The sequence below is a fragment of the Coregonus clupeaformis genome, chromosome 37 (genome assembly GCF_020615455.1).
Source record: "Coregonus clupeaformis isolate EN_2021a chromosome 37, ASM2061545v1, whole genome shotgun sequence".
In the NCBI taxonomy this organism is placed as follows: Eukaryota; Metazoa; Chordata; class Actinopteri; order Salmoniformes; family Salmonidae; genus Coregonus; species Coregonus clupeaformis.
Window position 1 is genome coordinate 22,631,828 of NC_059228.1, and position 69,005 is coordinate 22,700,832.

Here is a 69,005-nt window from a genome sequence, read left to right on the forward strand (position 1 = left end):
CAGCTTCACTGCTGCTTCTTCACTCACCAAGCACTCACTCACCACTGTAGGAGGACAGTCTACATTAGCTGGTCTGGAAAAACTCTTGTTCCTATGCATTAGAAAGACAATAATGCCTTGAAAAGCAGTACATAATGTATCTCTCCCCTCCCCATACAATGATGCCATTGCACATTCTGAACTTCAGGGACTGTAGGAGCACTGTTGTGTTCTTCATCACAATCTGAATTGATTCAGTAATCTATTGACCTGAAGATGATCCAGAGCTTCAATTTCATTTGTTTTCATGTCACCTTTATTTAACCAGGTAAGCCAGTTGAGAACAAGTTCTCATTTACAACTGCGTCCTGGCCAAGATAAAGCAAAGCAGTGCGATAAAAAGTGCGGAGGAATGGAACACTGTTAAGGTTCAGCTCATTCTTTTGGAACTACCATGGAATGACCATGGAATGACCAGCATAATGATGAGCAGTAATTGTGACTCACTCTTGATAAGAGACATGTCTTGTTTGACGACCTAATGACAACCTAATGTTTGACAACAACTAGGAGGTGGATCACTCTTGTATTACAGTATATTTTTATCACATACATTTTACACTGATCATATGATGAAGTGCGCATTAAGAGACTGTTAAAGCAGGAGAAGGCTGTCAAAGCCCATCACACATCGGGCATGTCGTCTAAGTCTTTGACAAAATGAAAGAATGTCAAAAGAGACCTTATCAGTTTCCTTCCACCTGTCAAAATCCAGGGGAGGATTACTGTTGATAGCACAAGGAGGGGGCAATCAACCGCGCTTCACTGCTGCTGCTTCACTCACCACGCACTCACCACGCACTCACTCGCCACTTTGGAGGACAGTCTAGATGACCAGTTCTACCCAATCACACTATCCGACCCTAACCACCTCACACCTCCCTAATAAGAAAGCAAAACGTGGCTATTCATCCTCTGTACTAATCACTTTTCATCAAAAGAGAGAGTTGGTTGCAAAAAAAATCTCATCTAACACCTGCGGTTATAATTGCAATCAAGGTAAACAATGCTCTTGCCAAAGAAGCATTTTCAAGCACTTCTATTTTTGAAATAGCGGTGACTGATCTTACAAAACAGAGCACTTAACCACTTCATGTTGAGAGTCAAGCTGATCCATTGCTCGAAAAATACTACCACATGCAACAGGGACAGTTTTTCCAAAACAGTATAATACCATTCCAGGGTATGCCTCTGTGTTTGTCTCTGTTTGGATCTATGGCATCAGCTTACCCATGTGATTTGTTTCCAACTACGACCTAGCAAACAGTCCCTAGAGACAAAAATAGTGATTCCAGGGGTCAGCGATTTAACTCTGTATCCACTCTCCCTTTAATGGAAGCCAGAGGTTTTTTCTGTCAAACAATTATCTTGAGATTCTATTTTAATGTTAACAATATCTATTGCCACTAGTGGCAAACAGTTTACCAGAAGTAGTTTCTGGTGAACACATGAGTTTGAAGACCAGTAACCGTTGACGACCAGTCAAGGGGAGAAGACAAATCAGTTGGAAATGGAAACTAAGCGATCTACCTACCAAAGTTGTCCAGTGAGTGTCTAACTTATTAATACACTTTCAAATTGTGTTAGCCTGGTTAGCAATGTCATGTTTTATGGGATAGAATCACACACATTCTGTTGGTATATCAATTTCAACCTGCCAGCACCACTGACTGGCTAGCTAGCTAACTAGGGCTAGCGCTTAGCTAGCTATGATATTTTTGCACAATGAGTGTGATAGCTACTAGCTAGCTAGCTAACTAATGATTTGCCAGATATTTAAAAAACATACATTTGTAGGTGAAGTTGCTGTCTTTTAATACCAATATCCATGTCAATATGCTATTGTCACTGTTCAGTAGCATGTTAGCTAGCACATCAGCTAGTGTAGCTAGCAACAATATGAGCTGACTTGACATTAAAGCAACAATTTCATTTTTGCAGATGGATATCCTTCCCCTAGCCATGGTGTTGGAAGAAGCTGTAATGGGAAGAGAATGCATCAACACGGTGGAAATATGTTTGTGGTGCATTCACATGACACTTTTTTTGAGTGATAAATGATTGTATCATCTTCAAGCTTGATAAGGTAAGCAAATGCATGTATTATTCTCATAAATGTAGCCAATACTTTCATTCTTTCTAAAAATGTTATCTTTCATTGCTTTCAACTAGTAGCTAACTCATCTTGATCATGTGTTCCCATATGAAAAAATATTATAGTATACTGTAGTATTATTATATTTACAGTGCATTTGGAAAGTATTCAGACCCCTTCCCTTTTTCCACATTTTGTTACGTTACAGCCTTATTCTAAAATGGATGAAATAAAAAAGTCCTCATCAATCTACACCCAATATAAATGTATTGAACATTTAAAACAGAAATACCTTATTTACCTAAGTGTTCAGACCCTTTGCTATGAGACTTGAAATTGAGCTCAGGTGCATTCTGTTTCCATTGATTCTCCTTGAGATGTTTCTACAACTTGATTGGAGTCCACCTGTGGTAAATGAAATTGATTGTACATGATTTGGAAAGGCACACACCTGTCTATATCAGGTCCCACAGTTGACAATGCATGTCAGAGCAAAAACCAAGCCATGAGGTTGAAGGAATTGTCCGTAGAGCTCAGAGACAGGATTGTGTTGAGGCACAGATCTGGGGAAGAGTAGCAAAAACTGTCTGCAGCATTGAAGGTCCACAAGAAAACAGTGGCCTCCATCATTCTTAAATGGAAGAAGTTTGGAACCACCAAGACTCTTCCTAGAGTTGGTCGCCCAGCCAAATTGAGCAATCAAGGGACAAGGGCCTTGGTCAGGGAGGTACCTAAAGGACTCTCTGACCATGAAAAACACGATTCTCTGGTCTGATGAAACCAAGATTGAACTCTTTGGCCTGAATGCCAAGCATCACGTCTGGAGGAAACCTGGCACCATCCCTACGGTGAAGCATGGTGATGGCAGCATCATGCTGTGGGGATGTTTTTCAGCAGCAGGGACTGGGAGACTAGTCAGGATTGAGGGAAAGATGAACGGAGCAAAGTACAGAGAGAACCTTGATGAAAACCTGCTCCAGAGTGCTCAGGACCACAGACTGGGGTGAAGGGTCACCTTCCAACAGGACAACGACCCTAAGCACACAGCCAAGACAACGCAGGAGTGGCTTCGGGATAAGTCTCTGAATGTCCTTGAGTGTCCCAGCCAGAGCCCAATCGAACATCTCTGGAGAGACCTGAAAATAGCTGTGCAGTGATGCTCCCCATCCAACCTGACAGAGCTTGAGAGGATCTCCAGAGAAGAATGGGAGAAACTCCCCAAATAAAGGTGTGCCAAGCTTGTAGCGTCATACCCAAGAAGACTCAAGGCTGTAATCGCTGCCAAAGGTGCTTCAACAAAGTACTGAGTAAAGGGTCTGAATACTTATGTAAAGGTGATATTTTATTTTTATTTTTAATAAATTTGTAAAGGATTCTAAAAACCAGTTTTTGCTTTGCATTATGGGGTATTGGGTGTTGATTGATGAGGGAAAAAACGAGTTAATACATTTTAGAATAAGGCAGTAATGTAACAAAATGAGGAAAAAGTCAAGGGGTCTGAATACTTCCCGAATGCACTGTATATACTATAGTATTCACTGTAGTGTTTTTGCAGACTTTACTGTAGTATTTACTGTAGTGTTTTTGTGGACTGTAGTATAGTGTAGTATTTACTGTGGTGTTCTTACGGACATTACTATAGTATACTGTAGTATTTACTTTAGTGTTTTTGTTGACATTACTGTAGTGTACTGTAGTATTTACTGTAATGTTTTTTTTAAAATTACCTTTTGTTTATTATCTTTTTAATTACATATCTTTTTGCATCTTTTTGGGGCTTTCTCCTTGAGGAAACGTACTGGTCAAACATTAAACAAGTAAATTGTCCATAACATGTAGGACTGTGGTCTGACCGGTTAGGTTCAGCGCTTCTGCTCTTTTCTATAACCTGTAGGGAACACAATATCTGGTCTATACTTGGCGTGTAGGTTTTTCAGTTATAGGTGGCACAAATTGGGATATGGAGGAGGGGAATGGGCAGGGCATATACAAATTAAATATTAGCATGTCAATACAGTGTGTGGTATAGTATTTTACAGTATACTACAGTTAACTACAGTTTACTATAGAATTATATAGTAAGTACTATAGTGTGTTATGTGGGTTGTTCCTTCTTTGTTTGTTTCTAGAAGCAACCAGGCAAAAAGACAGATTGCCAAGCCTGCCCATTAGCTACTGAGTCTATTAAGATGTCAAAATAGAAAATGTTTTCAGTAATTATTAATGATGCTTTGTTTTTTCTGATTGTTTAAGTGCATGCATTCAACAAGCTTTGGACAAAGGACTTCCACAGGGCCGCAATCTCAAATGTTCACTCAAAGTCAATAGCTCTGAACTGGGTTTGAAAGCTCATTGCTCAGTTATCACTTGGCCCACATAGTTTCTGTAGTTGCCCCTTTAAACATCCTAAGGTCAACATCCCCATAGTGTTCACATTTCTCACATGTAAATGTTATAGCTACGATACATAAAAAGATTACATAAACAATTTATTTGAGAAATATTCAGCCTTTGCCCTTTTCTTCACTAGCATACTCATGATTTCAAAGTTAATATTGTAGCAATTGACGTAATGTTTTCAATGTGAGATAAGAAAGTTGCATTGGATTTTTTTGTATCTGTTAATACACTGAATAAATGTTGTTAAGTATATGTAGTATATTAAGTAGGAAGGCTTCTTTTCATTGAAATATAAATTAAGCATTAAGTCAAGGACTCTATTATTATAATTATTTTTATGACAGTAAAACACTTCAAAAACACTTCAACCTGTGCTGAGACACATTCAAAATTGACTAGAGATTCAAGTGGGTGGCTGGTAAGTTATCAAATCAAATTTTATTTGTCACGTGCCGAATACAACAGGTGTAGACTTTACCGTGAAATGCTTCTTACTTACGAGCCCTTTCCCAACAATGCAGAGTTAAAAAGTACAAAAAAATTGCAAAATAAAAAGGAATTAAATGACAATAACGAGGCTATATACAAGAAGTACCAGTACCGAATGTGCAGGGGTACCAGATAGTTGAGGTGAGGTAATATGTATATGTGGGTAGGGTAAAAGTGACTAGGCAATCAGGATAGATAATAAACAGAGTATCAGCAGCGTATGTGAAGAATGTGAAAGAGTGTGAAAGTGTTTTTCTATGTGTTAGTGTGTGTGTATGTGTGTGCGCATGTGGCATCAATATGCATGTGTGTGTGTTTTGTGTGTGTTGGAGTGTCAGTGTAGTATGTGTGAGTCCAGTGGGTGTGCATAGAGCCAGTGCAAGAGAGTCAGTGCAAAAAAAAAGGGGGTCAATGCAAATAGTCCGGGTAGCCATTTGATTAACTGTTTAGCAGTCTAATGGCTTGGGGGTAGAAGCTGTTCAGAAGCCTTCTGGTCCCAGACTTGGTGCTCCAAGATGAGAGGTTGTTGTTCTGGCACCACACTGCCAGGTCTCTGACCTCCTCCCTATAGGATGTCTCATCATCGTCTGTGATCAGGCCTACCACCATCGTGTCGTCGGCAAACTTAATGATGGTGTTGGAGTCGTGCGCGGCAACACAGTCGTGGGTGAACAGGAAGTACAGGAGGGGACTAAGCATGCACCCATGTTGAGTGTCAGCGTGGCGGATGTGATGTTACCTACCCTCACCACCTGGGGGTGGCCCATCAGGCAAGTTAGGCTTGATGCTTGAGTTTACGCATAATGTGTCCATGTGCAGAGCGTGTACAAACAACGAAACTACTGGAAAATATCAGTTAGAAACAAATATGCCAATCTTTGGTAAGAAAATAGACTTGCATTGGCTTGCATGACGGGAAATGAGATTCCATAGTGTGTCTCTGTGGTTCTGTTGCCCTCTGGTGTGAAGACGTGTCCATTGTGTGTCTAGGGCAGTGTAGAATGGCATCAACATATTTCACATTAAAAAAGCAGGTTATGAACATGTGGTCACTTCTTTGCCATTTACTTAATTGAATGTAGTTAAAAAAGTATGGCGTTGAAGACAAGTTGTTTCATGTTTGTTTTTAAAGAAAATTGAAGGCAACATCATGATCAAATCCATTGTGCTGTTTGCTCCAATATTGTTTTTTACAGAATAGTTTCACAATAATTGAGAGTGAAATTATATCAAAATGATCAATCATTAGCATTGTGAAGCCTCCCTTTTTTATCTCAATATGTGTCATGTCAAAGCTTCTCCACTAGAGGGAGTAGTCCACCAGGCTCTACCCCAGTCGTTTTCCAGGAGTCTCTCCTACAAAAAGCAAACTCTTCTCCAACATACAGTATAAGGGCACCGCAGTCAAATTCATTATCACGAAAGGCAAAGAAAATATATATATATAAAAAAAATATTATCCTTTCAACTTCAAGCACTAGACAGTTGCATTATTCAGGACTTCAGAGCACCTCAGACATTTTATTGTCTATACGTTCTCCCATTGTGACTTAATTCATGTCCATGGCTTATCCCACTTGACAGTTCATCTCATAGGACTCAAAGGACCATGGGGGATTTGGTACAGTACTTATTCCTCAGGTCTGTATCCATCTCGGATGAAGCCATTCCTCATGTCTCTGTCCAGTGGAAGGCTTTGTTGTCCAGGATTGTGGCCAGTTTGTGGTTGAATGGCTGGTGGAACTCCCTGAGGAGGTCCCTGGTGCTGGGCAGCATGGGGCCCAAGCTCCTGTCTGCTGCCCTCCGTGTGTTGGACATGGGCCTCTTGGTGAGAGCTGCCTCCATCTGCTCAGATAAAGGCCCTGAGGAACATGCAGTACAAATCGGCACATACAGGATCAGCAGATGTTGAAATGCACACAGAGGAAGAAGCAGACATGTACATGCATCAACAACATTGTGTCCTAGCTCTGAACACACCTAGGATGTTGATGTAGAATTCAATCGAATAACTGTTTTTTTTTCCGGTACGTACCCACGTTTAGGAAGTCAAAGACTTTATGTATGGTGAGTCTCAGATTAGCAGCGTAGCCTTCTAACTGCAGAACTAGGATCTGATCCCTATGGAACACAGTCAACCAGTCCAGTAGGAAGACAATATACAGTCCTAGGTTCAGTCTGACCTGGAGAGGATCACAACAAACACTGCATGTAAGACTTCCATTAGATTTACATAACTTCTACCAAGGATTCATTGTTAAGGTGGAGAACAAGCTACATGCTATAGGAATACTGGTGAGATAAAGGCACAGCATGACTCCTGTTAACAGTACGCAAGCTAACCTGCAGTGAGTGCTAGAGACCAACCGACAAAAGTAATTATGTCTCTGCAGATGCAGCAGAGAGAGAGGAGGCACCTTCTGAGAGGATGAACTTTACATTTTGACATCGAGCTAGGCTGAAATATTTTTTAAATGATCATAAGCTCAACAGCATGGATTCAGAAGTAAAATGTAAACGGGGAGCTACTGTAGGTCGACATCCATGTCGGTCGACAATGACATCCACGGTGCTGAACATTTTACTTATGTGCCTTAATAGGTACACACGGAACTCTGAGCACCATGTTGGCACTAATACAATAACATTACTACCACAAATCAGGCTGAGATGCATGTAGAACAATGTGAACAGTACTGTGTATATCTGGCTGTAGGTATCTAGTGATTTGTGCTTTTCCTATGTAAACTAGCTGTGCCCCAGACTATGACAGCTGCAGCCAAGTAAGGAAATGTTTACAGCATTAAAACTTGTGGACCCAAGGAAGAGTAGCTGCTGCATGTGCAACAGCTAATGGGGATCATAATAAACTAAACAAAGCATACATACTGTGCCTGTATAAAACTGAGCCAATATCAATTTAAAACAGTAAGATAATATAATTTCTAGAAATAAATTCCAATATTTCCAGAGACGACTACTTCCTAAATGACTTACAGTAAGTGCATCTCAGTTGAATCAGTTCTGAAAGGAAACTTCACGGTTCTTGATTAGTTAATGAGTAATCAAGTCAGTAGATCTACTGTCGCATATGTCAAAGCATTTTTTCACCACCTTCCAGGAAGTGGCCGTGATTTCAATAACAAATCCTATTAGACATGGAAAATAAAAGGCCTGAGTTATGGATCGTAATTTGGCATGGAATCAATCTAGTTAAGGCCTGGAAAAAGATTCATAACATGGCATAGACAAAGCCATCTCTGTTTAACTTTGTATGCACTTTGACTACATAATCAGATCTCTTAATAAATGCAGTCAAACAAAGTGTTTCTTCTTGCTTTTGCACAATATTGTCTTATATTTCCATCTAGACAATACACTATCCACCAAGAACAGTGATACAACAGGATATTGCATTCCAATGCATTTACCTTGAATACCTTTGGTAGTGCTGAGGGGGGTTCTGTTATTAAACAACTGATTGACCAATGTCAGTTAAATTACTTGAATTTCATTTAGTTCGTTTTTTTATGTGCTCAACACTCTATTTCTCTAGAGAGTAATAAAATAATTCAAGACAGAAATTGAGTCAAGAACTATGTGGGATGCTGGATTAAAGGCACATTGTGGTTGTAGTTTTCATTAGGCAAATATTCAACCTAGTTCAGAAGAGAAACATGGTAATTAACTACAATTACTATAATCCATTGTGCCTGTTCTTCCCGGCTCAGACAGAGATGGATAGCCTACACACAGACCGCATGAGAGAGGAATGTACACAACACAATGATGAGAGATATAGAGAAGGTTAGTGAGGTAGCTCTACCCCATTGATAGTTGTAGTAGTTGGTAATAAGCAGTCTTGAAAGTATTGGGACAGTGACAATGTTGTTGTTGTTATGGCTCTGTACTCCAGCACTTTGGATTTGAAATGATACACTGTCTATGAGATTAAAGTGCAGACTGTCAGTTTCAATAAGTATTTGGTCCCATATTCATAGCACGCAATGACTACATAAAGCTTGTGACTCTACACATTTGTTGGATGCATTTGCTGTTTGTTTTGGTTGTGTTTCAGATTATTTTGTGACCAACAGAAATTAATGGTAAATAATGTATTGTGTCATTTTGGAGTCACTTTTATTGTAAATAAGAATAGAATATGTTTTTATTGTAAATAAGAATATAATATGTTTCTAAACACTTCTACATTAATGTGGATGCTACCATGACTACGTATATTCCTGAATGAATCGTGAATAATGATGAGTGAGAAAGACGCACAAATGTCATACCCCCAAGACACGCTAACCACTCACCATTACAACAGGGGAGGATGTTAGCATCTCTTGGGGGTATGATATTTGCATCTGTAACTTTCTCACTCATCATTATTCACGATTATTTGTATAATTTCATCCAAAGTGCTGGAGTACAGAGCCAAAACAACAACAAACACTTCACTGTCCCAATACTTTTTGGAGCACACTGTAATTGAAGAACTTGTAAAATGATTTCGTTAGACAGCTCTCCAATGTGGACGTGACAGAGACAATGGAATGTTTTGGAAATTGAATGTTCACTATTTTTGGCTTTGGAATTTCCATTAAAAAGCTCTAAATTATTTTAATGTCATTATTTCATAATGCATTTAATGTAAAAATTATAATTCTAAACCGAAATCCGTCATTATTTTTTTATAACCGAACCGAAATCGAACCGACCTCAAAAAGCACTAATCACTAATCGCTCAACACGAACCTACAATTAGAGAGTTTTGTACATTTTCAATGCCAGCAATAAGAGTAATGTATGCTAAATGGCATATGTATTACTTTTCATAAGAGTCCCACTCACCGGCATGGCATTGGAGAGGCTAGTGTTGTAGACACAGGAACGCACAGAGTTTTCTGCTAAACAAGCCTGAAACAGCTGTAGGGATTCTGAGACCCTCAGGTCAAAGTCCTCCACAGACTTGTTAGCCATGTTGAAGTACAGGTAGTCTGAATATAACCTAAACCACAGGGAGGCACACACACCAACCAGAAAACATACTTTCTTCAGTTACATTGACCAAATGCACAGACCTTGCTATAGTGAAAACTGTGACAGCATGCCAAAACATTACTGAGTCCTACAGGTGTAGGACTAAATTTGATCACCCTGTTGTGTGAGAATGGTGTAGTCAAGGTTTGAAAAGGCTTCTAAAGTTTGTAATTTCCACTTAAAAATGTCAGACATGATTTGCCCTAACAAAACATTTATCAACCCCCTACAAAAATGTCCATTAATTACAATCCACATAATCATTTAAATTTCCTGTTGCTGCAGGATTATTTTCCTGCTGTGAGAAACTGGTCAAATTAAGATTCCCACATACACTACCAGTCAAAAGTTTTAGAACACCTACTCATTCAAGGGTTTTTCTTTATTTTTACTATTTACTACATTATAGAATAATAGTGAAGACATCAAAACTATGAAATAACACATATGGAATCATGTAGTAACCAAAAAAGTGTTGAACAAATCAAAATACACTACTGGTCAAAAGTTTTAGAACACCTACTCATTCAAGGGTTTATCTGTATTTTTTATATTTTCTACATTGTAGAATAATAGTAAAGACATCAAAACTATGAAATAACACATATGGAATCATACAGTAACCAAAAAAGTGTTAAACAAACCTAAATATATTTTATATTTCAGATTCTTCAAATAGCCACCCTTTTCCTTGATGACAGCTTTGCACACTCTTGGCATTCTCTCAACCAGCTTCACTTGGAATGCTTTTCCAACAGTCTTGAAGGAGTTCCCACATATGCTGAGCACTTGTTGGCTGCTTTTCCTTCACTCTGCGGTCCAACTCATCCCAAACCATCTCAATTGGGTTGAGGTCGGGGGATTGTAGAGGCCAGGTCATCTGATGCAGCACTCCATCACTCTCCTTCTTGGTAAAATAGCCCTTCACAGCCTGGAGGTGTCTTGGGTCATTGTCCTGTTGAAAACAAATGATAGTCCCACTGAGCCCAAACCAGATGGGATGGCGTATCGCTGCAGAATGCTGTGGTAGCCATGCTGGTAAAGTGCACCTTGAATTCTAAATAAATCAAAGACACTGTCACCAGCAAAGCACCCCCACACCATAACACCTCCTCCTCCATGTTTTACTTTGGGAACCACACATGCAGAGATCATCCGTTCACCTACTCTATGTCTCACAAAGACACGGCGGTTGGAACCAAAAATCTCAAATTTGGACTCATCAGACCAAAGGACAGATTTCCACCGGTCTAATGCCCATTGCTCGTGTTTCTTGGCCCAAGCAAGTTTCTTCTTCTTATTGGTGTCCTTTAGTAGTGGTTTCATTGCAGCAATTCGACCATGAAGGCCTGATTCACACAGTCTCCTCTGAACAGTTGATGTTGAGATGTGTCAGTTACTTGAACTCTGTGAAGCATTTATTTGGGCTGCAATTTCTGAGGCTGGTAACTCTAATGAACTTATCCTCTGCGGCAGAGGTAACTCTGGGTCTTCCATTCCTGTGGCGGTCCTCATGAGAGTCAGTTTCATCATAGCTCTTGATGTTTTTTTTTTGCGACCGTATTGACTGACCTTCATGTCTTAAAGTAATGATGGAATGTCGTTTCTCTTTGCTTATTTGAGCTGTTCTTGCCATAATATGGACTTGGTCTTTTACCAAATAGGGCTATCTTCTGTATACCCCCCCCTCCCCCCTCCCCCACACACACCTTGTCACAACACAACTGATTGGCTCAAACATATTAAGAAGGAAATCAATTCCACAAATTAACTTTTAACAAGGCACACCTGTTAATTGAAATGCATTCCAGGTGACTACCTCATGAAGCTGGTTGAGAGAATGCCAAGAGTGTGCAAAGTTGTCATCAAGGCAAGGGGTAGCTATTTGAAGAATCTCAAATATAAAATATATTTTGATTTGTTTAACACTTTTTTGGTTACTACATGATTCCATATGTGTTATTTCATAGTTGTGATGTCTTCACTATTATTCTACAATGTAGAAAATAGTAAAAAATAAAGAAAAACCCTTGAATGAGTAGGTGTTCTAAAACCTTTGACCGGTAGTGTATGTACCTCTCTACTGGGTCTCTGAGCATGACAATGATTTTTGCGTTGGGCTGAACTGCGTGGATGAAGTCCTGGGCCAGGAAAGGAGGCTCCCCAGCCCGGTCGTTATAGAGATAGCTCCAGGCTTGGTTGTCCCACATCGTGGATGCGCTTGCTTCACCTGTCAATCAAACTGATTTTGTGATACCCATTATGCGATTACACTTAAAACTGCATATAACACAACAGTGGTAGCCTCTCATAATTCCTAAATAACACTGGACTTTATGATGGCTTTAGCAACAATATTCTACTTCAAAACCTTGTCCTTAAATGGTCTGTATTGAGTGTTGGCATTATCGTGCTGATTAGTGCAGAGCCAATTAAGAGGGAATGGAGTGAATAATAGAGTGAGAGAACTGATAATGGGGGAGAGGAGAAACAAACAGTCTTCTGGTGTTAATCAGGGTCAAAGGTTCTGGACTGGCTGTGAATACTGAAGGTGGTTTGTAATCACACAACATATCCTTCTCACAAACAAACACACACAAGTTTGTTGAAAGGAGTACATCCCAAGACTTTGTAAAGATTTTTTAATTTGATTATAATTCAAGATGTATCCTGTAGATAGAAATGACCTACGATGACCTGTAGGTTACCTGTAATAATGTGTCGCTGACTGTGGTCTCCAGAGGTATTCCCCAGTATTCCCTCCTGGATGTGGTAGGCAGCCAGTTCAAACAGGTCCAGGTAGTCCTCCACAGGGAAGCGCTCCAGGAGGCCATCTTTAAGATGGATGATACCTGCAAGGGAGAGCAACACCATGGTCAATGACGTCATCAAATTTCACTACCGTCCACTCCCATCTATGATCTATCAAACCTTCTCAAAGTGTTGTACTAAAACTTCTCTGTCAGCCAAAGGTGATCAAAGACAGAGTAAGTTCTGTCCATATTTTCACACTTGTCAGAGCTCAGAGAAGATCAAGACTTCATACTAGATCGCCCCAGGAGACCTGATGTAGCTGCCTTTCTGATTCAATTGTCAGCATAAAGATCAACATCCCAAATCATTTCCCCCTGCTGCTTTGAACGCCCACAAACCCACTTGGCGATGGAGCCTGCAATCAATGCACTCTGTGTGATCAACAGTATAGCTCTCCTCAGAGTACGATCTGACACCTACGCTGCCTTTCAGACTCTGAAACATCTCATTCAACTAGAGGAATTACAACAGACACTAGTCTGGAGGGCTGGACCTGGTCTCATCCATCACCCATACACTACAGTAGAGGTCCAGAACAACACTTACTCTCTCTGTACAGATCTACAAGTTTCATAGCTGGAGGTTTTGAAAAATAACAGTAGGGAACATTATAAGTGGACAATTAACATAGAATATGGGTTTTCATTCTGTTATATTGTTACTAGTGTACAAAGTCTAGAATGTAGGTACAATAATTAGGAAAAGAGGCACACAGTATTACCTCAAAATAGATATAATATGAATATAAATGGAAAGAAGATATTCCACATATCACTGGTGGTTCCCCCTAGAAATGTATTTTGGCAGGGTGAAAAGGCTGTTGAAGCCAATATAAAAGTGTTTCATCCAAATCAATGGAAGCCAAGTTCTTTGGCAGCTCTACCAAAGTGAAGACGGGGGACTAGTGCTTACCAAACCTTTTCCTTGTCCACCAGTGGGGCTCTTTCATGGTGGTGAACTTGACCTCCGGGTGTAGCAGCAGACGGTGAAACAGGTCCGTTGTGCCACATTTGGGCTGGCCAATGATGTAGAAATATGGCAGACAGCGCAGACGGTATTGCTTGTCGTCTTCGCTGTGGTACAAGTGTTCCTGGAAATGATTCCTTAGGTAGTCACAGACAGTCCGGAAGCTCTTGGAGCGAACTGCATATAAGTTTTTCCTGTAAGGATCCACTTTGGTTTTCCCAGAGAGCTCCTCATACCAGCATGGACTCTTGATATTGGGGAGAAATTGACGAGGAATAACGGAAAACAACTGGGAAGTACAAAACAGATACAATGTCAAAATACTTTTCAAACACTTCTAGACAATTGTAATGAAGCTATTATCTTATTTGCTTTTATAAATGATTGGAAGGATTTTTGCCCTGAGACAAAACAGCACACATGAAACAACAGGCCAGACACTTTGCTCATACTCACATGAGAGTCACTATTGACAACGTCCTTCAGTAGAGGCAGCTTCCTTGGGCTGAACTCAAGTTTAGATGTAATGCACTTCACCAGGAGCTTAATGTTGGCATAGTCCTTGGTAGAGGACAGGTTATGGGAGAGGGTGCTGCTGGGGTTGATTATAGTCCTGAGGTGGAACGGTGACAGGGTCAGCATCAGACCCTTTTTATCCCAGGTTAAAATGTAAGAAGCCATGATGAGGAAGGTCAACGTCAATCCTAGCAGGAAGCTGATAACCTTGACCTTTGTGACACTCCTCAGGGTCCCCAAAGACCACAGACGAACCCGCCTCACCTCTAGGACACTGGGCAGGCCTCTGCGGCCATCATCCCCATCGTCCAAAGAAGGCATTGTGGGTCTCTTCCTGTAGTTCTCAACTTCCATAGGGCAGGGTGGACCATATTTGTAGTCCATTTGAGGAATGGCGCCATCTTTGTAGTCTGTGAGAGACATTCTGTAGACAGGATGGAACAGGGCTGTGGGGAGGGGGATGGGGATGTCAGAGGGGAGGGACTTCGAGGCACATCTACCGTCAAGGCACATCTATTGTGGGATGGGAGGTGTGTGGAGGAGCAGTGGAGGGTTCATCCATCATGACTGCTCCAAATGTTGCTGTAGGCACACCAGGTACTGTACCACCACATACGTTGCTTAAAATAGAGGACACTTTAGGACACGGCAATTCTCAATTTATCTTTAATTAGTTTTTCCCATTCAATGGTGTCGTGTTTTTGGGGGCCCTGGACTTTGTTATAGACAGCTCACGCAGTTTCCTGACCAGGTGCTAAGTATTATTCCAGGATGAGGGTTCAGTTAGGGGCGATCGAGCATGTGAGACATCTCAGATTAATTATTCTTCCTCCACTAGCAAGGGTGACTTCAGCCCAGTTACTCATGACAACCTCACAGGCAGCTCATAGTAGAGAGAGTGCGAGTTCTTGTCAGATAACGCTCCCCTGCTTTATGGATAAGGATCATAGAGTTGGTACAAAAGTTTATAATGTGAGAGCATAATGGTACGTCTGCACCTTCATCCTCTGCATTTGGGGCTTATCAATGTCCTTAGAAGACCGTTTCATGACTATAGGCTAAAATAAACATTGACATTTTAGAACACGCCAGATCTCTATCCTACAGGGAAATGAAACGTTGATCCATGAAAATGTTATGTTTTGGAGATAAAAGGTTTTCTCGTGACACTAACAGTATACTGTATTGATACAGGTGGACGAGCAGTGCTGCAAAGTCTTTCCTTCAAGTTAGAGAGAGAAAGCGAGTATTATTTCTGGACCTGTGTGTTGAAGAATTCCAGACACAGGACCGACCAAATGTTTCAAAAACTATTCCATCACACTTCCTGGAGCCATAATTCATTCTGCTTTCTTTTCTTCCTGAGTTTATAAACGTTAACAATTACTCTGGACGCTGAAATTAATCCCCAGCCCAGATACAGTGAATTACAGTTGATACATTCAATGATTTCACAGTGTTATTCCTCATTGCATAAATGTTGTTCTATTCACTCTTGGGCCTTATTAAACAGAGACCACTAAACACTTCAGTGATTTTAAATAATCACATATTATATACTGTATATCACTGGCTGTCAAAAACTGTGGGTTACACTTTACTTGAGCCATGTGTTATACAACCTATAGCGTACAGCAATTAAAAACACATTTAGTTAAAAGACACATTCAATGTATAATATGATACACTATATGCCATTTATAATACGCTTTTATCCAAAGCGACTTACAGTCATGCATGCATACATTTCTTACATATGGGTGGTCCCAGGAATCAAACCCACTATCCTGGCATTGCAAGCGCCATGCTCTACCAACTGAGCTATGCATCATTATGTAGTATAAAGGTTTGTAAAGGTTTGTATCGTACTTACAAGGTCTCAGCTGAATGTGTTCTTCCCCTGGTCTTGGTCTTGGTGTTGCTGATGGAGAGGGTCTCCTGTCCACTTTCTGTAAAACCCATGGAAGGTTATTGTCTGCCAGAGCCAGCATCAAACATCTGAACTGTAGGCTTGATTTCTGAAGAGAGATGAGAAGGGGAGAGATGAGGAAAGACAATATGGAGGAAAGAGGAAAGACAAGGTACGAAAAAGAGAGGGAAGGAGGGATAGGAGAGAGGGCAAGACTACTATTAATGCCCATATAAAATAATCTACAATCTATCTGTGATGGAACTTGTGTGGGAAACTGACAGGGGCTGAGGAGGAAGAAGGGGCTGAGGAGGTCGTGAGGGGAGGTGGGAGTGTGGGAGCCCATACTGAAAAAAAAAGCCATGAAAAAAGCACATAAAAAAATAAACTAGCAGTCAAAAGTTTGGACACACCTACTCATTCAAGTTCTTTTTTTTAAACTATTTTTAACATTGTAGAATAATAGTGAAAAAAACAACTATGAAATAACACATATGGAATCATGTAGTAACCAAAAAATATTATTCAAATAGCCACCCTTTGCCTTGATGACAGCTTTGCACACTCTTGGCATTCTCTCAACCAGCTTCATGAAGTAGTCACCTGGAATGCATTTCAATTAACAGGTGTTCCTTCTTAAAAGTTAATTTGTGGAATTAATTTTCTTCTTAATGCATTTCAGCCAATCAGTTGTGTTGTGACAAGGTAGGAGGGGGGTATACAGAAGATAGCCCTATTTGATAAAAGACCAAGTCCATATTATGGCAAGAACAGCTCAAATAAGCAAAGAGAAATGACAGTCCATCATTACTTTAAGACATTAAGGTCAGTCAATACGGAACATTTCAAGAGCTTTGAACATTTCTTCAAATGCAGTCGCAAAAACCATCAAGCGCTATGATGAGACTGGCTCTCATGAGGACCGCCACAGGAATGGAAGACCCAGAGTTACCTCTGCCGCAGAGGATAAGTTCATTAGAGTTACCAGCCTCAGAAATTGCAGCCCAAATAAATGCTTCACAGAGTCATAGACACATCTCAACATCAACTGTTCAGACAGGACTGTGTGAATCAGGAGAGTGATGGAGTGCTGCATCAGATGACCTGGCCTCCACAATCCCCCGACCTCAACCCATTTGTGATGGTTTGGGATGAGTCGGACCGCAGAGTGAAGGAAAAGCAGCCAACAAATGCTCAGCATATGTGGGAACTCTTTGAAGACTATTGGAAAAGCATTCCAGGTGAAGCTGGTTGAGAGAATGCCAAGAGTGTGCAAAGCTGTCATCAAGGCAAAGGGGGGCTATTTGAAGAATTTGAAATATAAAATATATTTAGGTTTGTTTAACACTATTTTGGTTACTACATGATTCCATATGTGTTATTTCATAGTTTTGATGTCTTCACTATTATTCTACAATGTAGAAAATAGTAAAAAAAATAACGAACAACCCTTGAATGAGTAGGTGTGTCCAAACTTTTGACTGGTACTGTATATTTTAGATTAATAAAATATTACAGCTTTAAGACATTTTAAAGAAATTCCAACATATATTTCGGAATGTAGTTAAAATCTATATATAAATGTTTGTAAAAATTTATAACACAATATATGTTAAATGCATCGGAAAATGTATTTAAAGCATTTCAAAAGATATATATGATATTTTTTTACATGTATTTATCAACCCGCTCTGTATTTGGAAATGTTTTGTAAAATATATTCCAACATGCATTTAAATTATTTTGTTGAAAATATGTTTTTAAATAAAAATATTTGGCAAATATTTTGTTTACAAATGGCCAAATCGTAATGTAGCAAAATGGTGACCGACTTAACAATGAAACTTCTGGAGGCTCTTTGGTATCATACACACTGTGGTAGAACATGCACTTATGTCAGCCTTGGATCACAGAGCACAACATAACACATTAACTGGCATGACAATCCGTCTCATGGGATGCCAAAAACATCTAAGTCATGCCCCCAAGAAGCCACGCCTCCAAGTCTTCTAATTGATGTCGCTACCATATATTTTGTCAAAATGCATTTTTATTGTACTTGACACATACTGTACCAAAAGCTCAAACATGCATTTAAAAGCATTTAAATTACTACAAAAATTACTACAAACATAATACATTATCGGTCATGTAGTGAGTCCATGTCTTTCATGTGCATATGAGGAATAAACAAACTAACTTGACGAGAGCATTGCAACCAACGTCCAACGGGCAGAACAACATGTACTGGGTCGTTCCACGAAATGAGTGCCATTTGCATCCCTTTCATATTTTAAGTAGAAATTGTGCACTAATATAGACTTTTTAAAAGCCTGTTATATTAAATGAAGTGCCCTTTAATATAGACCACATGGAGAATTCAATATACTAGATTTTCAATATGAACAGACTTCCTAAAGCGCCAAAATGCTGTATTTTGACATTTCCCTCTGAGCACCCTCTAGGAAGATTTTAACCCACTAACTAAGTTTTCCACTTCATTGTAAATCCCTAGTTATTTTGTTGCTTTGACAAAGTTATTTCTGAAGATTATTATTTATTTAATGTGATTAGTGATTCATTTACATCTGTCCCCCTCATTTTAAGGTCAACCCTGTTACATGAACTGAACTCTAGTAACTTCTTTCAAAAGAAACATTGAACATCTAATAGTCAAATCATAGTGTAAAAACAGGTAAACTGGTTCTACTCTTTTTGGCCATATTTTGGTGTTTTGTGATGAAAAACAGAGCGGGTTGAGCTTAACATGTCAATCCTGTTACCCATAGATAGTGAGGATGGAAATGTTTTAACAATTACATTTTTTTTGTGAATCTTGCATTGAATTGCCCCTCCCTGTTGCACACAACAAGCTTCCTTCCCCCCTGTCATAAGGGGAATCCATGGGTGATTTAACTATAATTACCAGTTGGAGGGCCGTTCTAGTGTATCTTTCCCAGATGTGGTAAATTCCCACTTGGTTACGAACGCACCATAACAACGCTAACCATCCACTGTAGAGCCGTATTGGAAGCACAAGAATTACACCTACACTTTGACATATTGTGGAGCGTTGTACAATGTATAGTTTTTGTTTAAATCAATAAAAACGAAAATTAAACAATTTTTTAAAAGAACAAAAATAAAACATTCATGCATGTCTTTGTATTGCCATATTATCAGCAGCTTATTGCATTTCTACATATTGAGTGTCGCTAATGACCTTTATATTAAAAGTGTTTATCACATGCTACCGTAGTGGTTGTAGAGTTTCTTTAACTTTCCAGCCTGCTCTATCCTCTAGCGCATGCACAGTAGCTACGCCATTAGATAAGATATGTAGCCAGGAGATAGTGCTACTGTTGAAGTCGGAAGTTTACATACACTTAGGTTGGAGTCATTAAAACTTGTTTTTCAACCACTCCACAAATGTCTTGTTAACAAACTATAGTTTTGGCAAGTTGGTTAGGACATCTACTTTGTGCATGACACAAGTAATTTTTCCAACAATTGTTTACAGACAGATTATTTCACTTATAATTCACCGTATCACAATTCCAGTGGGTCAGAAGTCTACATACACTAAGTTGACTGTGCCTTTAAACAGCTTGGAAAATTCCAGAAAATGATGTCATGGCTTTAGAAGCTTCTGATAGGCTAATTGACCTCATTTGAGTCAATTGGAGGTGTAGCTGTGGATGTATTTCAAGGCTTACCTTCAAACTCAGTGCCTCTTTGCTTGACATCATGGGAAAATCAAAAGAAATCAGCCAAGACCTCAGAAAAAAAGTCTGGTTCTTCCTTGGGAGCAATTTCCAAACGCCTGAAGGTACCACGTTCATCTGTACAAACAATAGTACGCAAGTATAAACACCATGGAACCACGCAGCCGTCATACCGCTCAGTCTCCTAGAGATGAATGTACTTTGGTGCGAAAAGTGCAAATCAATCCCAGAACAACAGCGAAGGACCTTGTGAAGATGCTGGAGGAAACAGGTACAAAAGTATCTATATCCACAGTAAAATGAGTCCCATATCGACATAACCTGAAAGGCCGCTCAGCAAGGAAGAAGCCACTGCTCCAAAACTGCCATAAAATAGCCAGACTACAGTTTACAACTGCACATGGGGACAAAGATCGTACTTTTTGGAGAAATGTCCTCTGGTCTGATGAAACAAAAATAGAACTGTTTGGCCATAATGACCATCGTTATGTTTGGAGGAAAAAGGGGGTGGCTTGCAAGCCGAAGAACACCATCCCAACCGTGAAGCACGGGGGTGGCAGCATCATGCTGTGGTGGTGTTTTGCTGCAGGAGGGACTGGTGCACTTCACAAAAAAATGGCATCATGAGGAAGGAAAATGATGTGGATATATTGAAGCAACATCTCAAGACATCAGTCAGGAAGTTAAAGCTTGGTCGCAAATGGGTCTTCCAAATGGACAATGACCCCAAGCATACTTCCAAAGTTGTGGCAAAATGGCTTAAGGACAACAAAGTCAAGGTATTGGAGTGGCCATCACAAAGCCCTGACCTCAATCCTATAGAACATTTGTGGGCAGAACTGAAAAAGCGTGTGCGAGCGAGGCCTACAAACCTGATTCAGTTACACCAGCTCTGTCAAGAGGAATGGGCCAAAATTCACCCAACTTATTGTGGGAAGCTTGTGGAAGGCTACCCAAAACGTTTGACCCAGGTTAAACAATTTAAAGGCAATGCTACCAAATACTAATTGAGTGTATGTAAACTTCTGACCCACTGGGAATGTGATGAAATAAATAAAAGCTTAAATAAATCATTCTCTCTACTACTATTCTGACATTTCACATTCTTAAAATAAAGCGGTGATCCTAACTGACCTAAGACAGGGAATTTTTACTAGGATTAAATGTCAGGAATTGTGAAAAGCTGAGTTTAAATGTATTTGGCTAAGGTGTATGTAAACTTCCGACTTCAACTGTATATGCCAGCTAAAATTAGTAAGTTAGTAGAAGATTCTAGATGCCTGGTACTGTTCTGCATGCGCATTTGATTTATCTGATAAGCTCTCTAGCTGGCAAGAGGTTCTAGAAGTTTCAGAGACTGTCCTCCGTGCTCCAGGATACGCAGTAAGATTTATGACTCTGGCACCAGACTCAGATAAGATCTCCACCAGTCCGCAGAGCGGGCCATATATCTAGCCTGTCTAAGTAATTACTTCTCTCTCTCTGCGATATGTTTATAAATATACTGCTGTAAATGTGTATGCTGTTATGTGAATATCCCTGTATAGATGCTACGCCATTCTTTCCTGTGTAGATATTCCTATCGCTTAGCTTACAACATTGTTTGTTATTGCCTTTCAGAACCAAGTCGATTCCTAAATCACTGAAGAGTGTGTTTGTGTGTTAATACTACATGTGGTGGTGAAGAAGATCAATAAAACTCTGGATATGGACACATCTGCCTTGTAGTGAGTCAGAACCTTAATCAGCATGAAGTACTTGCGGGTGAGGGCATTCACAGCTAGTCGAGGCTCTGGCTGAGGGGGGTGCAGACCTTGGTGTGGTGGACTGTGCACTCTGGAGTTGTCTTCATCTGCTGGGGAGCTAGGCCGCTCTGGGGAGCAGAAGCGGACCCGACGCTCCCATTACTCTGGCCAGGGGGGGGGGCTAGAGGGACGTCTGTCGGGAGAGCGGCTGGACCACCACGGGGGGATGCGACGTAGGCTCCAGCCGGGGGCGCCTGGAGCAACAATGATCTGGTGAATAGCTGGGCAAATATTCTGGCCGGGGAGGCCTGGAGTAGTGTCTTACAGGGGAGTAGCCGGGCCGACTTGGGGAGTATCGGCTGCTGTGGCGCTCCTGCGACGGTGACGATGGCTCTAGCCAGGGGGGCCTAGAGCAGGGTTTCTAAAAACTCGGTCCTGAGGTCCCCCCTTGGTGCACGTTTTGGGTTTTGCCCTAGCACTACACAGCTGATTCAAATAACCAACTCATCTTCAAGCTTTGATTATTTGAATCAGCTGTTGTAGTGCTAGGGCAAAAACCAAAACGTGTACCCAGGGGGGGCCAGGATCGAGTTTGGGAAACCCTGGCCCACAGCAGTGACGGTCACAGGGACGGCTTGTTCAATAGGGCGATATGGGCGACGCACTGCCAAACGGGAAAAGGAAGGGATTTTTTTTCTAATCAATTATATCACGGCAACAGCAGTTATCAGTGTTCACGTCTGATCTGCCAGCCACTAAATGTCAAATCAGGCTAAAGTCGTGCTTCAAATGGCCCCGCCCGTTTTTGGGGCGATTTCAGTCAAGTTGAAAATCGCCCAGAAGTCTCTCATAGCCTGTCATGTAAAATCTATTTTTTCACATTTCAAAGCTTTCAATACATTCTCTATGGGTGTCTGTGGGCTTGCACACCGCTTTCGTCATACGTGACGTAACGTTGAACGTAACTAAGACAATGGCGGCTAGAAGCGTCTCTGTTGCGACCTGCAGTGCGGCGTTATTTTATGTTTTTAATTTGTAGACTTAGTTTACAAACATTCTGCCAACCATGGATTTCCAGTGGTTGGTTTTGGACTGATCTTGTTGATCGTGTACATACCCGCTTCTGAACGGACTAAATAATGAAAACGCTGCTGGCAGCTGAATCCCAATACAGCTGGGAGACTTGGCTGGATGAGTCCCGGACAGAGAAGTGGAGCCGGCCACCTTCACCCTGGTCAGAGCGGACCGCGATCCTGGTAAGAGAGCGACTCTGTACCCCGACATTGAACTGCTTTCTGTGTCATTGCGACCTTACTATCAATTCAATTCAATTTAAGGGCTTTATTGGCATGGGAAACGTGTGTTAACATTGCCAAAGCAAGGGAAGTAGATAGTAAACAAAAGTGAAATAAACAATAAATATTAACAGTAAACATTACACTCAGAAGTTTCAAAAGAATAAAGACATTTCAAATGTCATATTATGTATATATACAGTGTTGTTACAATGTGCAAATAGTTAAAGTACAAATGGGAAAATAAATAAACATAAATATGGGTTGTATTTACAATGGTGTTTGTTCTTCACTGGTTGCCCTTTTCTTGTGGCAACAGGTCACAAATCTTGCAGCTGTGATGGCACACTGTGGTTTTTCACCCAGTAGATAAGGGAGTTTATCAAAATTGGGTTTGTTTTCGAATTCTTTGTGGATCACTGTAATCTGAGGGAAATATGTGTCTCTAATATGGTCATACATTTGGCAGGAGGTTAGGAAGTGCAGCTCAGTTTCCACCTCATTTTGTGGGCAGTGTGCACATAGCCTGTCTTCTCTTAAGAGCCAGGTCTGCCTACGGCGGCCTTTCTCAATAGCAAGGCTATGGTCACTGAGTCTGTACATAGTCAAAGCTTTCATTAAGTTTGGGTCAGTCACAGTGGTCAGGTATTCTGCCACTGTGTACTCTCTGTTTAGGGCCAAATAGCATTCTAGTTTGCTCTGTTTTTTTGTTTGTTCTTTCCAATGTGTCAAGTAATTCTCTTTTTGTTTTCTCATGATTTGGTTGGGTCTAATTGTGTTGTTGTTGTTGTTGTTGTTGTTGTCCTGGGGCTGTGTGGGGTCTGTTTGTGTTTGTGAACAGAGGCCCAGGACAAGCTTACTTAGGGGACTCTTCTCCAAGTTCATCTCTCTGTAGGTGATGGCTTTGTTATGGAAGGTTTGGGAATCGCTTCCTTTTAAGTGGTTACTATCTGCCCCGTGAGTTCCCCCAATTGTTTGTTACCGTTGTGTACTGTTGATAATCACAAGTTTACTGGAGAACTGAGACCAAGTAGAGACTTTGGACAGGGTGGATATGGTATAATAAAGGCAGTTTATTCAGAGGTAAAGATATCTGGAATCGCGTGCACGGACTCGTGCACGTGTGTAGGTCACCTAAATCATCAGAAAAATTGCCCCTCCTGAGAATTTTTTCAGGAGCCGCCACTGGACGGTCATGAGAGTAGCGGAGGTATCTAGAGTTTTATTCTGTAGTTAACCACCACACAGTCAGTTGCACACACACAAGTTCACTTCTGATACAGCCAACCGCTCAGATGGCTCCAGCTAGCTGTTTTTACAGAAGAAGGTTATCATTAGCATCATTGCTAACAGCTACACAAAGTGTACCGTATAGAAGGGAATGATTGATACAGTAACACACACCCACAGTCATTTCTACCATAACCTAGAATCCTTGTGGATATCCGAGCAGTGGCGGCTCCTGAAAAAATTCTCAGGAGGGGCAATTTTTCTGATGATTTAGGTGACCTACACACGTGCACGAGTCCGTGCACGCGATTCCAGATATCTTTACCTCTGAATAAACTGCCTTTATTATACCATATCCACCCTGTCCAAAGTCTCTACTTGGTCTCAGTTCTCCAGTAAACTTGTGATTATCAACAGTACACAACGGTAACAAACAATTGGGGGAACTCACGGGGCAGATAGTAACCACTTAAAAGGAAGCGATTCCCAAACCTTCCATAACAAAGCCATCACCTACAGAGAGATGAACTTGGAGAAGAGTCCCCTAAGTAAGCTTGTCCTGGGCCTCTGTTCACAAACACAAACAGACCCCACACAGCCCCAGGACAACAACAACAACAACAACAACACAATTAGACCCAACCAAATCATGAGAAAACAAAAAGAGAATTACTTGACACATTGGAAAGAACAAACAAAAAAACAGAGCAAACTAGAATGCTATTTGGCCCTAAACAGAGAGTACACAGTGGCAGAATACCTGACCACTGTGACTGACCCAAACTTAATGAAAGCTTTGACTATGTACAGACTCAGTGACCATAGCCTTGCTATTGAGAAAGGCCGCCGTAGGCAGACCTGGCTCTCAAGAGAAGACAGGCTATGTGCACACTGCCCACAAAATGAGGTGGAAACTGAGCTGCACTTCCTAACCTCCTGCCAAATGTATGACCATATTAGAGACACATATTTCCCTCAGATTACAGCGATCCACAAAGAATTCGAAAACAAACCCAATTTTGATAAACTCCCTTAAAAAAAAAAAAAAAAACCACAGTGTGCCATCACAGCTGCAAGATTTGTGACCTGTTGCCACAAGAAAAGGGCAACCAGTGAAGAACAAACACCATTGTAAATACAACCCATATTTATGTTTATTTATTTTCCCATTTGTACTTTAACTATTTGCACATTGTAACAACACTGTATATATACATAATATGACATTTGAAATGTCTTTATTCTTTTGAAACTTCTGAGTGTAATGTTTACTGTTAATATTTATTGTTTATTTCACTTTTGTTTACTATCTACTTCCCTTGCTTTGGCAATGTTAACACACGTTTCCCATGCCAATAAAGCCCTTAAATTGAATTGAATTGATAGTAAGGTCGCAATGACACAGAAAGCAGTTCAATGTCGGGGTACAGAGTCGCTCTCTTACCAGGATCGCGGTCCGCTCTGACCAGGGTGAAGGTGGCCGGCTCCACTTCTCTGTCCGGGACTCATCCAGCCAAGTCTCCCAGCTGTATTGGGATTCAGCTGCCAGCAGCGTTTTCATTATTTAGTCCGTTCGTAGCGGGTATGTACACGATCAACAAGATCAGTCCAAAACCAACCACTGGAAATCCATGGTTGGCAGAATGTTTGTAAACTAAGTCTACAAATTAAAAACATAAAATAACGCCGCACTGCAGGTCGCAACAGAGACGCTTCTAGCCGCCATTGTCTTAGTTACGTTCAACGTTACGTCACGTATGACGAAAGCGCGTAAGTGCAAGCCCACAGACACCCATAGAGAATGTATTGAAAGCTTTGAAATGTGAAAAAAATAGATTTTACATGACAGGCTATGAGAGACTTCTGGGCGATTTTCAACTTGACTGAAATCGCCCCAAAAACGGGCGGGGCCATTTGAAGCACGACTTTAGCCTGATTTGACATTTAGTGGCTGGCAGATCAGACGTGAACACTGATAACTGCTGTTGCCGTGATATAATTGATTAGAAAAAAAATCCCTTCCTTTTCCCGTTTGGCAGTGCGTCGCCCATATCGCCCTATTGAACAAGCCGTCCCTGTATCCGAGCAGATGTTTGCAGCCACCATGAGTGCTAAATGTTACAAAGGTTGATGTGAGTCCAATTTCCATTTGGATTACTCACAATGTCTACATGCTTTTGAGCTGAATTAGAAATACAATTACCCAAAAAAATGCAGTGTGTTTGAGGTCGTCTCCACAAGGTGGTTGCCTGGATACCCATCCACATCGCTCAGGCCAATCTGTCTCACTCAGTCTCTTTCTCAGTTTTCTGAATTAAAATGTAGTATTTGGGGACTGCAGGACCAAATATCAAGATTTATACGTAGCTTTCATTTCCTGACAAGGAGATAAATTGTAATCTATTGACCTGAGCTGAGTGAGACCAGCCAGATAAACAGTAGGAACCATGTGTAACTTCAGCATTATGCTTATGAGTTATTTCCCCTTCTTCCCTTGCCTGGCTACCCATCCACATCTCTCCGGCCAACTGACGTTCCTTCTCCACCATGAGGCTGGATTTGCCTCCGTCCCCTACAATTTCTAGAATGCGAACATATTCTGACCGTTCTGATTGGTCCTAGAAACCTATGGGTTGGGCCAGATCCGGCCTAAACAATGACGTTATCAACATTCATACTCTGAATGGTTACATTTGTTAGAGACGTTCCAATCACTGATGAATTTGTTTAGTACAACGGCCCTCATACAAACAACTTCTAGGATGGCAGATTCTGTACAGTGAGCTCCAAAAGTATTGGGACAGTGACAAATGTTTTGTTGCTTTGGCTCTGTACTCCATTAATTTGGATTTGAAATTATACAATGACTATGAGGTTAAAGTGATGAGTGAGAAAGTTACAGACGCACAAATATCATTCCCCCAAAACATGCTAACCTCTCACCATTACAGTAACAGGGGAGGTTAGCATTTTGGGGGGGGTATGATATTTGTGCGTCTGTAACTTTCTCACTCATCATTATTCACGATTCATTCAGGACTATCCGTAATCATCGTAGCATCCACATTAATGTATAAGTGTTTAGAAACATATTCTATTCTTATTTACAATAAAAGTGACTCCAAAATGACACATTACATTATTTACCATTCATTTCTATTGGGCACAAAATCATCTGAAACACAACCAAAACAAACAGCAAACGCATCCAACAAATGTGTAGAGTCACAAGCTTGATGTAGTCATTGTGTGCTATGAATATGGGACCAAATACTAAACTTTGGACTACTTTAATACACATACATACAAATGTATGTGGACACCCCTTTAAATTAGTGGATGTGGCTGACAGGTGTATAAAATCGAGCACACAGCCATGCAATCTCCACAGACAAACATTGACAGTGGAATGGCCATACTGAAGAGCTCAGTGACTTTCAATGTGGCACCGTCATAGGATGCCACCTTCCCAACAAGTCTGTTTGTCAAATTTCTGCCCTGCTAGAGCTGCCCCGGTCAACTGTAAGTGCTGTTATTGTGAAGTAGAAATGTCTAGGAGCAACAATGGCTCAGCCGCGAAGTGGTAGGCCACACAAGCTCACAGAACGGGACCGCCGAGTGCTGAAGCCTGTAGCGCATAAAAATCATCTGTCCTCGGTTGCAAAACTCAATACTGAGTTCCAAACAGCCTCTGGAAGCAACGTCAGCACAATAACTGTTCGTCGGGAGCTAGAGTGGTGTAAAGCTCGACGCCATTGGACTCTGGAGCAGTGGAAACGCGTTCTCTGGAGTGATGAATCAACTTTGTGGTAACAGTTTGGGGAGGGCCCTTTCCTGTTTCCACATGACAATGCCCCTGTGCACAAAGCGAAGTCCATACAGAAATGGTTTGTCGAGATCGGTGTGGAAGTACTTGACTGGCCTGCACAGAGCCCTGACCTCAACCCCATCAAACACCTTTGGGATGAATTGGAACGGCGACTGCAAGCCACGCCTAATCGCCCAACATCAGTGCCCGACCTCACTAATGCTCGTGGCTGAATGGAAGCGAGTCCCCGCAGCAATGCTCCAACATCTAGCGGAAAGCCTTCCCAGAAGAGTGGAGGCTGTTATAGTAGAAAGGGGGGACCAACTCCATATTATAGCCCATGATTTTGGAATGAGATGTTCGACGAGCAGGTGTGTCCATAAACTTTTGGTAATGTAGTGTATACAGTGGGGAGAACAAGTATTTGATACACTGCCGATTTTGCAGGTTTTCCTACTTCCAAAGCATGTAGAGGTCTGTATCTGAATCTAAAACAAAAATCCAGAAAATCACTTTGTATGATTTTTAAGTAATTAATTTGCATTTTATTGCATGACATAAGTATTTGATACATCAGAAAAGCAGAACTTAATATGTGGTACAGAAACCTTTGTTTGCAATTACAGAGATCATACGTTTCCTGTAGGTCTTGACCAGGTTTGCACACACTGCAGCAGGGATTTTGGCCCACTCCTCCATACAGACCTTCTCCAGATCCTTCAGGATTCGGGGCTGTTGCTGGGCAAGACGGACTTTCAGGTCCCTCCAAAGATTTTCTATTGGGTTCAGGTCTGGAGACTGGCTAGGCCACTCCAGGACATTGAGATGCTTCTTACGGAGCCACTCCTTATTTGCCCTGGCTGTGTGTTTTCGGGTCGTTGTCATGCTGGAAGACCCAGCCACGGCCCATCTTCAATGCTCTTACTGAGGGAAGGAGGTTGTTGGCCAAGATCTCGCAATACATGGCCCCATCCATCCTCCCCTCAATACGGTGCAGTCGTCCTGTCCCCTTTGCAGAAAAGCATCCCCAAAGAATGATGTTTCCACCTCCATGCTTCACGGTTGGGATGGTGTTCTTGGGGTTGTACTCATCCTTCTTCTTCCTCCAAACACGGTGAGTGGAGTTTAGACCAAAAAGCTCTATTTTTGTCTCATCAGACCACATGACCTTCTCCCATTCCTCCTCTGGATCATCCAGATGGTCATTGGAAAACTTCAGACGGGCCTGGACATGTGCTGGCTTGAGCAGGGGGACCTTGCGTGCGCTGCAGGATTTTAATCCATGACGGTGTAGTGTGTTACTAATGGTTTTCTTTGAGACTGTGGTCCCAGCTCTCTTCAGGTCATTGACCAGGTCCTGCCGTGTAGTTCTAAGCTGATCCCTTACCTCCCTCATGATCATTGATGCCCCACGAGGTGAGATCTTGCATGGAGCCCCAGACCGAGGGTGATTGACCGTCATCTTGAACTTCTTCCATTTTCTAATAATTGCGCCAACAGTTGTTGCCTTCTCACCAAGCTGCTTGCCTATTGTCCTGTAGCCCATCCCAGCCTTGTGCAGGTCTACAATTTTATCCCTGATGTCCTTACACAGCTCTCTGGTCTTGGCGATTGTGGAGAGGTTGGAGTCTGTTTGATTGAGTGTGTGGACAGGTGTCTTTTATACAGGTAACGAGTTCAAACAGGTGCAGTTAAAAAAGGTAATGAGTGGAGAACAGGAGGGCTTCTTAAAGAAAAACTAGCAGGTCTGTGAGAGCCGGAATTCTTACTGGTTGGTAGGTGATCAAATACTTATGTCATGCAATAAAATGCAAATTAATTACTGGATTTTTGTTTTAGATTCCGTCTCTCACAGTTGAAGTGTACCTATGATAAAAATTACAGACCTCTACATGCTTTGTAAGTAGGAAAACCTGCAAAATCGGCAGTGTATCAAATACTTGTTCTCCCCACTGTAAGTGAATTTGTCCCTATACTTTTAGTCACCTAAAATGGGGGGACTATGTACAAAAAGTGCTGTAATTTCTAAACGGTTCACCTGATATGGATGAAAATACCATCAAAATAAAGCTGACAGACCGCACTTTAACCCCATAGTCATTGTATCATTTCAAGTACAGAGCCAAAACAACAAAACATTTGTCACTGTCCCAATACTTTTTGAGCTCACTGTATGTAGGGATCGATAGAACAGCTGAATTAAATTCAGGATGAGTCGTCAGGCAAACAAGGTGTAGGTCCAGTATGTAGTTTGCATGCAAGCAGAGCATACATAAACTGTGTCTCTGGGATGAGAGATCAGTGATGGTACTAGTACAGATGTAGGATCTTAATTTAAGCCAGTTTGCTACAGCAGAAAAATAATCCTGCGGCAACAGGAAATGTGAATTATTATGTGGATTATAATTCCTGAACATTTCTGTAAGGGCTTCAGAAGCCTTTTTAAACCTCAAATACACTACAAGTTTTACACTTTCTGCATTGCAGGTAAGTTCCCCTGCAACAGTAGGGCCGGGATGATACCAATATCGCAATATTTTTTCCATGCCAAAAATGAAAACAACATAATGATGTTCGTTTCCAACATTAGGACTATTTTCCTAAAGAAGTTAAATCCGCTTTTTGTTTTGTTTTGCCATCACACTAATGAGTATTGCGATACTGGTATTGTCCTGGCCCTATGCAACAGGGTGATCAAATTAAGATCCTACATCTGTACTGGTACTGGTGGAGTTGGTGGTGGAGGAGGGAAGGGAGATATAGAGCTGACAGCTGGGTTCTGTCCTCTCTTCTGTGTCTTACTTTTGTTGTTGGGTGGTCGAGGGCCAGTGCAGGGTGGTATACTCAGAGATCTCATCCATAGTGTGGATGTGTGCTGCTGTCCTGATTCTGAGATTTGGTAACCTGCTAACACATACATACAGTGGCTATGTTACCACTGGGCATTGCCAGTGTGATTAACGGATCATGGTAGAGGGTGTCTCGTCATGCTGTAGACTGTGGACGGGAATGCCAATGATCCACTTCATCTGGGTTAGAGTTCAGCCCTGCTGCTCGCTGGGCTACACAGTCTGCCCTACCTCTGAGGAATGAGCTAACGTAAAGCCCACCCGACCCCCCACACTCAAATGGGCACGGAATGAACCTGAATACACAAACGGAAACTTTCAAAATAGCAGGTCTCCTTATAATGATATGCAGTTACAAGCCAGATGCCTAATGACTCAAAGCCATGGAAACCCTGCAGCCCCTAATGTCATGTTTTACTTTCTCTGTAAACAGAGGAGGGATGTCTCCAGGAGCCCATTACAGCAGGTCTCTCCCTTTGCCCACACACACTTGTCCACCAAGGTACACACAACAAAAAAAACAGTGACCGTACGTATGTACATATCCCAACCAGAAGCCATGGATTACAGGCAACATCCGCAGTGAGCTAAAGGCTTGAGCTGCCGCTTTCAAGGAGTGGGTCACTAATCTGGACACTTATAACAAATCCCGCTATGACCTCCTATGAGCCATCAAACAGGCAAAGCTTCAATACAGGACTAAGATTGAATCCTAATACGCCGGCTCTGATGCTCGTCAGATGTGGCAGGGCTTGCAAACTATCACGGATTACAAAGGGAAACCTAGCCGCGAGCTGCACAGTGACGCGAGCCTATCAGACAAGCTAAATGCCTTCTATGTTCGCTTCGAGGTAAGCAACACTGAACCATGCATGAGAGCACTAGCAGTTCTGGACGACTGTGTGATCTCGCTCTCTGTAGCCGATGTGAGTAAGACCTTTAAACAGGTTAACATTCACAAGGCCGCGGGACCAGACAGATTACCAGGACGCGTACTCAGAGTATGCACTGACCAGCTTGCGGGTGTTTTTACTGACATTTCAACCTCTCCCTGACCCATTCTGTAATACTTACATGTTTCAAGCAGACCACCATAGTCCCTGTGGCCAAGAACGCTAAAGTAACCTGTCTAAATGACTATTGCCCCACAGCACTCACATCTGTAGCCATGAAATACTTTGAAAGGCTGGTCATGGATCACATCAACACCATCATCCCAGACACCCTGGACCCACTCCAATTTGCGTACTGCCACAGCAGATAAACAGATGATGCAATCTCTATTGCAATCCACACTGCCCTCTCCTACCTGGACAAGAGGAACACCTATGTGAGAATATTGTTCATTGACTACAGCTCAGCATTCAACACCATAGAGCCTTCCAAGCTCATAAGTAAGCTCAGGACCCTGGGACTGAACACCTCCCTCTGCAATTGGATCCTGGACTTCCTGACGGGCCAGCCCCAGGTGGTGAGTGTAGGCAACAACACATCCGCCACGAGGACCCTCAACACGGGGGCCCCTCAGGGGTGCATGCTTAGTCCTCTCCTGTAAGACTGTGTGGCAGCACACGACTCCAACACCATCATTAAGTTTGCTGATGACACGACGGTGGTGGACATGATCACGGACTACGATGAGACCGCCTATAGGGAGGAGGTCAGTGACCTGGTAGTGGTGCCAGGACAACAACCTCTCCCTCAACATTAGCAAGACAAAGAAGCTGATTGTGGACTACAGGAAATGGAGGGCCGAGCAAGCCCCCATCCACATCAATGGGGCATCGATGTCCTCGGTGTCCACATCACTAAGGAATGAACATGGTCCACACACACCAACACAGTCATGAAGAAGGCACAACAACGCCTCTTCCCCCTCAGGAGGCTGAAAAGATTTGGCATGGGCCCTCAAATCCACAAAAAGTTATACTTCTGCACCATTGAGAGCATCTTGACTTGCTCTATCACCACTTGGTATGGCAACTGCTTGGCATCCGACCGCAAGGCGCTACAGAGGGTTGTGCGTACGGCCCAGTACATAATTGGGGCCGAGCTTCCAGCCATCCAGGACCTCTATAGCAGGCAGTGTCAGAGGAAGGCCCTAAAAATGGTCAAAGACTCCAGCAACCCAAGTCATAGACTATTCTCTATGCTACCGCATGGCAAGCTACCCGGACTATCTGCATTGACCCTTTTTGCACTAACTCTTTTGACTCATCACATACGCTGCTGCTACTGTTTATTATCTATCCTGTTGCCTAGTCACTTTTTCCCTACCTGCAGTGCCTTCGGAAAGTATTCAGACCCCTTGACTTTTTACACATTTTGTTACGTTACAGTCTTATTCTGAAATTGATTAAATAAAAACAAATCCTCAGCAATCTACACACAATACCCCATAATGACAAAGCGAAAACAGGTTTTTAGAAATGTTTGCTAGTGTATTAAAATAAAAAAACAGAAATACCTTATTTACATAAGTATTCAGACCCTTTGCTATGAGACTCGAAATTGAGCTCAGATGCCTCCTGTTTCCAATGATCATCCTTGAAATGTTTCTACAACTTGATTGGAGTCCACCTGTGGTAAATTATTTTGATTGGACATGATTTGGAAAAGCAAACACCACGTCCAGAAGGACGACCATCTCTGCAGCACTCCACCTATCAGGCCTTTAAGGTAGAGTGACCAGACGGAAGCCACTCCTCAGTAAAAGGCATATGACAGCCCGTTTGGAGTTTGCCAAAAGGCACCTAAAGACTCTCAGACCATGAGAAACAAGATTATTTGGTCTGATGAAACCAAGATTCAACTCTTTGGCCTGAATGCCAAACATCACGTCTGGAGGAAACCTGGCACTTGAACCTGATCGAACATCTCTGGAGAGACGTTCAGCTGTGCAGCAACACTCCCCGTCCAACCTGACAGAGCTTGAGAGGATCTGCAAAGAAGAATGGGAGAAACTCCCCAAATACAGATGTGACAAGCTTGTAGCATCATACCCAAGAAAACTTGAGGCTGTAATTGCTGCCAAAGGTGCTTCAACAAAGTACTGAGTAAAGTATCTGAATACTTATGTAAATGTATTATTTCTGTTTTTTAATTGTAATAAATTAGCAAACATTTCTAAAAACCTGTTTTTGCCTTGTCATTATGGGTTATTGTGTGTAGATTGATGAGGGGAAAAAAACTATTCAATCAATTTTAGAATAAGGCTGTAACGTAACAAAATGTGGAAAAAGTCAAGGGGTCTGAATACTTTCCGAAGGCACTGTATATGTACTGTACATATCTACCTCAATTACCTCGTACCCCTGCACATCGACTCGGTGCTGGTACCCCATGTATATAGCCAAGTTATTGTTACTCCTTGTGTATATATTCTTCATGTTAATATTTTTCTATATTTTTCTCTGCATTGTTGGGAAGGGCCTGAAAGTCAGCATTTCTCTGTTAGTCTACACCTATTGTTTACGAAGCATGTGAAAAATCATTTGAACACACGTGTACACAGACACCGTTCCCTACTCCATTCCATTACATATTCCACCTGTCAGTGTATGTCCCTCTGACCATTCCCCCTGGTCTCTCTCCATGCCCAATCCTCAAACATCTTGAAGAGAGAGGGGCCACCGGCTCACTACCGCCAGGAAGACACAATGCTGTGACAGTCCGACATTAAATGTTGATTGTAACTCATAAAATGGCAGATTTACATGTTCTTGTGTAATTCATGAATATCAGGACTTGTGGCATTTAATTGGGAGTAGGTTATGCAGTCACCTGTATTTCACAACCTCCATCACACCCTCCATCACATCCATCCACATCCATCCACACACACACACACACACACACACAGCAACCAGCCCCCTCTTCACCCCTCTTTGTGCTGTGGAATAATGTGACAGACAGCAGCCCAGTGGGATTCCTAGGTAGGCTTTCAAAGACAAAAAGTGCTATTATAGGGGATGTCTCCTTCCTTTAAAATACTCGCTTTCATCCATGTTCTGGAATGGGAGTGTGAAGTCTTTTCTAAAAAAGAGAATATATTCAGTATTCACCAGTGGTGAAGTGCAATTTTATTAGGGGGGAATGCATGTTTTTTTTTAAAATGATGTCATAATTTCCTCAATCAAAGGCTGTACCGACAGATGTAGCCAATTGAATAGCCTATCATTATAGAACATGCATGAACTGCATCCTCCAATTGCAACGTCTGCCTATGCCCACACATACTGTCTAAAGAAAATGTTATAATTTTAATACCCTCAAATACCAAGCATAGGCTACCTCATTTCAAAATAGACCATCATCACCGTCAATGGTGAATGATAATTCTTCACGTTTTACTGGTGAAACATCCAAACTGCATCTCCATACAAATCATTTGATTGATCTCAATCAGTTTCATGGGAATATTCATTTAGATCTTCTTGAATTACTGTTTCGTGAGCGAATTAGAGCAGATGGTGTTAACTATAGCCTTTCTTATATTTTGTTTCAATCAAAGCATACAGTGCATTCGGAAAGTATTCAGACCCCTTTACTTTTTCCACATTTTGTTACGTTACAGCCTTATTCTAAAATTGATTAAATAAAAAATGTTCCTCATCAATCTACACACAATACCCCATAATGACAAAGCGAAAACAGGTTTTTAGAAATGTTTGCTAGTGTTTTAAAATTAAAAAACAGAAATACCTTATTTACATAAGTCAGGGGTGTCAAACTCATTTTAGCTCAGGGGCCACATGGAGGAAAATCTATTCCCAAGTGGGCCGGACCAGAAAAATCATGGTATATATAACTTAAAAACAACAACTTCAGATTGTTTTCTTTGTTTTAATACGATCAACATACAACATAAAGCTGGAGCCTGAGGACAGTGTCCAAAATAGTACAAGCACAACATCACTATTAATCATAAAACACGTCAAGTTTATTTGAAAATTCTAAAGAAAAAGAACACACAAACACACAATGCCTCAGTGATTAACAGAACTGTTTCACAGATCACATAACTATATCAGGGTGTCATTTCTCAGGCAGAAATGTAGATAAAAATAATGAAATCCTGTTCCCCAAACAAGTGCAAGAACCACAGAGTCAAGAATAGGTTAAATATACAAATAAAATAAAAACAATTAAAAACAATAGCACATCAACATAAAAACATATAAACATAAATCTGAAAGCGTTGCTCAAACTCCCGTAACAGTCCAGTTATTTTATCTTTGAACCGCTTCATGTCTGCCACATGTTGGGTCGCGCACACATTTTTCAGACAGGGAAGTGAGCTGCATCACCACCGGCAAGTTGCGTCTCCCACAATGACAGCTTCAACTTGAAAGAACGTATGCTGTCATAATACTGCGTGACAACTTTGTTGCGCCCTTGCAGCTGTTTGTTCAAGTTATTCAGGTGCTCTGTAACATCCACCATAAATGCAAGGTCCGGCATCCATTCTGCGGAATGAAATTCTAACACTGGTTTGCCCTTTTCTTCCATGAACTGTTCAATTTCTTCTCGTAAATCAAAGAAACGCCTCAGCACAGCACCTCGGCTTAACCATCTTACCTCAGTGTGGTATGGCAGGCCATAGATGTGGTCTTTCTCTCTGAGAAGGCTGTCAAACTGACGGTGATTCAGGCTTCTGGATCGGATGAAATTAACAGTTTGGATGACCACCTTCATGACGTTATCCATCTTTAATGACTTGCAACACAAAGCCTCCTGGTGCAAAATACAGTGAAAAGTCAAAAATCACGTCCTCCATTTGCAGATTGCACTTTCTCTCTGAACTTTGTCACAACACCTGCTTTTTTCCCGATCATTGAGGGCGCACCATCTGTAGCCAGGCTGACAGCGCGGGACCAGTCCACTCCGACCCTGTCCAGCGCCCCGACGAGTGCGGTAAAAATATCAGCTGCTGTCGTTGTATCTGTCATCGGCACCAACTCCACGAACTCCTTGGTGACGGTCAATGTGTCATCAACTCCGCGGATGAAAAAATGGCCAGTTGTGCAACATCTGTAATGTCCGTGCTTTCATCAATTGCAACCGAAAACGCAATAAATGACTTTACTTTTTGCTTCAACTGGCTGTCCAAATCCACTGAAAGATCGGAAATCCTGTCTGCAACTGTGTTTCTTGTCAGGCTGATATTTGCAAAAGCCTACCGCTTTTCAGGGCACACAATCTCCGCTGCCTTCATCATGCATGTTTTTACAAATTCACCCTCACTAAATGGTTTTGAAGCCACTGCGATTTCATTAGCAATGAGGTAGCTAGCTTTCACTGCAGCGTCACTGATGTCTCGGCTGTGAGTAAACACAGACTGCTGTTTCTTCAGACCCACCAACAGTTCATTCACCTTCTCTCATCTCCGCTGTCCTTGAAAGTTGTCATATTTGTCGGCATGAAGACTCACATAGTGGCGACGAAGGTTATATTCCTTCAGCACTGCAACATGCTCTGAACACACCAAACATACAGCTTTCCCATTCAATTCCGTGATTAAATAGGATGACAATTTTTCTTGGAACACTCTGCACTCTGCGTCCACTTTTCTCTTTTTTGACAGAGACATATTGGGGCAATGAGGGTGCCAAAGCACATAGTTAAAAATAGAAGCCGTAATAAATATCGCGGGCAAAACAAAGTAGCTCATTGGCTGCACGTGCTTGACCTACTTGCTCTGCCCCGGTATAAAGAGTTTGCTTGCTTAACACAATTGCTATTGCGCCATCCAGTGGACGCAATTGGAACAGCAGTTTATTTTATTGAAAAATTGCAGCGCTTTTTTTTATTTTATTTTTTTTCAAAATCATCTCGCGGGCCGGATTAAACCCGTTTGCGGGCCTGATCCGGCCCGCGGGCCGTACGTTTGACACCCCTGACATAAGTATTCAGACCCTTTGCTATGAGACTCGAAATTGAGCTCAGGTGCTTCCTGTTTCCATTGATCATCCTTGAGATGTTTCTACAACTTGATTGGAGTCCACCTGTGGTAAATTATTTGATTGGACATGATTTGGAAAGGCAGACACCTGTCTATATAAGGTCCCACAGTTGACAGCGTATGTCAGAGCAAAAACAGAGCCCTGAGGTAGAAGGAATTGTCCGTAGAGCTCAGAGACAGGATTGCATCGAGGCAAAGATTTGGGGAAGGTTACCAAAACATTTCTGCAGCATTGAAGGTCCCCAAGAACACAGTGGCCTCCATCCTTCTTAAATGGAAGAAGTTTGGAACCACCAAGACTCTTCCTAGAGCTGGCCGCCTGGCCAAATTGGGCTATCTTCTGTATACCCCACCTACCTTGTCACAACACAACTGATTGGCTCAAACACATTAAATTCCACAAATTAACTTTTAAGAAGGCACACTTGTTAATTGAAATGCATTCCAGGTTATCACCTCATGAAGCTTGTTGAGAGAATGCCAAGAGTGTGCAAAGCTGTCATCAAGGCAAAGGGTGGCTACTTTGAAGAATCTCAAATATAAAATATATTTTGATTTGTTTAACACTTTTTTGATTACTACATGATTCCATATGTGTTATTTCATAGTTTCGATGTCTTCACTATTGTTCTACAATGTAGAAAATAGTAAAAAATAAAGACAAACTCTTGTAATGAGTAGGTGTATCCAAACTTTTGACTGGTACTGTCGCTCGTTGTCTCTGATTGGGGACCATACTTAGGCAGCCTATTGGCACTGTCTAGTTGTGGGATCTTGTTCCGTGTAAGGTATGTTGTGTGTGCTACCTTGGACTTCACGTTTCGTTTCGTTTATTGGTTTGTCGTGGTGTTTAATAGTTTAATAAATATGTACGCATATCACGCTGCGCCTTGGTCTGACCCGTCCTTCAACGAACGTGACAGAAGATCCCACCAAAAGAGGACCAAGCAGCGTGTTCAGGAGCAGACAGCCTGGACCTGGGAGGAGATCCTGGACTTGGGAGGAGACATTGGAGACCCGGTATAGAGAGGAGAAACGGCGCCAACAGTGCCGATGACAGAGACCCGAGAGGCAACCCCAAGAAGGAGGGGGGCACACGGTGTGGACGACGAGGCAGCAGCAGGCCGTTAAAGGGCGGGTCTGCAGGTTAGGAGAGGAGGCCACCATGTTACGGGGGCTATTGGTTCAGAGGGAGCAGGAGTTATTCGGTCAGAGGGAGGCGCTACAGGAGGCTATAAGGGAGAAGGAAAGTGTAGAGGCACGGCGAGAGGAGCTGGTTAGGCAGCAGAAGGAGCGGGGGTTAATAAAGGAACCCAGTCCTGCTCCTCGCATCAAGCAAGTGGTGCGTGTTGCCAGTCCGGTCCGGCCCGCTCCTGCTCCCCGCACTAAGCCAGTGGTGCGCGTCGCCAGTCCGGCCCGGCCTGTTCCTGCTCCTCGCACCAAGCCAGTGGTGCGCGTCGCCAGTCCGGCCCGGCCTGTTCCTGCTCCTCGCACCAAGCCAGTGGTGCGCGTCGCCAGTCCAGCCCGGCCTGTTCCTGCTCCTCGCACCAAGCCAGTGGTGCGCGTCGCCAGTCCGGCCCGGCCTGTTCCTGCTCCTCGCACCAAGCCAGTGGTGCGCGTCGCCAGCCCGGCCCGCCCTGTACCTCGCACCAAGCCAGTGGTGCGCGTCGCCAGCCCGGCCCGGCCTGTACCTCGCACCAAGCCAGTGGTGCGCGTCGCCAGCCCGGCCCGGCCTGTTCCTGCTCCTTGCACCAAGCCAGTGGTGTGCGTCGCCAGCCCGGCCCGGCCTGTTCCTGCTCCTCGCACCAAGCCAGTGGTGCGCGTCCCCAGCCCGGCCTGTTCCTGCTCCTCGCACCAAGCCAGTGGTGCGCGTCCCCAGCCCGGCCTGTTCCTGCTCCTCGCACCAAGCCAGTGGTGCGCGTCGCCAGTCCGGCCCGGCCTGTTCCGGCTCCTCGCACCAGACCAGTGGTGCGTTTGTCCAGTCCGGCACGGCCCGTGCCCATTCCACCGGTGCCTGGTCCGGCACCGGTCAGCTGCTCCACTCCGGAGCCAGAGCAGTCCGCTCCACCGGTGCCTGATCCAGTTCCGGTCAGCTGTTCCACTCCGGAGCCAGAGCAGTCCGCTCCACCGGTGCCTGATCCAGCTCCGGTCAGCTGCTCAACTCCGGAGCCAGAGCAGTCCGCTCCACTGGTGCCTGATCCAGCTCCGGTCAGCTGCTCCACTCCGGAGCCAGAGCTGTCCGCTCCACTGGTGCCCAGTCCAGCTCCGGTCAGCGGCTCCAGTCCAGACCATGACGTCAGCCCCTCTCCAGGTTCGGGGTCTCCCACACCAGGGTCCAGACAGGTCCTGGCATATCGTGGGAGGGAGGAGAGGGGAAGTAGCGCGCCGAGGTCCAGACCAGACCAGGGGCGCAACAGGGAGGCGGAGAGTGAGAGGTCGTCACGCCCCGAGCCGGATCCGCCTCCGAGGCGGAATGCCCACCCGGCCCCTACCCTGTTATGTTTATGTTGTGCGGTCGGAGTCCGCACCTTTGGGGGGTGTACTGTCACGACCTGACTCAGGGGACTCTTATATGTTGAGTCAGGGTGTGTATATTCTATGTGGGTTTTCTAGGATGGGTATTTCTATGTTGGCCGGTGTGGTTCCCAATCAGAGGCAGCTGTCGCTCGTTGTCTCTGATTGGGGACCACACTTAGGCAGCCTATTGGCACTGTCTAGTTGTGGGATCTTGTTCCGTGTAAGGTATGTTGTGTGTGCTACCTTGGACTTCACGTTTCGTTTCGTTTATTGGTTTGTCGTGGTGTTTAATAGTTTAATAAATATGTACGCATATCACGCTGCGCCTTGGTCTGACCCGTCCTTCAGCGAACGTGACATATATATATATATATATATATATATATATATATACACACACTGCTCAAACAAATTAAGGGAACACTTAAACAACACATCCTAGATCTGAATGAATGAAATAATCTTGTTAAATACTTTTTTCTTTACATAGTTGAATGTGCTGACAACAAAATCACACAAATTATCAATGGAAATCAAATGTATCAACCCATGGAGGTCTGGATTTGGAGTCACCCTCAAAATTAAAGTGGAAAACCACACCACAGGCTGATCCAACTTTGATGTAATGTCCTTAAAACAAGTCAAAATGAGGCTCAGTAGTGTGTGTGGCCGCCACATGCCTGTACGACCTCCCTACAACGCCTGGGCATGCTCCTGATGAGGTGGCGGATGGTCTCCTGACGGATCTCCTCCCAGACCTGGACTAAAGCATCCGCCAACTCCTGGACAGTCTGTGGTGCAACGTGGCGTTGGTGGATGGAGCGAGACATGATGTCCCAGATGTGCTCAATTGGATTCAGGTCTGGGGAACGGGCGGGCCAGTCCATAGCATCAATGCCTTCCTCTTGCAGGAACTGCTGACACACTCCAGCCACATGAGGTCTAGCATTGTCTTGCATTAGGAGGAACCCAGGGCCAACCGCACCAGCATATGGTCTCACAAGGGGTCTGAGAATCTCATCTCGGTACCTAATGGCAGTCAGGCTACCTCTGGCGAGCACATGGAGGGCTGTGCGGCCCCCCAAAGAAATGCCACCCCACACCATGACTGACCCACCGCCAAACCGATCATGCTGGAGGATGTTGCAGGCAGCAGAACGTTCTCCACGGCATCTCCAGACTCTGTCACGTTTGTCACATGTGCTCAGTGTGAACCTGCTTTCATCTGTGAAGAGCACAGGGCGCCAGTGGTCGAATTTGCCAATCTTGGTGTTCTCTGGCAAATGCCAAACGTCCTGCACGGTGTTGGGTTGTAAGCACAACCCCCACCTGTGGACGTCGGGCCTTCATACCACCCTCATGGAGTCTGTTTCTGACCGTTTGAGCAGACACAATCACATTTGTGGCTTGCTGGAGGTCATTTTGCAGGGCTCTGGCAGTGCTCCTGCTGCTCCTCCTTGCACAAAGGCGGAGGTAGCGGTCCTGCTGCTGGATTGTTGCCCTCCTACGGCCTTCTCCACATCTCCTGATGTACTGGGCTGTCTCCTGGTAGCGCCTCCATGCTCTGGACACTATGCTGACAGACACAGCAAACCTTCTTGCCACAGCTCGCATTGATGTGCCATCCTGGATGAGCTGCACTACCTGAGCCACTTGTGTGGGTTGTAGACTCCGTCTCATGCTACCACTAGAGTGAAAGCACCGCCAGCATTCAAAAGTGACCAAAACATCAGCCAGGAAGCATAGGAACTGAGAAGTGGTCTGTGGTCACCACCTGCAGAACCACTTCTTTATTGGGGGTGTCTTGCTAATTGCCTATAATTTCCACCTGTTGTCTATTCCATTTGCACAACAGCATGTGAAATGTATTGTCAATCAGTGTTGCTTCCTAAGTGGACAGTTTGATTTCACAGAAGTGTGATTGACTTGGAGTTACATTGTGTTGTTTAAAGTGTTCCCTTTATTTTTTTGAGCAGTGTGTATATATATATATATATATATATATATATATATATATATATATATATATATATATATATACACATATATATACATATACATACATATACATACACACACACATTTGCACACATTTCTAAAAATCTGTTTTTGCTTTGTCATTATCAGGTATTGTGTGTAGATTGATGACGGGGGAAAAAAACAATTTAATACATTTTAGAATAAGGCTGTAACATAACAAAATGTGGAAATAGCCAAGGGGTCAGAATACTTTCCGAATGAACTGTATATCCTGCTTACAAAAAAAAAAGACTATTCAGCTTCGGCTAATAATCCTAAAATCTCATTACAAATGAGGAGGTGTTTTTGGTGTAACAGTAGCATTACTACTGGCCTACTATGCTATCATATTATATTTGGTTATCTTATGCAAAATGCTAATTAATCATTCATTATGTGACCTAATTTTGATTTTATCAAATCAAATGCGACGAATACAACCTTACCGTGAAATGCTTACTTACAACCCCTTAACTAACAATGTAGTTTTAAGAAAAATAAAGGAGTTAAGAAAATGTTTACTAAATAAACTAAATTAAAACAATTAAAAGACCAACAATAAAATAACAATAACGAGGCTATATACAGGGGGTACCGGTACCGAGTCAATATGCAGGGGTACAGGTTAGTCGAGGTAATTGAGGTAATATATACATGTCGGTTGGGGTAAAGTGACTATGCATAGATAATAAACAGCGAGTAGCAGCAACGTAAAAAAGCAAATAGTCCGGGTAGCCATTTGATTAGCTGTTCAGCAGTCTTATGGCTTGGGGGTAGAAGCTGTTAAGAAGCCTTTTGGACCTAGACTTGGCATGCCGGTACCACCTACCGTGCGGTAGCAGAGAGAACAGTCTATGACTAAGGTGTCTGGAGTCTTTGGCAATTTTTAGGGCCTTCCTCTGACACCACCTGGTATAGAGGTCCTGGATGGCAGGAAGCTTGGCCCCAGTGATGTACTGGGCCATACGCACTGCCATCTGTAGTGCCTTGCGGTCGGAGATGGAGCAGTTGCCATACCAGGCTGTGATGCAACCATTCATGACGCTCTCGATGGTGCAGCTGTAGAACTTTTTGAGGATCTGAGGATCTGTCTTTGTGTGTTTGGACCATGATGATAAGGACACCAAGGAACTTGAAGCTCTCAACCTGCTCCACTACAGCCCCGTCGATGAGAATGGGGGCGTGCTCGGCCCTCCTTTTCCTGTAGTCCACAATCATCTCCTTTGTCTTGATCATGTTGAGGGAGAGGTTGTTATCCTGGCACCACACTGCCAGGTCTCTGACCTCCTCCCTATAGGCTGTCTCATCGTTGTTGGTGATCAGGCCTACCACCTGCTTTGATCTAACTTTACAAAATGAGCACCATTGTGAGAAGTGATAATCTTCTATTTGTAATAATAATAATAATAATAATAAGTGATGAATATGACTATTCGGCGTAGGCAACAGATCTTGATGATATGTCATTTTAATTTAAGCGATTGGAGCACCCTTCTTGGTGCTGAAAGGACAGCGCCAGGATAGTGCAATGATGTTAATTATTTAGAATCTAAGACATTGGGGGGGGGGGGTGTGCTAAGCTTACATATGGAATTGATTTAAGATGGTCATACTATGGATCATTTAGCTATTTGATTTTGAATTTTAGGTGTACAATTTTTAAAATAAAGATACAATATTGATTTAGGCCTTTACTACTATAGCCCATAGAAACGCACTGAATAGCACATTCATAAATGGCAAAAAGGACAGTCAATAACTAAATCATAAGAAACAAGGTTTTGAAGTGTCTGTCCTAAATCTAAGAGATATTTAAAAAACTCAGGAAATATGTATTTTTATTTGTACACATATTTAACCCCTTTTGTTGGGTAGGCACAAAACTACCTTCATAGTTCCATTTGTTTTTTTCAACCGGTACCAGTTACCTTCAGACGGGTCCCATGACACTTGTGGGGGTTGTAGAGCAAAACAGAGAACACCATTGTGTTCGTAAGAGTCTCCCCTTTCTCCCCTTTCATCATAGGTTTGTAGGTCAAACCATTCGACGCTACAGACGCTTACGTGAGAAGACCGATTTTCGGAATGTCTCATGGTCTGACAAACACCGCTCTAGCTCTGCCACCTTTCACTGCAGATGCGGAAGTGCGACATAGGCGGATGTGGTGGATTGAGGCACATTCAATGCAAAAAAAACATCTAGCTTAAACTGAAGGATTTTGATGGGGATTTTTTGTTATGCAATTTAGATTGACGCACAGGTTCATCAAATCGACTCTAGGGGGTTAAAGAAGTTGAACCAATTTCTGGTGCTGAAGGATAGCTCTGCCATTCGGTCAGTTCAGGAACAAACCACAATTTGCAGTAACCTTTATCCAAAAAAGCCTACGACTACGTGGTATAGCTATTTGTAGTCTAATGTTAATACAAATACATATAGCGTAATATCATTGCACTGTTTGCGAGGATAACTTTATTGTGAGTAGGTATTTCATTGTATTGTGTAGCTTACACGCTGTATTATAAATAAATGTTGATTTGATTTGTTTTGCAGACATGAGACGGTCATGGTCACGCGATGAGGTAACCCTGCCTGCAAACTTCAAAACCAGTGTCTGCCCATTGATTGCTCCTGTGGGAGACCTAGGTTCATATCCCACATGTTACATTAGCTTGAACACATGGTTACAATATAGAGTCCTTTACAAAAGAAAACAGAGAGGTAAACTATCAATTCATATAACTTATTTGCATAGATTAAACATGCTATCAAATCAATTGAACAAGCAGTGAACATAAATAATTGCAGGAAATTTGTTTTAAAACAGGTGTGGTGTATTCATGCAGCTCAATAAACTATAACCTAAATGCATTATTACCTCCAACTTGGCCCAATTCACATTTCCAATTGCCCACTCTGACATACCAAGCTAGAACGGCCCTGCATCTCAACCAATAGCCAATGTAGGCTAAATATACCAAGCATGGCTACAGCAACTTCCAGAAGGTCAGGCTCCTTGGGCTATGCGGTGGCCACTCTGGTTTGGGTGTCCTTGGCAGAACGGTGTCGCCGTAACCAAGTGGTCACATAGCATTCTGGGTTCCACTGCGCAAGAGGGGTCCGTGGAGTTTTATAAACATCAAGGCAGACACACAGTGAATTTGGATTTTCTGTAATGTTCTGATTGGCCAAAGTGGTCAAGCCCCCGACGGGCCTCCGCATTACACACATGAAGCCTATAGTTCCTCATTGTTCTCACCAGTGCCAGAGAGAAGACAGGGAAGAGACCACCATGTACCTCTAGGCTGCTGTACATATTTATTTGGTTTGTGATTCTATCATTTTTCATGGAATTTTTGTGGTAATTAAATAGAATTTATCTAGAATTTATCCAAATACAGAAATAGTTTTACCAGCGCTGTGTATTCTCAAATTAAAAAAAGTGAGGGAGCGCCACTCCTCCACGCTCTGGCAGCACTACACCCCTGGTATTTACAGCCTTCACAAATATCTGCTTTGGGAAATAAAATGCTACAGAGAGTGTGTTCTCTCTTTATCAATCATGCCATTATTTCAGATAAAATATGAAATGAAAAATATGGCCTCAGATATCTAGTAGTCTTCTCTTCCCTCTCTCTCCTCATACTCCATCTCCTTTACCCCTCCTACATTTCTCCTTCCTCTGACATTGCCTGACTATAGACCACTCTTGCCTGACTTTGTTGTGCAGTCCATCTCTCTCTTAATACTCTGACGTTCCAGAGACTTGGCAAAGCAGTCAGAGAGTAGAGTAAGAAAGCGAATTAATCCTGTCTACATGTTTACCACTTCCAGAGGAATGTCTTGTTCAGGACACTCTGTGAGGGGCTATCGGCAGTAGACCAGAGAAGCTTCTTCTCTGGGATTGGGAAAGAGATGGCACAAAAACACTGAACTATTGCAAAAGAGTGCGATGAGAGAGGAATCCCCTTTTGGTAGGGGAGATTTGTGATTTATATTGTGCAAAACCATAAGTAAAAACTAGGCTTTTTGGTAAAAAGGAATGTAACACTTTGGAATAACAGCACATCGTTCATCATCCTCCATTGAGAATAAGTGCATCCACGTAGAGTACATAGCCTTAGGCCCAGAGTAAGTCCGGTTAAATGTTGGCAGGGAAATCAAAATGTGTTCTTAGAAGAGCACAGAGATCTGGAAGTCTGATTAATTTAACTCATTGGGTCAGATTAGGTTTCCTTTTTCCACCATTATTTTTGTTACAGAGAAAGAGAGTGATTCACTACTGAAATATATTAACATCAGGCTTTTTATTCTCATTTCTGAAAATATAATGAACATATAACCACAAGAATCCTTCCCTCAATATTTGAACTTCTGACATTTATTGGAGAGTTGTGTCTGTAAGTTAATGAACTCACAACCCCATTGACACGGCTTGAATATCTATGCAACTAAAGATTCTTACCGGCAGCAACTATTACATTAGCACAAGGGTTCCCAACTGGGGGCTTGAAAGGAGACTAGAAGACCCATATTGTATTTCCATGTCCTATCACTTAAGAGATAAGGATAATTAGCCTAGTGTTGTAAGAGTCATTCCCAGCAGACACTGTTTTCATTGGTGAGGTCTTGACTAGTTCAGGACAGCAGGTCATTGCAGTCCAGTGCTAAGACATCTGGCACCAAGCTGTGGTTTTGAGCTAAGCTCGGTATGTTTCTATTGAAGTGTGGGACCATTACACGGTGCTTTAATGTCATTAAAACATCCTAACAAGCAGGGTTATGTTGAAAGGTTTCTCCTACTGTTTAACAGGTGCATTTTCAGTGAGGGGGGAAGAGGACAGGGGGCAAAGGACCAATGGGGACAGGGGGTATCCAGAAGCTGTGGAACTATGACTGAATGGGGGAAAAGCATAACAAGGCAACAGACAAACCATTGTACAATGGATTACAAGTATCCAGAGCCATATATTTAGATATATGGCTCTGCGTCTACCTATTCAAAGTCATGTATTTGATGGGGGGCATATCATGGAATTCTGTGGTTAGATGTAACGTGAATGAATGGCCTGAAACAGCAGATAGCAAATGCACTAAATCCTTGTTATGGCCCACAGAAGATACATGATGTCAGCACAGCCTATTAAATGTGAGTAGCCCTTGGGGAATAGAGTCTCTCTGCCTGATCACTAACTGGGCATCGATCAAGTCAATCAATAGCTGCCATGGAGGAAGGGGTGGGGCTTGGGTTAGCGTTAGCCATAAAACAACAGATAACGATCTTCATGACTCAAAAACAAGTCGAGGCGTCAGGCTAATATGCCTACTTCTCCACTAAGCCTATCAATCTGAGGATGTAGCTACAGTATATGGATAGAAAACAACAGAAGCTCTCCAAGGAGGTCTACTGTACTACAGAACTCTATGAAGCTGGCACTGTGTAGATGCAAAGACTCACACTGAAGATCTTTAGTAACAGTGATGTTGAAGCTTCCATCAGGAAGTCTATCTATCATTTCACCTGTCATCTCCTTCTCCCTGGACTAGTGTCAGCAGTGTGGTTGGCTGCTCTTACTGTGAAACTGCTTAGACACACATACTGTCATCACCACTGCTGTGGTTCTGAGTGTGGATCCTGGCGTGCGCATGCACGCACACACACACAAAAGCTATTCCTAAAATGACTAAGTATTTTTTCCCCCAATTTGCCCTGGGCGGCAGGGTAAGCTTCCCCATAGCAATCTCTCTTTGCATGCTTTCAACATGACCAAAGTGTACAACATAGTGCCAAGAGAAACACAGCCTTGGCGTCTCAAAAGCTCCAGACTTTTGCACAGCCTGTGGGCGACCACAAAACCTCTAGTCCAGTGAGTCAGCCTCCAGGGTAGGGCACAAACTTGGAAAAACAGGGTCTGGGGAGACAGAGTTAAGAATAGGTCCTCCAACCTCCCCCACCCACCTCTCTCTAACCCCGACCCACCACTCGCTCAAAGGCACTTTAAGCGTAAGTCAACATGAGTCCACAGAGACTGGTTTAGCCAAAGGTCATCTGTCTACCTGCCATGGCCTGATGTCAGAGCCCTGAGCAATAGCCTACCACATCTCTCAGACAGGAGGGGTAGAGGAAGTGGACAAAACGTCAGAAGAAAACAGTGGGCACTCTGACATCTGGCAGATCGACAGATTGTACCACTGCTTCAGACATCAAACACCTCTGGATACTGGTGGATGATTCATACAATATGGTACTGCCATCCTGCCTGACAGCCTGACATGTATGTGTGTGTGTGTGTGTGTGTGTGTGTGTGTGTGTGTGTGTGTGTGTGTGTGTGTGTGTGTGTGTCTGGACAGATATAAAGTAATGAAACAATTAAATTGTGACAGAGAATACATTTCTGATGTGCCGAAGACAATAACAACATTCTGAATGTTCTCAGAAGTTAACTCGTTAATTCCACCTCATGGAATAGCCTTTTGTAGTTTAGTCTCTGGTGGACTAGAAGAGGATTCAACCCCGAGGAATGACACAGAGATATTCTACAGCTGTTCACTGAGGAAAAATAAGTCAGCCTCAAAAGAAGAGCTTAGAAACAATTCTGACACAGCTCCTATCTGAGCAAGCACCACCATAATTTATTCCACTCCACACAGAGGTCATTTCAAAGTCTAGTTTTGATTTACATTTGGTTGAGTTGTCAACTACTGTGAATTCAACATGAAATCAACAAAACATTTCACCATGTCATTGGATTTAGGTTAAAGGTTGGGTGAAAAAAAAGACGAAATGCCCTTACATTGATGACTTTTTGCAAATCCAATCAGTTTTCCACGTTGATCACGTTAATATTTTGGGTTGAAATGACGTGAAAACAATGTTGATTACACCAGTTTATGCTCAGTGGGATCATGGCAGGTAGAAGTGCTATTTGGCATTCAACTTGGCCCCAATAATGTGTTAGTGTTGGATAGTGTGTTAGATATAATGTGTTAGTGGATGTATTCTTCAATTAGTGGGTACACTTTTAGATAAACCTGAGGGCAGCAGTTTGTCTTTATATGTCTTCTAATGCAATCTATTGTAGGAGTACATAGCCACAAAGCATTAAACTAACTGGCTACTCTTCGTGTGTTGAAACTCTAGTTTGATTCCAAGATGAGAACATTTACATTTTGACAACTCACAAAAATGGTCACTGTCACTAAATGATAAATATTGTTTTCATAAAAGTCGTCACAAGTTGAAGTGAAGGCTATATATAGTACAACCTCTGAATAGGGTAAATGTGTCTAGGTGGAATAGCAGTAGTCTACGAGAGAATGCTCTCATTGCCACAGTAAGACCACAAACTTAGTTTGGTTTGCATATCGGGCAAAAAAGAAAACCGCTCAAAGGTTGCCTACACATGCAGGTAATAACGAGTGGACAAATTATTTTGCTGTTACTCACGTTCAAGATCCGATGAATCAATCAACGCGACTTCTTTGCGCGCTCTTCATGAACATATCCATTCTAGTAATACAAAATGAACTAAGTTTTGTCTCAATAAGGTAAGGTATACGAGCTTACACAGTCACATTATAATGAATTGACACAGCTTTCTTTTGAATGGCACTCTATCAAACACTGGTTGTATAGCTCGGGCGTTCAGTGACTATCAAACATGGACAAGTCTAAATGGAATCCTTGGGACGTCCAAACTCTGACGTCACCCCATTGAAGTCCCAAGGATCCCAGATAGCAGTACCCTATCCAGCATCTCGTCTCTGCTCCAAATTATTTTTCCGATCTGCAAGAGTCTGAAGAGAGGAAGGGACCAAGGGAAGGGAGGAACTGGGTACTGGACAGCCGCAATAATCACAGCAATTCAACGAACATTCCTACTGTAGGCGACTCCAGTGTCTACATTTATAGCCCCCTCTATCCTTCATTGAAAATGTGCACACTGATTAAATCTAATTATGGTGCAAAGTTAGGTTTATTAATTGATATGTGATACAAAATTAAGGTTGGCAGAAATATTTAGGAACATTTTCAAAAAGACTGACAATAACATCAAAAAACACAGTCCAAAATAAAAAGGATTAGGCCTAAACAGGCATTCCTGCCTATATACAGTATCTTAGCCTACTTGGCACAGGTTTAGGGTCTACCAGCCTCTGACCAGCCTCACCATAAGCAATTCCAACACTGGTAAAAGTTACCGAATATCTTCACGACTCAGGTATTCATGCTTGGTTCATATCCAAATGGGAAGGTGGTAATTACTGCTCTTTTAAAAATAAAAGTGCAAGTTGGAACCAAATAATCTTCCATGGGGGAACCACATTAGGGCCTCTGAAGAACCATAGATGGGATGGTTTTTTGAAAAACCATAACAAAATCCAAAACCAGAAATGTTTCGGCCCTCCAGGACCGGAATTGAATAGCCCTTATGTAGGGTTTTAAGCCTTATTTTCATATTTCCCAGGGTGCCTTTCGAGTGAATTCTAGAGTTACCAGTATCACCCATGACTGTGTTTGCTAGTGACAGAGACATGGTTGTTGGAGTCATTCATTTTCAGTCCGGTGGCCTTCACCAAGTGAGATCCTAAGTGAATATGTTGTGATTCAAATTGTATTATTTAAGACAATACAATTTCATAAGGCCTTCTTTTTAGGGCCTAGTTTTACCCTAACACAATGGCCTGAAACTCATAGTTTACAGACCACATCAGGCCTGTAAATCACATGATGCTGATTTGCAAAGTGATGTGTAATTCCTATTGGAATCCAGCTAGAGTGGGGATATCCAACATTTGGGATTTTTATTCACCTGCAACTTGTTTCAGAATGACTGCCAGGGTTGGGAAGACTAAGATAAGATACTATCTTAAACGTCTAAACTGGAACAACCATTTCAGTAACGGGTACAATAAGTCCAAGTAACCGATTGTAATAGTTTAGAAAATGTTATGTTATTTATATTTGAGTAGTGTAAGATTATTTAATCAATCAATGTACATGCAAAAACATACTGTAGATATTGAAAGAAACTATTCAAAAAAATCAACACGTAATAAAGCATGCTGGGAAATATGATAATGATGGGTGTGGTTTTGGTTAAACTCTGGTTATTAACACCAAAACTGTGGTTCTTTAAAACAAATATATTTTAAACCGAACAACTGTAGTATTTTAGCTAAGCCTTCCCCTAACCCTTATTCTAATCTTAACCCAATTAACCTAACTTTTTGCGTAAATTCTCCTTGTTGTTAGTTCTCTTTTCTCCTTTGTTGTTGATGAAACATGCAACCTCGTCTCAGAGAAAGAGCGAAACAGAGAACACCATCGTGTTCGTGAGAGTCTCCCCTTTCCACAGAGTGGTCAAAATAGCAGGTCAAACTGTTCGGACGTTACAGACGTTTTCGTGAGAAGACCGATTTTTGGGATGTCTCATGGTCTGACAAACATCGCTCTAGCTCTGCCACCTTTCACCACAGATGCGGAAGTTCGACACTGCCGGATGCGGTGGATTGAGACACATCCAATGCAAAACAACTGATATATCTAGCTTAAATTGATAGATTTAGATGGGGATTGTTTTGTCATGTAACTTAGATTGACACACCGGTGGGGGTTATTGTTACAGGCTATTACAGTATGTCTGGCCTTTGTCGGTCTGAGGTAAGCTGTGATTTATGTTGAAGTAGTAAAGGCTGCTGTGTATTTTTTCTTCTATGACTTATACCGTATAACATATTCAACTAAATTCCAAAGGCAAATGCTTGATACAGTGCAACTCCATTGTTGATGTCACGTATGTAAAGTGTCCTTGGACTTCAAAGAGGCACTTTATAGATAAAACATATGAGTACATTCACACACAGAATGAAATGAGTCATTTATCGGTATTAAGATGTTGTTGTAGTGCTGATATTAAAAAGTTATTGAAATGGTCAGTGTTCAGTGTACCACTAGGTCACATTCACATGCAGAAATATGATCTTCAGGCAAAACAATAACACTTGAGCCGTACAGTAGCCTACATCAAATCAAATCAAATGTTATTTGTCACATGCTTCGTAAAAAACAGGTGTGGATTAACAGTGAAATGTTTACTTACGTGTCCTTCCCAATAATGCAGAGAGAAATAAAGTAGAGAAATAATAGAAAAGTAAAACATGTAATAATAAAAGTAATAGTAGATACACAATGAGTAACGATATTATGGCTATATAAAAGGGGTTCCAGTACCGAGGCGATGTGCAGGGGTACGAGGTAATTGAGGTAGACATGTAAATATAACTAGTCCCACTGTGCACACTGGTTGAATAAACGTTTTGTCCAGGTCATTTCAATGAAATTACGTTGAACCAACGTGGAATAGATGTTGAATTGACGTCTGTGCCCAGTGGGGTGAGGCCTAAGGCTTTTTGTTGATATGCTGTATTATTTGTAGCACAGTCTCTTAGGAAATTAAACAGTAATTCACCATAGCCATCTACATTGAAAAAAAGGAGCCTCATAACAGCAATCGATTTTCATTACATGCCAAATTACATAGAACCAGACCATTGCATAGCTACCAGACAAGAGATTGTAATGAAATCTCTTCAGATGAGACTTTAGTCTTGCGGTGGTGATGGAAGACATGCTTATACATCTGTATCAAGGAAATAACATATTTTAGAGGACTCAGTGAAGCTGGTCCGTTTGGCTACAGTCATGTTCCTATAATGGTAACCTTTTAGGATCTCCACAGACTGAAAAATGACAAACACCCTTTTAACCATCAGCTAAAGTGTTCTTCACATCACAATGCAGCTAATTGAAACAAACTGTGTGGTTTTCAGAGAACAAAAGAGAAGATTCAGTACCCACACGTTTCCTCTACTGCTTTGACTCGCTACATCGTCACATAAGACATCACGGTGAGACTAGTGAATTATGAACTGTATCATACAGAGGCTATTTAAGCAATAAGGCCCAGGGGTGTGTGGTATATGGCCAATATACCACGGCTATACAACAAGTTGTGTCGTGCCTAAGAACAGCCCTTACCCTTAGCTGAAAACCACACAGTTTGTTTCAATCAGCTGCAATCATTTACATTTTAGTCATTTAGCAGACACTCTTATCCAGAGCGACTTACAATTAGTGAGTGCATACATTTTTCATACTGGCCCCCCGTGGGAATCGAACCCACAACTCTTGCGTTGCAAGCGCCATGCTCTACCAACTGAGCTACAGGAGGGCCAATAGGAGGGCAATGTGATGTGAAGTACACTTTAGCTGATGGTTGAAAGGGTGTTTGTCATTTTTCAGTCTGTGGAGATCCTAAAAGGTTACCATTATAGGAACATGACTGTAGCCAAACGGACCAGCTTCACTGAGTCCTCTAAAATATGTTATTTCCTTGATACAGATGTATAAGCATGTCTTCCATCACCACCGCAAGACTACAGTATCATCTGAAGAGATTTCATTACAATCTCTTGTCTGGTAGCTATGCAATGGTCTGGTTCTATGCAATTTGGCATGTAATGAAAATCGATTGCTGTTATGAGGCTCATTTTGTTCTATGTGGATGGCTATGGTGAATTACTGTTTAATTTCCTAAGAGACTGTCTGCTACAAATAATACAGCACATCAACAAAAAGCCTTAGGCCTCACCCCACTGGGCACAGACGTCAATTCAACGTCTATTCCACGTTGGTTCAATGTAATTTCATTGAAATTACCTGGAAAAAACGTTGATTCAACCAGTGTGCCCAGTGGGACTAGTTATATTTACATATCTACCTCAATTACCTCATACCCCTGCACATCAACTCGGTACTGGAACCCCTTTTATATAGCCATAATATCGTTACTCATTGTGTATCTACTATTACTTTTATTATTACATGTTTTACTTTTCTATTATTTCTCTATTATATTTCTCTCTGCATTATTGGGAAGGACACGTAAGTAAACATTTCACTGTTAATACACACCTGTTTTTTATGAAGCATGTGACAAAAAACATTTCATTTCATTTAATGTAGGTTCCTGTATTCAAGTGTTATTGTTTTGCCCGAAGATCATATGTTTCTGTGTGTGAATGTACTCATATGTTTTATCTATCAAGTGCCTCTTTGAAGTCCAATGACACTTTACATAAGTGACATCAACAATGGAGTTGCACTGTATCAAGCATTTGCCTTTGGAATTTAGTTGAATATGTGATACGGTATAAGTCATAGAAGAAAAAATACACAACAGCCTTTACTACTTCAACATAAATCACAGCTTACCTCAGACTGACGAAGGCCAGACATACTGTAATAGCCTGTAACAATAACCCCCACCGGTGTGTCAATCTAAGTTACATAACAAAACAATGCCCATCTAAATCTGTCAATTTAAGCTAGATATATCAGTTGTTTTGCATTGGATGTGTCTCAATCCACCGCATCCGGCAGTGTCGAACTTCCACATCTGTGGTGAAAGGTGGCAGAACTAGAGCGATGTTTGTCAGACCATGACACATCCCAAAAATGTGTCTTCTCACGAAAAAGTCTGTAGAGTCCGAACGGTTTGACCTACTATTATGACCACTCTATGGACAGGGGAGATTCTCACGAACACAATGGTGTTCGATGTTTCGCTCTACGACCCCCACAAGTGTCACGGGACTCATCTGAAGGTAGCCAGCACCAGTTTTAAAAAACGAATGGAAGTATGATGGTAGTTTTGTGCCTACCCCCTAAAAAGGGGTCAATCCACCACATCCGCCAGTGTCGAACTTCCTCATCTGTGGTGGCAGAGCTAGAGCGATGTTTTTCAGACCATGAGACATCCCAAAAATTGGGGTGGTGTGGTATATGGCCAATATACCACGGCTAAGGGCTGTTCTTTTTTTCTTTTTTTGTTCTTTTTTTTGGGGGGGGGGTAGATCAGCTTAATATTGCAGATAAATTGTAACTTCCATCAATGTAATTGTCTGCATCACTTCCAATCCCCCATGTTTAAAAAAAATATACATATATATGTGGGTGTGTATGTGTGTATGTATGTGTGTATATATGTATATATATATAATATACACACATACATACATATACATTTACACACATACACACACACATACACACCCACATACATACATACATACATACATACATACATACATACATACACATAAATATCCTTTTAAAAATATATATATATTCCCTTTATTACTTTCCAACCCCGCCACCCTTTCCCCACTTGGAGTAAACTAGTGAACAACAACGCCTAGGCCTTTACTTCCAGCCCATACCCACTATCTACATTTTATGGACACAGTCAATTTTACAATAATTACATTTTGTTTGTTCTTTCTCCTGAACTTCTTCTACTCTCAACCTCTCCAATCATTTTCATGATGTCCATCCGGTTTGCTTCTATATGCCATATCTTTCTAACTGTGCTCCTTCACAAAAGCTCCCAACCTACAACCCATACACCTATTATGGACACAGCGTGCCTACATTATTAGTTATCTTGTTATTGTTTGTTGTTAGTTGTTATTAGTCCCATCCTTCAATTCCATTCAACACCTCCCATCTATCTTTTAACACCATCCATATAGGATTTATATTTCCCATATATATTTAAACTGTACTGTGATGTCTTACAAAAGTTCTGAACCTTTCTATTCTCATTGTTTCTCCAGATTGTGAATTGAAAATAAACATTTTTGCTAATAGTATTATTATGTTATTGATCGATTGACTATGACTTTTCAGATCACCCAGTAGTGCTATCTGCAGGGTTAGCTCCAGGTAAATATTGCAATCCTTTAGCCATTCCTGGACCTGTGTCCAAAAACAAGCTACAAATGGACAGTACCAAAACAAATGATCTAATGATTCTGTCTCTTCGCAGCAAAATCTGCAGAGCTGGGAAGATTGTATCCCCCATATAAATAACATTCTATTGGTAGCAAGAATTTTATATAATAATTTAAATTGAAAGATTATACTTTTTGAATCCGGTGTCGTTTTGCGTATCAGTTCATAAACACTATGCCATGGGATCGGTACGTCAAAAATCTCTTCCCAACTATTTTGCAATCTATATGGGACGGCTGTCAATCCTTTGGTCCTTAAATGAAACTGATATACTTTTTTATTTATCACAGTTTTCCTTAACCAATTATGTTCTTTAATGCAAGGCCGACAGACAAGTTCCTTACGTTCTCCTCCTTCCACTTTCCTCTTCCATTTTTGCGGTAAGGCTGCAATTATTTGGTTGTAATTTTGGGTAGAGCAGACATTTCCATATGTTTGTGTTAGCTGCATGTACGACATAACTCCACCAGTCCTACCGATGATATCATTTACAAAGATTATACCTTTTTTTTTAATTATTGTGTAAAAAAAAAAAAGGTTTTTTGTCAATTAGTATATTTGAGTTTAACCACAATATTTGGTGCATTATTTGTTCTGTCGTTTCTGGAGGATTAAATTGAAATTGCAACCAACTTTCTATGGCTTGTTTTAGAAATAGTGATATCTGGGAGATGATTTCCTTTTCAAATCACTGAAAGTGAGTGGTTGTAATCTGAATAAAGGGAAAAAGGCCATTCTTGAACATTGGGTGAGACAATCTTACTAATTTGCTAGAGAACCAGTTCGGATTTAAGTATAACTTTTGTATGACTGAAGCTTTTAGTGATACTGTAGGTCTAATATTTAATATTTAATCATTTCTGTCCTCCGAATTCATATTCATTATATAAATAGGCCCGTTTAATTTTGTCTGGCTTGCCGTTCCAAATAAAATGGAATCTTTTTTTTTCTCATATAATTTACAAAACTGTTCGCTAGGCGTAGGCAAGACCATAAGCAAATAGGCAAACTGGGATAATACTAAAGAGTTAATCAGGGTGATTTTTCCACAAATTGACAGGCACCCACCTTTCCATGGTAGCAAGATCTTATCTAATTTTGCTAACTTTCTATTATAATTTATTGAAGTGAGATCATTTATTTCCTTTGGGATATGTATTCCCGAGTATATTCACATCACCATCAGACCATTTCATTGGTAAACTACATGGCAATGTAAAAATTGTATTTTTATTGATCCAATACGTAATATAGTACATTTGTCATAATTTGGTTGTAATCCAGAGAGGTTAGAAAATGTATCTAGATCCTCTATGAGGCTGTGGAGTGATTCTAGTTGTGGATTTAGAAGAAAACATTAATCATCAGCGTACAATGACACCTTTGTTTTTAAGCCCTGGATTTCTAATCCCCTGATATTATTGCTGGATCTGATTTTAATAGCTAACATCTCAATGGCCACAATAAATAGATATGCCGATAGTGGACAACCTTGTTTCACTCCTCTTGACAGTTTAAAACTTTCTGAGAAATAGCCATTATTTACTATTTTACACCTAGGGTTACTATACATGATTTTGACCCATTTTATAAGAGATTCACCAAAATTGAAATGCTCAAGGCATTTATATTTAAACCCCAGTCGTACTTTATCAAATGCCTTTTCGAAGTCTGCTGTGAATAGCAGGCCTGGTTTCTCCGATTTTCCATAATGTTCTATTGTTTCCAATACTTGCCTTATATTATCTCCAATGTATCTTCCATGTAAAAAAACCTGTCTGATTAGAATGAATAATATCCGACAATACCTTTTTAATTCAATGCGCTATACATTTTGCTAGAATTTTTTGCATCACAACACTGAAGTGTAAGGGGCCTCCAATTTTTTAAATGGACTGGATCTTTATATTTTCCACTTGTATCCTGTTTCAGTAATAATGAGATCAGACCTTCTTCTTGTGGTTAAATCATGCTAATAACGGTCCTCTTAGTATATAAAAAAAGGTTTGGTATACTTCGACTGGTATGCCATCCAACCCTGGAGTTTTCCCAGACTTAAAGTCTTTAATTGCATCCAGAAGTTCCTCCTCTGTAATTTCACCCTCACATGAGTCTTTCTGTTTGGCTGTTAATTTTACATTATCAATAAAATAAAAAAATCTCTACAATTAGCTTCAGTTAGAGGAGATGGAGGCGACTGAAACAAAAACCTATGCTTAAAGTACCTTGTTTCCTCCTTCAAAATATAATTTGGTGAATCATGGGTTACTCCGTCAATTGTAACCAGTTTCATTAAATTATTTTTGGTAGCATTCCTATGTTGAAGATTAAAGGGCTAAGGGCTGTTCTTAGGCAAGACGCAACTCGGAGTGCTAGGACACAGCCCTTAGCCGTGGTATATTGGCCATATACCACGAACCCCCGAGGTGCCTTATCGCTATTATAAACTGGTTACCAACATAATTAGAACAGTAAAAATAAATGTTTTGTCATACCCATAGTATACGGTCTGATATACCATGGCTTTCAGCCAATCAGCATTCAGGGCTCGAACCACCCAGTTTATAATAGGATTTAGACCTACCTTTAAAGTGATGTGATTAGCATCATCATCAGACGTCAAAAGACTCTAGTGTGCAAAGAAGCAAATTCAGTCAGTTGTGGTATACAGCAACTGTATACGACAACTAGACTGAGTATAACTTAATGTAAAGAATGCATCGGCTTATAATGAAGACAGGTTAGGTCCTTTTCTGTACATAATGCACTGAATCTTTTCTACAACGCCCGGAAATCTGCCCCCTTTATTCTCTGTACCTAACGCACTAGAAGACCAGTTCTTAAAGCCTTTAGTCATATCCTTATTCTACTCCTCCTCTGTTCCTCTGGTGATGTAGAGGCTAACCCAGGCCTTGCAGCCCCCAATATCACTCCTACTCCCCAGGAGCTATCATTTGTTGACTTCTGTAACCGTAAAAGCCTTGGTTTTCGGCATGTAAATATCAGAAGCCTCCTTCCTAAGTTTGAGTTATTCACTGCGTTAGCACACTCCGCCAACCCTGATGTTCTAGCAGTGTCTGAATCCTGGCTTAGGAAGGCCACCAAAAATTCTGACATTTCCATCCCCAACTATAACATTTTCCGTCTAGATAGAACTGCCAAAGGGGGTGGAGTTGCAATCTACTGTAGAGATAGCCTGCAGAGCTCTATCATACTATCCAGGTCTGTGCCCAAACAGTTTGAGCTTTTACTTCTAAAAATCCACCTTTCCAGAAATAAGTCTCTCACTGTTGCCGCTTGCTACAGACCCCCCCTCAGCCCCCAGCTGTGCCCTGGACACCATATGTGAATTGATTGCCCCCCATTTATCCTCAGAGTTCGTACTGCTTGGTGACCTAAATTGGGATATGCTTAACACCCCGGCCATCCTACAATCTAAACTAGATGCCCTCAATCTCACACAAATTATCAACGAACCTACCAGGTACAACACTAAATCCGTAAACATGGGTACCCTCATAGATATCATCCTGACTAACTAACCCTCTAAATACACCTCCGCTGTCTTCAACCAGGATCTCAGCGATCACTGCCTTATTGCCTGCGTCCGTAATGGGTCCGCGGTCAAACGACCACCCCTCATCACTGTCAAACGCTCCCTAAAACACTTCAGAGAGCAGGCCTTCCTAATTGATCTGGCCCAGGTATCCTGGATGGATATAGATCTCATTCCGTCAGTAGGGGATGCCTGGTTGTTCTTTAAAAGTAATTTCCTCTCAATCTTAAATAAACATGCCCCATTAAAAAAATACAGAGCTAAGAACAGATATAGCCCCTGGTTCTCCTCAGACTTGACTGCCCTTGACCAGCGCAAAAACATCCTGTGGCGTACTGCATTAGCATCAAATAGCCCCCGCGATATGCAACTTTTCAGGGAAGTTAGGAACCAATATACACAAGCAGTTAGGAAAGCAAAGGCTAACTTTTTCAAACAGAAATTTGCATCCCGTAGCACTAACTCCAAAAAGTTTTGGGACACTGTAAAGTCCATGGAGAATAAGAGCACTTCCTCCCAGCTGCCCACTGCACTGAGGCTAGGAAACACTATCACCACCGATAAATCTACAATAATCGAGAATTTCAACAAGCATTTTGCTACGGCTGGCCATGCTTTCCACCTGGCTACCACTACCCCGGCCACCAGCTCTGCACCCTCCGCTGCAACTTGCCCATGCCCCCCCCTCCCCCCGCTTCTCCTTCACACAAATCCAGACAGCTGATGTTCTGAAAGAGCTACAAAATCTGGACCCCTACAAATCATCTGGGCTAGACAATCTGGACCCTTTCTTTCTAAAACTAGCTGCCGAAATTGTCGCAACCCCTATTACTAGCCTGTTCAACCTCTCTTTCGTAACGTCTGAGATCACCAGAGATTGGAAAGCTGCCGCGGTCATCCCCCTCTTCAAGGTCCTAAACGATATTATAACCGCGATCGATAATAGACAGTACTGTGCAGCCGTCTTCATTGACCTGGCCAAGGCTTTCGACTCTGTCAACCACCGCATTCTTATTGGCAGACTAAATAGCCTTGGTTTCTCAAATGACTGCCTCGCCTGGTTCACCAACTACTTCTCAGATAGAGTTCAATGTGTCAAATCGGAGGGCCTGTTGTCTGGACCTATGGCAGTCTCTATGGGGGTGCCACAGGGTTCAATTCTTGGGCAGACTCTTTTCTCCGTGTATATCAATGATGTCGCTCTTGCTGCTGGTGACTCTCAGATCCACCTCTACGCAGACGACACCATTTTGTATAAATCTGGCCCTTCATTGGACACTGTGTTAACAAACCTCCAAACGAGCTTCAATGCCATACAACACTCCTTCAGTAGCCTCCAACTGCTCTTAAACACTAGTAAAACTAAATGCATGCTCTTTAATCGAACGCTGCTGGCACCCGCCCACCCGACTAGAATCACTACTCTCGACGGGTCTGACCTAGAGTATGTGGACAACTACAAATACCTAGGTGTCTGCTTAGACTGTAAACTCTCCTTCCAGACTCACATTAAGAATCTCCAATCCAAAGTTAAATCTAGAATCGGCTTCCTATTTCGCAACAAAGCCTCCTTCACTCATGCTGCCAAACATGCCCTCGTAAAACTGATTATCCTATCGATCCTTGACTTCGGCGATGTCATTTACAAAATAGCCTCCAACACTCTACTCAGCAAATTGGATGTAGTCTATCACAGTGCCATCCGTTTTGTCTCCAAAGCCCCATATACTACCCACCACTGTGACCTGTACGCTCATATTCATCACCAAACCCACTGGCTCCAGGCCATCTATAAATCACTTCTAGGCAAATCCCCGCCTTATCTTAGCTCATTGGTCACCATAGCAACACCCACCCATAGTATGCGCTCCAGCAGGTATATCTCACTGGTCATCCCCAAAGCCAACACCTCCTTTGGCTGCCATTCCTTCCAGTCTCTGCTGCTAATGACTGGAACGAACTGCAAAAATCTCTGAAGCTGGAGACTCTTATCTCCCTCACTAACTTTAAGCATTAGTTGTCAGAGCAGCTTACCGATCACTGCACCTGTACATAGCCCATCTGAAATTAGCCCGCCCAACTACCTCATCCCTATATTGTTATTTATTTTGCTCATTTGCACCCCAGTATCTCTATTTGCACATCATCTCTTGCACATCTATCATTCCAGTGTTAATACTAATTGTAATTATTTTGCACTATAGCCTATTTATTGCCTTACCTCCATAATTTGCTACATTTGCACACACTGTATATATATTTTCTGTTGTATTTTTGACTTTATGTTTTGTTTACCCCATATGTAACTCTGTGTTGTTGTTTTTATCGCACTGCTTTGCTTTATCTTGGCCAGGTCGCAGTTGTAAATGAGAACTTGTTCTCAACTGGCTTACCTGGTTAAATAAAGGTGAAATAAAAATAAAAATAAAATAAAGGTTGCATTTTGACAGACAGAGTTGACTGAGCAGGGGGTGCAATTGAGAGCAGGGCCTGAAATGTACACCCAGAGCATGTTAAGGTCCATGTATGACATGCACAATTTACCACTCACATTGTTGGACATGACATGTCTAGAAGACTAGATTAGGCGAATAGAGACATTGGAGGAGGAAGTTGCAATGACCTTTGACCGTAAGATGACCATCATCATCATCAACTGTGTTTTGGATTCCATAAGAACTCTAACAACTTCTTTAACAGGGTCTCTTTTGTCAGGACTCCTTCAAAGGCCATGTGACGGGAGCAGGGATGCTATTTAGATGTGGAGAGAAAGAGCTAGTAAGATTGAAAATATTCCCAGACTCCCCTGGTTTTTAATGGAATCAGAGACCACTTCACATTGTTTTTCATAATGCCAAACCCTCTGTCAAGGACAATCCCCTTCACATAATATGACATTCTGCGACAACCAAGGTTATGTAGAAGTGGACGATTGTAGGGTAAATGATACTGAGTGTGGTTGTTAGAGACTGCTAATATTTACTGTGGTGAGTCATTGAACTGCTCTATTAATAAGGTATATGCAGGGTTGGAGTTATAGACTTAGGTGTGGAATACAATATCTTCCGAGAAGTGTTCTGAGTGAATCCACACAGAACAAAAAGAGACCATGTTTTTGTTTTTGTTTTTTTATCCATAGAATGGTCCTTTGGAGGAAAGATTGTTGAAATATATTTGACATTTATATCTAAAAGCATAATTTAGAAATAATTCATCAAATTGTTCCATATTCATAAATTAATGTAAGAAAATTGTTATTGATATCAAAATACGACTCATATTACAGCTTCATATGATATCTAAAATCAAGGTGTCTTTTTGTCCTGGTTTCCTTTGGAATTACTCTTCTGTAGTGTTTCTTCTACTTAGGGAAGAACATTTATTATTTTGTGGAGATCGAGCTCTCCCCCTATCCATTACAACATCTGTTTCTTGGGCTGAAAACGAAATGAAATGTTGATTGCTGCACAATGTTAATCTTTCCAAACTCCCAGCAGTTGCGGCATTAAAAGGTGAGATAGTTAATTTCTGACAAGTCAAAAAACCAGCCGCAGAAGGTCCATGGTTCTGCGTACAGAGATAAACACTCATTTTAATAAATCATTTCCCTCCAGAGCGAATCCATATTCATGAGAGGCTGAGTCTAATTGCTGATAATTCCCTGCTTGAGCGATACAGATTTATACACATCTCACTGTAGGAGGCTGGGTCCGCATGCCGATTGGATCACATCATCTGTCAACTCTCTCAGGCTCTCAGGCGAATCCTGCTAACTGGACAATCAGTTCTGATCTGTATTTAATTGGTTTGTTATTGAATCTCTTTTTTAGACAGGGGTTGATGCGCTCATGCACACATCATTAAATGACTTAACACAAACACATCTGGATTGGCTCAGGATAGGCAACTCCATTTTCATGTAGACACACATTACTCTTTTTCATGAAGAGCCCAAATTACACTTCAGATGATTCATGCCATCAAACCAGGAAGATAAATCCATCTCACTCTGAATGAAGATGGTTTTCAAACTGGAGCTTTGCTGTGGAAAATTCAAATGCCTGTTTCCTCCTCAAAACATAACAGAACGAATGCCTGTAGTTAAATGACATATGTTCCATTAGACATCTCCTGGAGATACAAACACAATAGATTAAATGGTAAAAACAGTATTTTTTAACTCAATTCTTCATGAACAATGACAAGCGGTATTCTTTGGCATTTATCCTGTCCCCTCAAGGAACCCCCTCTGAGATAAGATGTTTCAATAAAGAACAGAGTGTGTATGAAGTGTTATTCCGATTCTGTTATGAGAGTCCCTATATGGCTTAATGATCTCTACAACAGCACAAACACTACGACTGTAGCCTTTGCCTTTCTGCCTGTAATCTATCACAAAACAATCTGAATCTCTGCTCATGTTTCAGTGATTCATCTCTAGCACTGATTGAACATTGTTGAAACCATGCCTCGGTCTTCTGGGAACCCAGTCGACTTTCGTTCAGAGGATGCTGCTAGTGGGACCCTCTTCCAGAAGAAATTAGTTATTCTGTTTCTATCATCGGGCCTATATAATATATAGAATAACATTGAAGTTCATTAGTCAGTCATTAGTTCGTTGGCAATGCCATTTTGAAGGGATGTCTACAAATGATAGTGTTAGCGATGTGTGGGTGAATGCACTTACAGCACTGAGGTCTTTGACTCTGACAGGATGTACTGTAATTGACACTGTTGTGTTCTGTTGAGTGTTGTCTGTGCAGCTGACCTTTGATTGGATCAAACCAACAACAAAATGTATTCTAGGGAAAACATGACAGCATTGTAGCTTTTGTGAGTGTAGAGATGAGAATGTGGTGCCTATGAGAGGAAGTGCATGTTTTAGCCTGATGACTATAGTGGTGGCATTAGGTTGTATTGATTTCTTCCTGGAGAGGACGTGCCAAAAATGTATTTTGCTTAATGTGGCACTTTGAGATTGTCTCTGTAAACATGAAATGTATGATTATGTAAAAAAATATATATATATATCATTATGAAGGTCTTCCCAAAGAAGACGTGTCAAAGGACATACAGCACGTGGCCAATGACCTGAGCCTCTCTGTGTGTCTTCAGTAGGATGTGTTTAAACAGAGAGAGTCTACGTAATTAGTTTTTGGCCAAGTCCTTGTGATAAGAAACATATTCCTCTCAGCCTTGCCTGGGTTCAGGCTGAAGTTCAGTATAAATCAAGGATACGGAATCTCTCCTCTAACCATGATTAGATCCCCCACATGCCCTAGCTGAAAGGCTTTCTCATACAAAATCTATTTTCATCCACTGCTTGCAATGTGCTTCCAAAGACTTGGGAAAGGGAGTTGAAGCATTAAAATGTGGAGTGGACAAGCTTATTCTTCATGGCTTGCCATGGATTTATTCAGGCCTTGTTGCTTCCATCACTCAAACACTGACTTGCCATTTCCTGACTGTCTTGTAAATTGAAGTAGAGTGCAGTCAGCCTGGGAAACCATACACATGTTTTCCAAAATGTCAGACTTGACTCCAAGCCCCGTTCTAAATCAAGTTCGCCTCTGACTCCATTTTGATATTGACTTAACGATTCCATGATACCACAACATCCACAACAAGGTTAGCTTCAGGAGAATAAGTTAGAAGAAAATAGTGGAGCGATAATTAGCTATAAGAGTAGCAGTAGTTCTGAGTTGTATGAACTGTTGTATGAACTAATCCTGCTGATCCATTCATCACACTATAGCTTACTGCAATACTGCAACATACATATATCTCCATATCTGTATATATTTATGTTATAAACTCTTTAAAGACTATAATATACTTGTAGGATATAGAATGCAATAGGTTTGTTGATGCTGTGCAGAAATTGGAGCCTACCGGTATGCATTTTATGCCACTTGTCTTTAGCGTGTGCTGGCTACATTTCTGAGATTTCTGATTTGTAAAAGGGTTTGGTACCTTCCCTTCTCTGTCAACATTGCCTAGCCTTCATTTTCTCCTTCAAGCATGTATCTTTTGTGCTTTTCAGTCGCTTTGTTAGCTGTCGCCACTTTTCAATATGAAAGATCTGCTTGAGGGAGTCAATAAAAAACGTGCATTAATAAGATCAGAAAGGGAACAATTTTGTATTTGGAGCAGTTATCACAAAGATAGATTGTTGAGAAAACACAGTCTCAGAACAGTCACAAAACTGCTGATATGAAAATATGAATAATCTTTCTCTTCCAAACATCAAGACATTCTGTTCTATATCCTTTTATTACGTGCTATCTAGCCAACAAAGAGAGCAGCCATTGATATGGGATCGTTGAATCCTAAGAAAACGGATTATTTTGTTATGACCAGGAAGAATGGATTGATAACGCTCCTCATTATAGTTATTTGTACAGAGACAGCTATGACAGGAAGCTCAAGGCATGACGGGCCATGGCCTAATACAAGGGAGTATTTGAGCTGCCTTGCCCTTGGCAACATTTTAACTTCAATTTAAGTCACATTGTCAGGGTAATTTGGGGTTAGGGGACGTTCTATTGTAAGAGGATAGAGAGAGACATGTCAAGGGCTAACAAAGAGAGCCATATGGATCTATAATCATACTGTATAGACCTTGACTCTAAGATGATTTGTTGTAGTCATTCTGTATTTATAGCATAGTGTCATGTTTATAGTAACTGAGGATATTAGTCATTTCTACTCAAAATAAATAAAGTTCAGAGCTAGTCTGTGTCACAAGTATGTTTAGACCTTAGTCATCAGAGCCTCACTGAGTTTTTTAAACACATCAGACTAGAGTTTACTCAATACTTGTAAACTAATGAATATTCATGTTGATAGATTTCAGTTTGGCAGGCAGATGCACTACTGGGACTTTGATGCAGTAGGTGCAGTCACAAGTCTTGGCAGTGCGTGCCCACACATTCACAAACCCAGTGTAAAATGTGTCTCAAATAACATCTAGAGGCCTTTCAATAAGCTGAGTAACAAATCTGTACGTATTGCACTAGATCTATGTATACAGCTATGACACCACATCTTCTAGAAATGCCTTAATGACGTTTTTCACACTAACAGACAAGAGATAACAGAATTGGATACTTACCTCATTGGTGAGATGACTTGCTTCAGTGAAATGAGTTCCAGTTGTTGGCAGAGAGATTAAATGATGGAATCAGCATGGTGTTGCTTTCCTCTGATTTCCTCTGTGACTGAACTCTCGTTAAGAACTGCCTCCTTTCAAACATATCTTTACTTCCAGTGAAGGTAACTTCCTAGATGATGAAAAGAGCTTGGGGCTTTCTCTTTCATCCAACCTGGCTGCTGTCAGGTTTTGGAAAACCTGTTCGGATCTTCCTATGTCCTGCGGTGTTGAGGATGAAGCAAACTCAGAGATACTGTGAAGGAGAACTGGAGCAATGCAAACAGATTGAGTTGGGATGCCTGAATGCATAATATAGCTACCAGGTGTGTCTTTTGTCAGTGGTTTAAAAAATATATATTGCTATATTTTCTTTATGTAAGCAACCAGACATGATCTTAATACTTCCACATGTGCAAGTTGAAAGACACAAAATATTTGCAACATGTTACATACACAGTGGTTCTATAGTAAGGTGATATGAATTTCCACAATATTAATTTAAAGGGACTCAAGCACTACCACCCCATACTCCTTGGAATAAGCTGTAGTAGATCCATGTATTAACTGTAGGATAGCAGACTCTGGCATTTAAGGCTTGTGTGGGTGTGATTTCATGACCTAGGGTGTGCAGAACATTGTTTGCAAACAGTTCACAATGCCTTGTGATTGCTGGGAAACCAGGGGGAATTTCACAGCTACTCGGACAGAGGCACATACTGCATTATTAGACCTGGCCTTAGTATAACTACTTGTACCTCTCTCAGGTCAGACCCTGATTGGTAGAGGGCTACAGGAACACACATCTGTGCTGGACAGAATGAATGTATCCTTATCAAACCTACACTCTTAGAAAAAAGGGTTCTAAAAGGGTTCTTCGGCTGTCCCCATAGGAGAGCCCTTTTTGGTTCCAGGTAGAACCCTTTTTGGTTTCAGGTAGAACCATTTTGGGTTACATATAGAACCCTCTGGGTTTTACCTGGAACCAAATGGGTTCTACCTGAAATCAGTAAGGGTTATTCAAAGGGTTCTCCTATGGGGACAGCCGAATAACCCTTTTAGGTTTTAGATAGCACCTTTTTTTCTAGAAGTGTACGATTAGAAAGTCAATTTGAATTGGCTGTGATTGGTAAGGCAACTGAGTTGGTCAAACCATTTTAAAGGTTCTTGGGGAGGAGGAGGGTCTACCCTTGAGTCTACTGTAAATGCAATGGAATGATGTAATAGTCATAGAATAGCCCTCCATTTCTTCAGGGTGAACACATTGAAAGAGGCTAAGAGGTTTATAGCATGCTAATTGATGCTTGTTCAAATAGTATTCATTATGTGCTTAATTTTTTTTTAAATACACCAAAACCTCTCCGCTCCAGCCGTGCCTTTTACGCTATTCACAAGCAGTCAGTCAATCTTATAAACCTACTGTTTGATTAAGCCATGACGTTCGACTGACACCAACTCCCCACTGGTATTATCCGATTGATGGAGGCAGGCTGGAAAGGGATGCACAGCTGTGTGTGTGCGTGTGTGTGTGTGTGTGTGTGTGTGTGTGTGTGTGTGTGTGTGTGTGTGTGTGTGTGTGTGTGTGTGTGTGTGTGTGTGTGTGTGTGTGTGTGGGTGTGTGTGGGTGTGTGTGCGTGCGTGCGTGTGCGTGTGTGCGTGCGCGTGTGTGCGTGCGCCTGTGCGTGGTAGAGTGTTGGTGGTAGTGTGTGTTGCTGCAATGCATTCACACCTCAAATCCCTTTATAAGAGAAGGGGTTTGCTCTGGAAGGGACATTAGCTCTCTGCCGATGCCATGCTTTAATGCACTGTGATATTGGCTTACAAGGGTGCTTTCCTACTACTTGGTCAAGCATGTTCTTTCTTCATCAAATTACCAGCATAATGGTAAAGTTATTCATCAATTGGGCTCTGATTATTAGCATATTGAATAATAAAACATATATTTTCTAGGGAGGTCAGTCAGAAACCTACCTATATCGTGTTCTTCTTATTTTTATATCTTGTGTGTTTTTGT

The 69,005-nt window shown here is 41.8% G+C and overlaps 1 protein-coding gene across 4 annotated transcripts; it reads right to left on the reverse strand.

Moving 5' to 3' along the window:
- Nucleotides 1-5,717: 5,717 nt before the first annotated feature.
- LOC121553426 (carbohydrate sulfotransferase 15) lies at nt 5,718-50,096 on the reverse strand. Of its 4 annotated transcripts, none has more exons than XM_041866523.2 (9): nt 49,875-50,096; nt 16,239-16,383; nt 14,306-14,811; nt 13,796-14,138; nt 12,778-12,921; nt 12,146-12,299; nt 9,881-10,037; nt 7,059-7,206; nt 5,718-6,885 (listed from the first exon to the last, which is right to left on the reverse strand). In XM_041866523.2, the coding sequence occupies exons 2-9, from the start codon at nt 16,354-16,356 to the stop codon at nt 6,695-6,697; spliced, it is 1,761 nt and encodes a 586-aa protein (XP_041722457.2). In that variant the 5' UTR covers nt 16,357-16,383; nt 49,875-50,096; the 3' UTR covers nt 5,718-6,694. The 4 variants fall into 4 exon arrangements, with proteins under 4 accessions (XP_041722457.2, XP_041722461.2, XP_041722460.2 ...); XM_041866527.2 differs by having other exon boundaries at nt 14,306-14,965; nt 16,239-16,314; nt 49,875-50,095; XM_041866526.2 differs by having other exon boundaries at nt 14,306-14,985; nt 16,239-16,314; nt 49,875-50,095.
- Nucleotides 50,097-69,005: the final 18,909 nt, after the last annotated feature.

Bases quoted from the DNA above. Each gene is read 5' to 3' on its own strand.
- LOC121553426 (XM_041866523.2), bottom strand. From the start codon at position 16,356: ATGCTGGCTCTGGCAGACAATAACCTTCCATGGGTTTTACAGAAAGTG. The intron at 10,038-12,145 runs GTACATACACTA...CCTGTGGTTTAG, and splicing joins CTCAGAGACCCAGTAGAGAG to GTTATATTCAGACTACCTGT. The intron at 6,886-7,058 runs GTACGTACCGGA...CATGTTCCTCAG, and splicing joins CTTTGACTTCCTAAACGTGG to GGCCTTTATCTGAGCAGATG.